Raw genomic sequence first — 60,948 nt, forward strand, 5'->3', positions numbered from 1 at the left:
ACGTTAAATGTCTCTCCCCTCTCTTTCTCTCTTTCTCTCTTTCTGTCTCTCTCTCTTTCTCTCGTTCTCTCTTGTCAGGTTTTGCTGTGTTCTTGTATCACGAGTTATCTATCGCGCGATTGCGAATGCGTCCCATGTCGTATTTACCGCAGCATATGATTCCTTCAATTAATTCGTAACCAGGAAACCGTTTAATTGTATTCATTTTCGTCGATCGGCTTCTTCGACGGACTATCTTTAATGTTTTCTACCACGGGAACAGTCCACTATGGGAACAGAAACAAGCACCCGTTTCAATTAGCTGCTTGTCGTTGGCGCATCGACGCGTTCCGCTTCGTAAGAAGCTAGGAAATCTTTCGTTCTCGTTAAGAGTAACGCCCGAACCCTCGTCTCCGTTAATCGCATTAGCGACTTCGAGAAGGGGTTAAACCCCTTTTAAAGGGATCGAATAATCTAAAACGACGATACCCGCGAAGCGTGACCTGTCCACTTCGGGTTTCCGTTTAATCCGCGCAGCGCGAGCCTCGCTTTCATACTACAATGTTTTTTAAAATTTTAACGAATCGTTCTCTCACTTTACTCGATGCTGAATGATCTCGAAAAGTAGAGACTATCTTCAATTTAACTTCTGCGCCTTAAAACGGATACAAAACAGTTCTATTTTGCGAGATCTGTAGTATTATTATGTTTCTTATTGGAACACGTAAATCTGAAGGCATAGACAAGATTATTCTTTCGCAGTTCCAATCAAAAAACATTATTGCAAGAATTGTCTAAGCATTTCTGAAAAGCTGTAGTATTATTATATTTCTTATTGGAACACGTAAATCTAAAGTCATAGACAAGATTATTCTTTTGCAGTTCCAATCAAAAAACATTATTGCAAGAATTGTCTAAGCATTTCTGAAAAGCTGTAGTATTATTATATTTCTTATTAGAGTACGTAAATCTGAAGGCATACACAAGATTATTCTTTCGCAATTCCAGTCAAAAAACACTATTGCAAGAATTGCCTAAGCATTTCTGAAAAGCAGAAACTTTTATATTATTTAATTCTAAGAAATTATGCACAGTAGATTCATAATTCTGTCTAGACCGTCCAACTGCAAATTATACAGATTTCCGCAACGATTCCACGTAAAATGACTGCAAGCAATTTTTATTTCCTCCCGATTCCAGTCACAGAACACTGTTCCAAGAATCGTCTAAATACTAAGCAGTTCTCAAACATAGAAACCTCCAACTTACACTATTTAATCCCAAGAAATTATGCGGTCTGGAAGCAGAATTCCGGCTGGACCGTTTCAATTACTAATTACACCGATTCTTCGCAAGATGGCGGACAAAGAGTCCGTGTGTACGGCCCCGAAATCCAATTTTCCGCGCGGTCGCAGTTTGAAAATTCGTCGGTGCCTGCGCCAATGTTGCGGATGACATCATTGCGAAATGGCAGGCCGGGCGGCGGGGCGCAGGGGGCATCCGTAAAGATCGTGGATCATCGCGAGGGTGGGGAACAGGAGGGCAGAATGACGCCGTGCCGAGGGGGAAGGGGAAACCCAGCTAGCGATGGGTTCAACGTGTTTCGAGGCGCTACAGAACATGCGACGGACACGACCGGCCATCATTGCTTGTGTATTAACAAATCAATGGAATCATCGGGGAGAATCAAACCTCGAAACTTCGATAATTCTTCGCTTCCTGTTTTCCGGTCGAATCCGCGACTTTAAATACATTCTCGCGTGCAAGAGATTGTCGGCGAATGTGTGCTAAGACTTATTATTAGGTGACTCATGCTTAATGATTCCATGCGACTGCCGAGGAAAATGTTCATTCCGATGGCATCTTTTTCGCGTGCTGCGTTTCCCTTCGCCGTGCTGGAGAAAATCATTTTCATATAATACATACTCCTCGCGGCTCGATTACTTATTTTGCAAGAACATAAGGTATATGATAGAAAGTGTACAATTATTTTCATAAATGCCATTGTATAATGTATTCAATGAAGTTTAAGATTTACTAGTTATATATCATTAGAGATTGTAGAGTTATTATCAAGATTCCTTAATATTTGACGTGTTATTGTTTCTATATGTTCTTATTATGATGTCAAACGAAAAAGGACAATTCCCAAAAAAAACACTGAAAGAAAACGTATAGAAAGTGATAGTTCAACAGATAATGAAGAAAAAATTATTCTAAATAATGAAAGCGACTATGAAGAACATTATGAAGCAGAATGTTTGTTTTAGTATAAAGTATAAATAAAAGTAAATAAATTTAGTATAATGTATAAAGTGTTACAAATGGGTCCTCGAAGACTGTGGTGTTGAAGAAGCAAATTTGATATGCCCAATGTATGAAAACAGGCAAAAAAATAAATTTCTTGGAAAAGCCAAATTGGATCTCATATTAGGAACTCTTCTTTTCAAATCTGCGAATTTGCATGCTTTCAATTTTTCCCTTATTCCGAAGACGTGGAGTTGTGAAAAATGCATATATTAGTTTTTAAACGTGTATCTACTTTTAATAAAAGTATATTCGATCGAAAATTATGATTTCAAAAGAAACGGTTCTCATCTCAGGCACCTTTATCCTACAAGGTGTAGGAATCTTGGGCAATGTTTGATGCTGCACCACCATTCGTCAAGAAATTGCTGAGAAAAGATGACGAATGGTTTACCAATATCCTGGGGCCAGTAGCAGCGCGATCTTTGATCCGATCGAGAGATTGCCGCTTTTTCGCAAGACATTCGCCGGCGATGATTTAGCGGTCCGATGACGAGATCACTGGCAGAAGTCTCGGCGTTCGAATGAAATGACAGTATAACTAGATACAGGTCGGGAGAGCCGAAAACGCGCGCGGCGGAGAGACGGAGAACGGAAGAAAGGCGAGGAGAGAAGAGAACGGCCGCGAGGTCTAGGCGCAGAAAAATCGCTAAGCTGTCTTGGGGTGGGGTAGAGAATAGAGGGGGAGCGGAGGAATGGAACCATGATGCGATAGAAGCAGGAGAATCGAGCGGTGGGGCGGACCGGGTGGCAAGGCCTTGAGGAAGCAAAAGAGAAGAAAAGACGGCGGAGTTTCGACTATGCTGTTTCTACTGCCACTTCATAATGTTTCGCTAAAATCGGCCGGAATTCCTCCGACCAGAAATTCTCGGCCCTCTGTCCCCCCCTGTCTCCCCCTTCCGCCGTCGTTTAACACTTTGACTGCCATGTCAGTCACGTGAAGACATCATGCTCCTTGCGAGATCTAGAACTCGATTTTTGTGCCAGCAGAAATTTTTTTGCGTTCTGGGATTCGTACTCGATTAAATTTAGGCGGTTCTTCCGTTAGTAATGCGACATCTGCATTTAAGTGGCAAACTGGTAGAATTGCGAACGATCCGTATCAGTTCGTAAATGTACAAATGTATGTGTATATATAATGTGTATGTGATATCGTACATTAGATCGATGGTATTGTATCCGCAATGTGGAAATTTGTTCTTTCGTATGCGTGATTTTTGCCGAGAAGGCCGTTTTCAGTTTGCCGAGTGACCGCGTCATTTTTCCCGGAAACGCGTCAGACGAGTCCGCGAATGGAGTCTAGCAAACTACAAAGGAAAAGCAGCAAGACAAAGGAATGACTACCGTCAAATGGGCAACGCAACTATCATTATCGAGCGTGTTACCACATCTTGCTGGAAATATTTCCGTCGAAGACGATGCATCACGTTATATTCAATAGCCCCCTAACTGGTTTCACACGATTTAAGAAACGAACGTGTTGGAAAATCCAGCAACGTAATCGCTAATTACCGTCGACTGCAGAAGTTTCCGCGGCTGCATCGAATAAAATACGAGAGGCTAAAATTCAATCGAGCAACCCTTTCTTCGATTCGAATGACGAACTCGAAGAACAATATTTTGTTCCGCGTTATGCATACATAGAAAAAGATGCTAATCCCAAATAGCGAAGTAACGCGAGATTCGTGCACGTGGCCGCGTATCGATCGGCAGTTCGCGCCAGTTCGCGCTGGACCGCGGAATGAAATTTAAATTTCAAATGTCCCCGATATTTTCGCGATCGTATGCGTGTCCATTGCCCGTTTCTCGAACTCGGAAGAAATAAAGCCGGTCGCCTAACGTCCTCCGGGGAGAGCCCGGTCCCGGGTTTTATCGCCGGCCCACAGAGGCCCGAGCCGAGCTACGCCCACATGAAACGACAGTTTTACGCTCGCGAATCAATTATTTCTTCCCTCCCGAGCAAATATGTTAAACGGACAACTTTTTCAGGCCCGTCGTTCTGCAAACGAATTAAAACGACGACACGGTGCATACGTGACTCATGCATAGGAAAGTGAAAACCCGTCGGTAAATATAGCGACGCCGCACGCGAGACGAGCTAACTCGTCTTCGATGGCTAACAGATTAAAACGAAGGACACGGAGAGCGATCCGATCGGAATGTTGCGTAACGAAACTACATTGTCATCTTCCTCGTTGACGGAGGCCATTCTACATTGACAGAGCTCTCGTGGCAACTGCTGCTCTCCAGCGTGTTCGCAGCGTTTGTTAATACAAAGTCACGTAGGACAGTGGGGACTAAAGAGTCTCGTCAAGGTTACTTTCGAACTTTTGCCACCGATCGCCACTAAAATAACGATAAACGTTTACAAATGGTCTTGTTAACCACTCGATTCTGATTAATCGGTTCACGTGAGTATTGCACTCGATGCTGACGAAGGACCACGATACTGTAATGGGACTACATCGACGAAATTAGGGGTGATTAGATCTGTTGTTCAACTATATATCTACCCACATTAGTGGGACAGGACTAACTGCGAACGATCTGAAATGTAACGAATTCTATGATGTATGAACTAACTGCACCCACTATGAATGTAACTAAATGACTCTCTGCATCTCAGCTAACTGTACGACTAGTGTGCGATCTACGGTTCTAACTAACAACACCCATTGTTGTGGTACCGACAGACTCCGAGACGTAGAACTGATTCTCTGTAAACCGACTAACTGTTTCTGCGATTGCTAATTTGACTGTAATCTCTGCTGATTTCCCAATAAATCTAGTACACTGCATAGAATAATCGCATTAGCAGGATTCGTGATATTTTTAGAAGTTCAAGGATCTAACAAGTTTCGCGTACGGATTCGAGATAAATAAGATTCCCTGAAAATTGTCCGAGAAGGAACGTATCGGAGGTAAAAGCTACGGCAGGGAAAAGTGGGGAATGGTAGGAAAACGAAAGTGAAGAGATCCGAAACGAAAACGGTTCGGAAAGATACCGCGAGGAGTGGGCGTCTCCTCTCGCCAGCAGAGTCGAAGGATTCGTGGTTCGTACCTCGCCGAAAATCCACCCCAACTTTCACCCTCGCAGCCCGGACAATCGGACTCGCTCAAAGATGGCCGCCTTGCCGGCTAGGAGGTCACCGGGAGACCACGCCCAACCCTCGGCAAAACCCGAGCTTCCCAACGAGAACCGATCCTGCTCGCGCAGCCAAGGGCGCTTCAAGGACGGCCACCGATACCTACTCCTTCAGGAAGAATGAGAGCCGGCGAGCAGGCGATCGCTTCTTCCCGGAAATTGCGTAACGCCGGCCGTCAGGGTCGCGTTAATTCGTTCGCCGACCGTGTTCGTCTTCCTGAACGGACAAAAGGGCCACGGATCCGGGCCACGAATGCGTGGGCGTTTCATGGATCTTTTTATGGTAACGTAGATCCGATACTGCCGGCTCCTTTGTAGCTGATGATAATGGACGTTATTGTCGTTCTACGTGCTCTTTTCTTTTTACCGTCCTCCGTTTTTTTTTGCCATTTTATTGTTAACGCGATTTTGTTAACGATCGATGTCTTCCGCCTTTGATCCTGATCGTTTGGACGCTATTCTTTTCACCTTCCTCCGTTCTCTAGTTATCTTCTTGAACTATGTTTTCGTTCGCAGTTGCGTTATTTAACACATTTTTGTCGTTAATAGATTCCTACGCGAGAAAGAATATGTATATTTATTGCATCGACGATAGAAACGAGTAACATACGTATTTAATACATTCTGTCTACAATTCTTATATCGTGCGATATTATAACGAAAGCGGCTAATTGTTAATGCAATCTTTTTAAACAATTACCGGCTCCTGCATTTGTTCCTCGAGAAGAAGTCGCCCGTACCTATTCAATATCACATTCTGGCACAAAATCAGATTATTAGACTCCTTCAAAAATTCCTCATTAAAAATCCCAATGCTTCGAATTCTGTGCAGATTTTCCGATTTTCCTCTCTTAAGCGTCGTAGAGTCAACGATGACAAAGAGCCGTCCGATGCTAATATTTTCAGATACAGGAGACACAAGAAAACGAAAATAGAAAATTGAATGGAAATAGAAAAGTAGAAGAGCTATGTATCTGCATTGCATAGACGATAGAAACGAGTAACATACGTATTTAATACATCTTGTCTACAATTCTTATATCGTGCGATATTATAACGAAAGCGGCTAATCGTTAACGCAATCTTTTTAAACAATTATCGGCTCCTGCATTTGTTCCTCGAGAAGAAGTCGCCCGTACCTATTCAATATCACGTTCTGGCACAAAATCAGATTATTAGACTCCTTCAAGAATTCCTCATTAAAAAACCCAATGCTTCGAATTCTGTGCAGATTTTCCGATTTTCCTCTCTTAAGCGTCGTAGAGTCAACGATGACAAAGAGCCGTCCGATGCTAATATTTTCAGATACAGGAGACACAAGAGAACGAAAATAGAAAATTGAATGGAAATAGATATGCATCTGCATTGCAGCAGACGCGAAGTTCGAGGATTTGTTTTCCTATTTAGCCGATTTTCGCGAGACCATTCAGGATCGTATTTACCCCGAACATTCTCGAGGAGAGAATTCCCGTTTGTTCGGGCTCGTTGATGCGCGGCCGCATTAGGGAACAGTCATTGGCGGAAGTGCAACGACCAAGGGCCGAGCAAGTTGCACACAGGAGGAAACGAACCTGCAGCGAAACGGCGTGCGCGAGAAAGAGTACAAAGAGGAGAGGAGAGACGGCGTCCGTAGCGCCGCCTTTGTGCCGGGACTCTCTGAAATGGGTTTTCGGAGCAGGGAGAAGCTTTTTCGGGGTGGAATCGATCGACCCGTTTCACTGGCCTAATTACTCCTCGACCTCCCGGCTCTTCGCGGCGCTCGTCCCAGTAAACACGAACGCTGGCCTGGCCTGGCCTGGCTGACTAACTCTCGCGTATTCCGATGTATGCGGAATATATTATAACCGGCGGTTGTGTAACATCCTGCGCTCCGCTGTCACAGACAGGAACACCGTTTTCGATAACACGGCCGCTGCAACGGCGTTGTTCGAAGCCGCGTGCAGTCGGAACGACGAGCCGCCAATTTATTAGCTTGTCCACGCCGTGTAATTATCGCCGCGCAAGAAAATCGAATCTCGTCGCCCGTCGTTTAATCTTCGCCGTCGATCTTGAATTATTCGCGGGGAATTCGAAGGCACCGAGGCAAATGTGAAATGCGCTTCGCGTAGAGAAATGTTACGTTGAAATTTCGCCCCGAAAAATCGCGCGCCCGGAACTAGCGCGGAACGATGGTTTTCGGAACAGAGAGGGACTCGTTCGCGAACGGCGCCGACGAGCGCGGTTTCGACGTACGTAATTGCGTCGGTAGCATCGCCTGCGAATGAAAGGGGATTGGTAGCTGAATGGAAACTGCAATCGTTCGAAAACTACAAAGTCAACTGCGATTCGCGATACCGTTAGTTCGTCGCGGAAAAATCCTGGGGGTTCTGGAACCTGGCGAATGAGCGCACGATTAAAAGCTGCTTCGAGCGAAAGCGGGCGATTCGTTCGGAGCGCATCCAACACGAGCAACAGAATCGCCGGGATCGTTAAGACATCGGTTTTTACGAGTCTGGGTCAATAGATGCCGGGAAACTGGATTTTGTGGAGCAGTGGGGTAATTCAGACGTTATCGCCGCTAAAAAGTTTCCCATCGCGTGACAAACAACCCCCCCGGCCGCCATTACGTTCCATTATGTCCCTGCCTATGTCGTAAAATCGTCCAACCTCCGTTCCTCCGATAATAAAATAAACGACACGGTCTGTAGGCTGCTCGAAACGATCTATACCCCATGGGCGGGCCGTATATCATCTTTATCTCCCGTATTTCGCGCGTAATGCCCTGTCAGGAGCTCGTCACCGCGATTCAAAGTGTAAATAATCCGTTAGGACAAACATAATTCGCGAGAGAGAAATCTGAGACGCGAAGAAGCCAAAGCGGCGTCAATTAAATGCTCGAAGAGCCGTTTTCGCGTCCTAAATGCGGAAACGGCTGTAAAAAGTGCTATGAAAAGTAAGCTACAGCCTGCACCATGTTGTACTAGACTCGGCAACCCTAAACAAGTTAAGCGAAATACGAATTTAATGCTCGAAGTGGCCGGGAACGTATCCCGGACAGAGGGAATGGGATCGCAGGTAATATCAGGATGCAAAGGAGGATGCAAAGGAGGACGCAACGCATTCGCGATGCAGCTAAATCGCAACGATAACGAGCGAGGTGGAGCTTTTCCAGAGTGCAGCGAAAGATTACCACGAACCCGGGGATGATCGGCTCATAGTCGCGATGCAGAAACGAAAGGATCCTCTCCTCCCCCGAGGAATAAAATCGAAGTCCGCGACTCTGCCTCTGTAAGAAACGGGAACGCTGCTTTTGAATATGATTTACAAGGACCGCGGATTTACCGTCGGTCGCTGCATTAATCTTCAATTTTCAAGCTTGGAACGCCGCGCGATTCTATTTTCCATCGTGATTTTTCTCGGTTTTCCATCCTCGAGACATCCTCATTAACGCCTCCGCTTCACCTGTGTACAGCTAACCCCCCCCCACCCTCCCCGTCCTGTGCGGGCCTCGTTATCCTCGAAACCTAGTCCGGGGTTGCGTAACGCAACGCGTGCCGTAATGCCGCGATTATAGCGCGCGCAGGATAGTCTTCGCGAACGTGAGAGAGGGATAAGGAAGAGGAGAACCGCGCCGGACTAACGAGCGGTATGTACAGGTGGTTGCAGCCTGCGGTTTTCTGCAACTATTTAGACCGGGCTGCTCGGGGAAATTTACTTCCCGCGAGTCTCGGCCGCCCCCCTCCCTTTCAAACGGTTTTGTTGAATTAGTGAGGCGACTGAAAGTAATGACGATGGTCCACTTCGAGCCGGGAGAAACTGTGACACGGCGAATGTTTCATGACTGTATGACTTCTTCTGTTCCGACGCGGCTGCTCGGAATTAGACCGTGAATTTGATGCAGTTGTGAGAAAGATCAGAACAACGGAAATCTATCGAATTCCTACTTCTTGAACCCTTTTACTGCTAGCTGAAAATGTTGTGTCTGAGCAGGAGAGGCCTGTATCAAGCTGACGATGTAATCTGGTAAAGTTTGAAGGGAACTGATATAAAGTTTGCGAAAAATAATGGTTATAAAATTCATGAAGAAGCACCGCCAAGATGTTCAAGACTCATTTATTGAAAATAATAAGTGAATCAATTTTTCCCAATAGTAACCAGCAACGATAGATCGTTGTTTAGCACTGTTTGGTTTAAGCTAGTGTTCATTTAAGGGTTCACGTTGAGCTAAGCGTTCATCGTTTATACCTACAGTTCTTTTGCACTGTCGCGTATGTCTGCGATAAAACTGCGATTTGCAGTTACAAAACGTACGAATGGCACCGAAACAAGCTTCCATCCAATTTCCGTTTCTTCGAACAGCTTCGAGTATCGAGTCTGCTCCATAATAAGCGAGATTACAGTGTCATGTCGAAGATCAATGGAAATCTTTTTACACGCGTTCTACAATCCTCCGTGGTTCGTGGCGATTTTGGCGAGCGTACAGATGACGAAGCTGACTCATCCCGGGTTAGCAGGTTAAGCGAACGGTCAGGTGTAATCTGTAGGTAGGAGGTGGAGCAGGAAAAGGTGAAGACGGCGAGGGAAGGGCAGAAGAACGCTCGGCGGAGGTGGAGCTGAGGTATTTCCGTTGTTGCACGGTCTTCTATCCGTTTGGCAGGTTTATCGGAGGGCATGCGCGGTGGTTCGCGCGACATGTGCCCACCTACCCACTCACCTACACCTATACCTATGCCTGTACCTATACCTGCATCCTAGAGTGGCTGGTCTCTGGTTGCCAGCTTCGCCTGGCTGGCTGCCTGCTTGCCTGCCAGCTTCGCCTGCCTGCCTGCCTGCCTGCCTGCCTACCGGTTTGCCTTGATCCCTTGAATAGCCAGGAGGTGGGTTGGTAGGTAGGTAGGTAGGTAGGTAGATAGGTAGGTAGGTAGGTAGGTAGGTAGGTAGGCAGGATAGGTAGGTATACGTCTTTCTTACGTAAGCGCTCCACTAGAGAGCGAGTTATCGCGGCAGGGTCGAGCAGACGAGCCGGATCAGAGGGAGACGATGGGATTTCGAGGGATCCAAGAGTCTGCGGACAGAAATGCCGACGAGTAGGAACTGGGAGAAACGCCATTGCGGAGACCCATGGTCCCCCATCTTTTTCTTACGAAATATTCCTCGCCTCCAAACAGATTTTCGAAACTGCGGACCTAGAACTTTGGTTCGGCCCCTGCTTCGCCCTTTTGTCCGTTTGACACAGTTCCTCCAGTGAGCTCTCGATTCTCTGCGGTTGACCTCTGTTAGAAGAATTTTTTTTTTATCGAAGCTGTGTTCATCTATAGCGGAATAATCGCTGGATATAATTGTACGATAATTTAAGAACGCTACAATTATCGTAGTAGTATCAATGTATTTCATCCGATTTTTGTGATGTAACAATGTGTTTCACGTCTATTTTTTGTTATTAGTAGGAGATTCGTTACAATGCATTTAGTGAAACACGTAATTATTTAAATAATATAATTTTTATTAATATGGTTATTATATCAAGATTAGAAAGCTTTGGACATTTTGTGCGAAATAAATATAGGTTCACTTAATATTTTTCTGTTTGTATTTAAAAGATTGCCATAGTTTAATATTTAGTTGGTTCTCTATTGTTTTTTAGGACCTGAAACGAGGTTGTATTTCAAATTCGGTCGCGTAAATTTTATCTACCACTTCAGGATATTGAAAAAAGATCGCGCGATTTAAGCAAAGAAATTAATAAAATTGAGATTTTTTCGAACTGTTATGTAAAACGCGTTGTAATATCACAAAAATGAGATAAACCTATCTTTATTTTGGGCACTGTACACGCTTTTATAGTACAACACGAAGAAACCTAATAGTATAAAATTCACATTACATTACAAAAATGTATGTGCAGTATAGAGTATAGAGAAACGAATATTCAAGGTGATTAAATATAATGGTGGTAGTATACGTTATTAATATCATTTTGTTTATCTTTTTCGTACTAATTTATGCATTGTTCTTATATAAATTTAATTTCTTTTCTGGACATTAAAATGTTACGTATATTTTTACGTACATTTTTCTTCTTTTTTAACGTTCTTCTATCATTCCAAAGTCATCTATTACTTGTATTAATGTATTATGTACAGTTTTTTAAAAGAACGCCAGCGTTCTTATAGAAACGTGAACTGTATGTACTCGTGGCAAAGAAATCCCTGAAAACAGTAATTGGCAAAGTCAGTTCTTCTTCCGAGTTCGAGAAAACCCGTCGACAGCTAATGATTTCCGTTCGAATCCTGCAAAATTCGAATACAAAAGCTTCATCTGCATCGTCGACCAAGTCCAGAACCACGATTTCAAGCTAACAGGAATTTCGGTAGCTATCAAGGAGGATCTTAGAGCGTTCTGGCTCGGAGCTAAAATAGAGATCGCAGGTCAGTTTGTTTATTGATCAGTGTCGAGCCGGAAAGGATGATTCGCGGGATTTATCGCGTGGTTGCCAAGGCTGTGTGTTTCCTCGAGTGATCTTCCGGCGGTGGTGCGGAGGTGGTCGAAGAGGGACTGGAGTCGCAGACGACCGGCAGGCTTTCGATATTGATGGATGGTATTTCGGTGGTCTGCGGATCGCCGCGGGTTCGCAAGCGGGCCAAGAACACCGCTGCGAATCAAGCTCGGTCGAGCCGGGAGCACTCCGCGCTTGTGCAGTGACACAGATATTAAGCCCTCTCCCCCAACCCCCTTTCGTCGCAGCCCCCATTTTGCTCTCGTATCTGCCGCTGCTGTTCTGCTCCGCTCCGTTGCTGCACCGTAGCCAGCTCGCTGCAAACTGGGCCAGCGCATCTACCAAACGGACGCGCAAATTTACTGGATCAACTTTAGCGTTCAGCTCCGCGGGGTTGAATATTAGGGTCGCGTTTCTCGAGTGCTCGCTCGTAAATTGCTCTTTTCCCTTTCCTTTTTTTCGCGGCCCCGTCCATTTTTCCTTTTCCAGCCAGTCGGGCCTCGGTATTTTCCCGGTGTTTTCTGATAAATCCCACCCTCGCAGTTTACCGAACACATAACCGGAGACCTCCGAGACAAATATGTACCGGTCTCAGGTCGGGGAATTATTCCCAGAATTATTCCCAGAATTCTTCGTAATCTTTTCCCGTTCCTCGCACCTTCGTTTCTAATAAATCCTAGGTATTTACGTTGTAATTGTTGTCAGCTTGGTGATGTAATACGAAATTCATTCACAGAAGTAGAGCTCCGTTCACAAATTATGCTTCAGCGAGGATTACAAATTTCCTTTGTTCGATAGAAATAACAAAGGCCTCCGCACCCCCCTTTCGATTTTTCTTCCGCGCACGAATCGACTCGCTAGGGAAATCCGCGAGGGAGAGACCGAGCACGAAACAAAAGACAATACTATTATTTGCGCGGAAAGTATTCATATTGGTTCCCGTGTTCATTATACATTCCCCGAGAGGAGGTTGACTCGGCCGAGCCTCCCCGAGCCGGGGAATTCTTTGAGAAATTAGCATGGCGTTCCCTCCGGGAGCCATGGCTGCCACTCCAGGTTCCCGACCCGCCGACAATTTTCCAAGTACACCTTACAGAAGAACGTAATTGCTTCCCGTGCGTTCGTTACCTTCCAAAGGACTCGCGTAATCACCGCTCTCGAATCGGTTCGCCTGAATACCTTACCCCGTAAACTGTTACTACGAACCCTGTTGTCCTGTTGGAAGCTATCTTTCGGATCGCTGTTTGTCTCTCGTTAGCCATCGGTCACCCGGATAGTTCCGGGACCTCGTCGACCCTCGAGCGTTTTCGTCCGAGATTTCGAAGGGTACAAGAGAGAGAACGGAGCAACGACGGCGAACAAACGGAGCCCGTGGTTTTCAAGGTTCCCCGCGCCAGAGTTTGGAAGCACATTATTCGCGATTGCAAGTATCGAATGGAACGCTCGTCGCTTTGACCGAAGCAATTAGAGCAGAAAAACTGAATTTAAACTGAAATCATCTAATTTGCTGCGCTTCGAATTATCCCAAGGGGAGGCAGGCGCAACGCGAACGACGGAGGATGAACTGATACGGGATCAATCGGATGCGAGCAACAAAAACTGCCCCCTTTCAGAGGCCACAGAGGCCCGCCGGTTTCGAAATAGTTTACAGGTCGGTTATTCCGTAGGGTCTCGATTAAACGGCTTAATCGGAAGATGGGCAACTCGGATAAATCGAGATCGGGGAGTAAAAAAAGCACCGTTCTTCATATGTACATACGCGATGGCCGTTTTATTTAGAGCGCGAAGCTGACCTTTCAGCCTTTTCTTGAAACAATTATGAAACTCCGAGGTTCTAACAATAAAACTACCGGCGCACGATGTGTCCGAGAGGGAGACGAGAATTTTAGACGAAACTTTTTTTATAGAGAATCCACGCCGAGGCGAGCTAACATTAGACTATGTTCTTTTAGACAATTGAACATTTTTCTTTTTTTTTGGAAAGTAATGCAGAGGACTTCTGTCAGAGGTGCATTCCGAACGCTGCATTCCGTAGCCTTACTGCGCCGGATAACCGCGTCACCCGCATAGCAAACGCCACGGACGGTCGAGAGGTTAATCGAGGAGGTTCTACCGCGTATGCGGCATTTATAATGCTCAACTATGATACGCATAATTGAACTTAGGAACCTTAACCCTTCTAGAACGTCGTAGGAAATTTTTCTTCGCGGAATGACCACATTGTTTTCAACGATTCTACGTCCTTTCGCAGACGAACGATTTTGATACGCCGTAACCGCACAAGGATCTGCAATCTAGTCCGCGATCGGCACACGGATCACGGTGGTCGCGTTAAAGTGTATTTGCAGTCTCGTAAAGATACGGTAAATAAAAGTTCGCGGAACCGTTTGCATAGGTGCGTCCTGTCTGGCTCGCCGAGATCGGCAATCCTGTTCACGATCGCCGTCGCGATGTAGGCACGGCGCAATGGTGGCACGCGTTTCCTCGCCATCAGGCGATAAGGGAAAAAGCGGCCCGATAAAATTCTGCGGTCGATCGACGAAAAGGCGGAGGAGAGGCTGAGACGCGCCGCGATTAGGCTTGCGCGGAACGACGACCAAGCAGAGCCGAGCCGAGCGGAGCCGAGCCGAGCCGTTCGACCCAGTTCGTAAAATAACGCGAGCCGGTAGGCGTACTTACCGAAATGTGGGACAGACGTATTCATGCGCAGGAAACGACATAAACAATTATGGATACGCGAGGCCTGGCGACCGACGCAGGCGCGAGCCCGATTTCGATTTGAATCGGCGCGCAACGTTTCCTCCGATCTACAAAAATCGAAGATTCGAAACGTGAAATTTAAACTAATATTATATATTATATCGTTCCCCCAGTTTTAAAAATTGTAGATAATATTGCGAATTACATTTCGCTGCTAACATTTCCCGATTATATATATATATATATATATATATATATATATATATATATATATATATATATCGCGAATTATATATAATCGGGAAATGTTAGCAGCGAAATGTAATTCGCAATATTATCTACAATTTTTAAAACTGGGGGAACGATCTGCTTGATAAGATTTGGATAGGTACCGTGTTGAAATTGTGGGGCTTGCGAAAATATTGTGATGGTCTCAACAAAATTGGCGGATCTAGAAGCTGTTAATCGTAAAGTACAGAAATTTCATTCTTTCTTTGAAAATTTCAATAAATTGTAACTAACACATTGATATTCTTACATTCGTTTAATGTGTCCAGTGCTTTAAATCGTACTTACTCATTTTTGTTATAAATGCATAATAATCCGCAGTCCAGTGATGAGACCTACAGAAAAAAGTGTAGGTTCTATGAAAAAATTGTGAGATCTTCTAAAGAAGTTCTGGACGTCATAACAAAATTGTAGGGCCTATGGAAATGTTCTGGTGCTCACGAAATAAATTTACGGAACTGGAGAAAAGACGTAGGACCTCAGAAAATAATTTTGGAGCGTACGAATAAATTGTAAGGCCTTCGAAATTTAAATCGTACTTACTCATTTTTGTTATAAATGCACCAAATCCGCAGTCCAGTGATGAGACCTACAGAAAAAAGTGTAGGTTCTATGAAAAAATTGTAAGGTCTTCTAAAGAAGTTCTGGACGCCATAACAAAATGTTCTGGTGCTCACGAAATAAATTTACGGAACTGGAGAAAAGACGTAGGACCTCAGAAAATAATTTTGGAGCGTACGAACAAATTGTAAGACCTTCGAAATTGCGATTGCTACAACAAAATCGTAGGAAATCTAAGAAAAATATCGTATCACTCGTGAAAAAATCGTAAGGAATAGGAAGAAATTGTGGTACTTAGGAGAAATTATGGATATTAAGACTGGCGTTGCGTTAAGGAAGGACAGTCTAACAGCAATTTTGAGCTGGGAAGAATTAGAAAGGAAGAAGGGAGGAGGGAGACTGAAGTTGAATACACAAAAGTGTTTAGGGTTCTTAATGTGGCCGCTATACTGTAGACGAAAAGGGAGGGAACAGCTGGGACGATTCTTCTTTCATAAAACGAGCTGTAGAGCGTAGTTGATGTTCTGGTGCGAGTCTTGCAAGTTGTTAGACCTGAATTTCGACTTGAACCCGGAAGCACGAGTAGATACGCATCGTGGACCATTGCGGAGGAAGCGGACTTTCGGGCTGGCTGGTTCGGATCGTGGCGGATCGTCGTTAATTTTCGAGGGCAGGGGCGGCCTTCGAACCAACGACGCCTATCTCTCTGCCTCTCTCTCTCTCTCTGCCTCACTCTGTCCCTCCCTCTCTCGCGGTCTCTTTTAACGAGCGTCGATGAGAACGAATTACTCTCGCTGCCTACTCCCCGTAATTATTCCACTTTTCGGTTTTCCGTTCCCCAGCGCGAGCTTGCGCGAATTCGCGATCCTCCTGAACGACATTAAATGCTCGCGGCTTCGTTACCTCCCCATTAACGCGGCAATTCCCCGCTAAAAATGCTTATTCCTTCGAAAATGAACCTTCCCTTAAATGTCGTCCTCGTTTTACTCTGCTAAATGCCGATCGGCAGAGCTGCCGGAATTCTGTTTCGATCTGCCGAACAGTAAATTAAACTTATATCGATAAAGATCTCCTCGCCTCATATTAGGCGATTTCTGGTACCTCGGTGAGGATAACATCGATATTGTATTGTCTTGTCTCGAAAAACCAAGATAATATCAGGACAAGAAATTAAAAGTATTTTCAATACGTGATCGAGACTTTTTAAAGCAAGATAATATACTCGATATATTGTAAGACGTGGTCATCTTGTTTTCATTAGAACTTTCAATATAATTAAAATATTGTTAAATAAGATACTGCACATATCCCGATGAATTTAAGTAATTGGAATTGTTCAAAAATTATTACTTTACTTTAGGAACATGATCTCATTTGATTGATATATACATTTATTATTTATTTAATTATTTATTTATTTAATTATTATTTATTTATTATATATACATTTCATTATCGATATTTGTTCAAAACCATATTTTAGCAAACATCGTATTGTCTTGATTTTACATAATATAAGATTTTCCATAATACAAGACAATATTCTAGCAAATATCGTATTGTCTTGTATTATGGAAACCATAGTGGAAAGCTTCTGATCAATCCAGGTAATTTTTCTTCTGTAACAATTACTACTATAAACAATGGCTTATCATCCGACTTCTTCATTGTCACCTCTACTGTTTGCCCGGTACTTCCCAAAGGAGATAATTACCGACTTACTGGCGCTAAGTGAAGCATACTTCAATCCCTTATCATCTGTTAGCGTTCACAACAGATATACCAACACTATTATTGTCAGAACGCTACCATCGTTGAACGTTGGTAACAAGGGTATTGAAACGGCCCAAGATGGAGGTTCAATTACTCTTTCCGAGCCCCGGTCGACAGAAAAGATTCTTTCCCCGAAAAGACCGAAGTCCACGTAGTGTCGAAGCATCGGCCTCGCGACTTTGTTAGTCAGATTCTGAAAAAGTTTCAGTTGCTGCTCGTCGAACAGGTTCCCCGATAACCAATTATTCATGGCAATCTAGCCGGCCCGAGACATTTTCAGTTTCTCGAGTGGCCGACGACCGTTGTCCAGCAAAAAAACAAAAGAACGGACAAGATAATTGTAGGGCGAGGTAAACAGGACGGAGAAGACGCTCCCTGTAAGTAAACCCTTTGCTCCGCATCGGCGAACAATATCTCTCGCGGCTAGTTTCGTCGTCAGCGATTGCTACAGTCGCCGGGACAATTACCGACGCTTTTCACGTAGCCAGCAACAACCTGGCAGCGACACGAATCGTTCCGACGTTGTACAGGGCTCGTCCGCGGCTGTAAGTTCCACGTGTGTCCGACGACTAGCCACGTGGGAACGCGGCGTAACGGTATGCGAGCCGACAAAGGAACTGCCGGGACCACGATTTCCACCCAAGAAAAAAAAAGCTCCGGCGATTTAGAGGAGTTGCGCGGGGAGCGAAATTTCGTACGTGTTTACACCGTACTAGGCCTCCGAGAGCAATTTTTCGCGCGGACGTGACCGTACACGTGTACATGTACGGTCCGGCTCGCCGGCCGATCCTTACGTAAGATAGATCGACTTAATGAGATTTCGCGTCTTTCGTTTCTATTTATTTTTCTCTTTTTTTTTTTACTACCCCGACTTACCACAGCGGTCGCAGCCGCAGGTGAATAATCGGTACGCAACATAGGACGCGTCTGCCGTGGATCAGAGACCCAGACGCGCCGGATCATCGTTCCCCGATGTCGTCAAATTGAAAGTAATGACCGGCGCGCGTGCTAAACGAAGCCAGACCGAGTCGTACAATCGCTTAAGCTCGCAATTTTTCTCTTGGGATATCTATTCTTGGCCGACGGGAGCACCGAATTCGACGGTGCAGAACTTCTGCTGAATTCCTAAGCAACTTCGCGATCGTTAGTATATCTCGAACGACGGTATCTTGTCCGATTAACTGGCCGTCGATAATCGCGGCAAAAATTGGCTACCTCGAGTGTCCGATAGCGTATCCAAGTTTGCAAAATACTCCGGAATTTTCTACTCGATATTACGGCCCGTTATCGGCAAGTCGATCGGTAGCCGTACTCGAACTCTTCGGTCGATGAAAAAAGCAACGGTGTCCGAATCAATTCTTTAAGTGCCAGGATAAAGTAGAAAGACGGTCCTTCCCGCGACGACCACCTTTGATCAAAATCCGGCACCGCAATCAGGGAAATACTGGAAAATCAGGGGGAGCCTCGATCTCGAGCGAGGATCCGCAACCGATCTCGCAAAGTAACGTGCGGCCATTTGGCAGCGGAGGAAGCCGAAACCGCAGAGCGATCGACGGACACGCGATAGGAAAAACTGCCTGACCACGGAAATTCCGATGCTCGTTAAGCACCGTTTTCAGGAAGGCATACACACTCCGCGCGGCCGCGCCGCGCTTGCGTAGCGGTAAGTGTACCTGTAACGCAGCTGTTGCGAGTACGCGAGAGCACACGCGGATTACATTTGCCGATCTCCGCTCATAAATTAATACCACGATTCCAAGTAGGCGCAACACAACCACGTGTATCGCGGCTACGCACGCACGCACGCATGCAAGCACGCACGCACGCACGCTCGCGCGTGCACGGAGCCACAAGCGAGCGTGGAACAGAGGTGCTCAACTTATACCAACAGTTACCTGTTACTCCACACTGGGATATTCGGGGCGCAGAGCTTCTTTCGCAGAACATTGCTGCGTTGAATCTGTTCAGACGGGTCTTGAGTAGTGATTTCTTCACCCTGGGCGCGAGCAAAATTGCTCCTACGAGCAACTAATACTGGAGAAATGAGAAAACTTTTCATATCTTGAAAGACTGTCTAACGTATTCTCTATGAAAACTTTTGTCGAAGTCGTATCAAAATTCTAGCAGCACACTGTCTATCTCGTCATCTTCCTGTACAAAGCGCCCCAAGAGGGCGTGGCTTAGTGGCCCTCGGGCCCCGCAGTCCGATCAAGACGACGCTAAACCACTCGGTCCAACGGTGGAAAGCAAAGTTGACTCCCATTGTTTCGATGCGAAAGAACGAGCACGAAAATGTCAACAACTCGTTTCGCTCGCCGATCTTGAAGCTGGAACAGCTCGGCTGGTTTGAAGTCCACTTAGAGAGTCCGCTCGGAGGTCAAAGATAACGACCACGGAGGAGTTAGATCGGCGGATCTACGTGTCGGGGCTCGATTGAGCGTCACTGTTATAGAGTGATCATGCGCGCTCTTCCAGCTCTTCCCTGTCCCCGCGACTTGCGTCGCCCACGTATCCTTCTGCTGGTTGCGTAACGCTGCAGAGTCATGCGATAGGATAGCTCTGCCGTGGCGCGGACCGAGCAACGAACACGGACGAACGGGAACGGGAACGAGAAGGAACGGGCGTGGAGAGGAAACGAGACGCGTGTGCGCGGAGCGAGAAAGAGGGGAAACGCGAACGATCGAGGAGATCGAACGAGGATAGCGAAGGACAAGGCAGAAGAAGAAGGAGGAGAAGATGGCTCGAACGGTCAGAGCAGGGCCGAAGAGGTCGGGAAAGACGAAGAGAGTGTAGAGAAGAGGCGGTGTTCAGCCTTGAAACACGCCGCACCGCCGGCTTTGTCACGAGTTCCGCGCACGAACGCGGTACGTACGGCGTACGGCTCCGCGGATTACATTGAATCGGTTTTCCCGATCTTTTTCCCACGTCGACGGCACGCCCCGGCTATCTCTCCTCAAGGATCCCCGATACCGTTACCGTTGTCCGCCCCTATCGAGATTCTTCCGTTCCGCCGAGATCGACACGAAGTTCGCTTCTCGCTTACGCGAGTCCGTTCGCGTTCCGCCTCCGGCTCCGTCGTTCGAACGATCATCGATTTTTCAGGTTTCGTGCAACGCGCGAATACTCCGCGGAGTATTCGAGTCGGCGTAGCCAGGCAACAACGTGGCCCTTGTTTTGCTCCAATTCCATCAATTCCGGTGAAAAAGCAACGAAACTGTTCCACAAGCTGGTAGAACCCTTTTGAGAACCATCCGGGGCCACTAAGCCACGCCTACTCAGGCTGCTCTACGTGCTAGTAGTCTACAGTCTACGATAAAATATAAAGATATTCCGTTTCTTCTAGATTGTTCTGGAGCAGCAATAACACCACAGAGCTTGGCTTGCCGTAGATTTGGGATAGGAGCAATGCTTGTGCTATGGGGCCATTAAGCCCCGCCTACTCGAATCTCTCCGCTTGCCAGTAGTTTATAATAGCAGACAAAGACCTTCAGCTTCTTCTGGATCTAGATTATTCTAAATTTGCAGAGGCACTGACTTGGGCACCACAAAAATCAAGAGCCACGAAGTCACGCCTACTCAGATCACTCTAGACCCGGTGTTCCTTATTTTGTACAGCAATTATTGTTCACTTAGTCCTCAAAGCAGCGACCTCTGAATATTAAAAAAATTTTGTTACGTGGCCAGGTAGCTTGCCGCGACAAATCTCGCAGTAACAAACTATTACATCGTTTCGTAACGATGTAATAGTAGTATCCAAGCGCATTCTTTTTTCCATAACATTGTTGTATAACAACGTTACTTCGATGTGAATCGACAAAAAAGTCGACATCCGATAGAACGCGTTGACGTACGCGACACCGTTGCAAACAGCGCTGCTCCACAGCACAAGCCAATTACTTTGCAATATCGTGTTTACATCGACATTGAATTCGCGTCCGGAACGAACGCAATTTTTCGAAATTAAACTTATGCGCTTTATATCACCGCGGCGAAAAAAGAAACGAGCGTTCTCACAGTGTACGTACTCGGAAGCCAAAAGGCTCTCGGATCGGATGCGCCGCCGGTATCGCGGTTCCGATTCGCCCTGATTCAGCTCCCGATGGCAACGCGAAGAGTTTCCTGGCAGCGATAAACGAAGGGAATCAACGTGCCCGAAATAATGTTAATTTATTGTTCCGGGCAATTTTATCTGGCCGGCGATATCGGCGATTAATAGCCGAGCCGGTTAATTTATCGAGGATGCCTTCATATCGGACGGGCATGTGTGCACCATGTTGCTTCGCGTCGATGCGAACGCGTTGAGCTCAGGATTTCGCCGGAGTATAGAGCCGTGTTTAGTCACGAGCCATTCCAGCCACACTTAGCAGAAAAGATACAGGCGGTTGCAGCAACGTTCCTCGTACAGCATATCGGATACGGTCTTCCGAGAAGCGTAGCGATAGATAAAAATAGATAAAAGCGATGGCATCGGCGTGGCCTGTGCTAGCTTTCTGGGAACGCTTTCCTCGATCAGGGTCGTCAGCGTAACCGGTGCGTTCTGTCTAATTGTAAAAGCAGTTTTGCGTATCTCTTGAAATTAGCACGACGGCTCTCGTTGTCCACGTTCGAAATTGCCGAGTGCCGATTCGAATTCTCCTAATACGTAATCACAGAAGCCACAGACGCCTATTTATCAGAGATCTGAAATCTGTGTCTGGAGCTGACTAGCTGGGTCCGCTCTAGCTCTCGGGCCTCGGCAAATGAATAGAGTCAATGCTGACTGTAATTGCGGCGGCAATTAGACGCCAAAGTGCCGGAACAGCTCCGTGGGAAAACGTCCGGAAACAATGGAAAGTGATTGGATCTTCGGACGCGATGGTGTTCGAGAGGGGCGGGAGGGTGAAACGTTTCTTGTCCGCGAAGAGAAAAACTTTGTCGAATAACGGAGAATGCTTGTCTAAGTGCTAAGGTGAGCCAGAACGTAAAGGGGGTTAGATGGGAGAAGCTCCGGGAAAGTGGAGCACAAGGAAATTGAAGGGAATGCATCCAACTGCGAGGAAACGCAACAAATGGAGAAAAAGAAGCAGAAAGAATCGCAGTGTAAGCGGAAGGAACGACAAAGCGAGGGTGGAGGTGAGAAAACCGAGGGTAAAGGAGTCGAAAGAAACGCGAGCGAAAGAGAGCAGAGCAGCGAGAGGGTGAGAGAGAGAGAGAGGGTGTAAGAGAGAGAGAGAGAGAGAGAGAGAGAAGGGAGAGAAGGGAGAGAAGGATGGGGGATGAGAAAGAAGTGTGTGGCGCGAGGAGGGTAGCTAGTTTCGACTTCGTAGTAGGCCTCGATCGATGGTGTTACCATGACTACGGGGGCAGTACCGCGGTGCTCCACTGCTGATTATTTATGTCAAGGATCCCCTCCTGCCTCGAAGCTCGAAACGCGAACTCAAACGCGAACCACCCGAACGAGCCAGCAGCAATGAGCATTCGGATTTTCATGTCGCAGTTTTCAACGCAGCGAGCTTCCCGTCCGAACCTTCCGATTCTTTGTACGGCACGGCAGAGCTGAACTCTAGAAACCCAGAGACTTCCATATACATAATGCACTAGACTACGAACGTGCTATATTGCGTTGCGCACCAAGGTGAGGCACGATAGCTATTTCAGCTATTTGTCAATAACTATTTACCACACGGATACAGCGGGTAGTATTTGTATCGAACCGTAGCATCGGATAGCAAAAAAAAACACACGTAAAAACTTTGCAAAAATTTTGTAATGTAATCGTTGTTGACGAAAATGGGTGTAATGTAAATTATCGTTACGAAGGATTTTAAGAAGGAGATAAAAAATGCTTAGAAAATGTGGATTTGTAAATTGCCAGCGATATCGAAAAGTTGGTAGTGGCAACTATTTTGTACCTATTGACAAATGGCCGCCATCCCTACCACAGTGCTAATTTGCTTCACTCGGTTCGGCCAAGTTCGCAGTCTAGTGTATTATATACATAGAAGTCTGTGTAGAAACCCAATTTAACTAGAACCTAACCTGGTTTCTGCTCATCCGTTTATTGACACCTTCTACACCGTCGTTAGACTCTAACTTCGCTTTCTTGCCCGACGAAAGGGTTGGTTGGCTGCGGATCTTTCAGCATTTTTGCATAGAAAAATGTCTAGGGTGCAAGAAAGCCTTGAATAAACGTTTCTACCCAATTTACTCATTTCAGTGTTCAAAAAATTAATGAAAATAGGGACTTAGGAGTTCGGAGTCCGATGTTTGAAATTATACCAATTAATCTTGGTTCCAAAGAGTAATGGGGATAATTCGAAAATTATTTTTACCTAATTTCCTTGATACTGAAAAGTAATGCAATTTTTGTCTAAATAAATTTTCCATTATCCTTCACCTTTCTAGAGATATTTCACGAGAAAAAGGAAATTCTGCAAGGGGTGACTTCATCCCCTAACCCGTACAGGATGCTAGTCCCTCGAACGTTTTAGAATCTTCTAACTTTTCTGAAGATCTAAGATAAATAAATACTCTTAGACATGTTAATAATCCAAATAACTAATTTATCGTAAATAAATAATGAAACGTTAGAAACAATTTACGTTGTTTCACATATTAATGCCTACAATCAATCTTTAAGATCTTGTTCTTAGCGTACAAGTAATTGCTTGCAGAAACATCTTTACAATCTTAATAATTCTAAAATAAAGAATCTGGGGTCCATCCTTTTGCCGGCTTTGGTAGTTCTAGAATTAAGGCCTTTTTCTTTGTGAATCGGATCGATGTTAAAATAAAAAGTAGTATACTATTAAAAAATATAATTTTTTGTAAACGTTTGGTAAAATGTAAGATCGGTCATTGTTGCGGCTGGATAATTGTTTTCCCTTATTTTGCGGCGTACTACGTTATTTCTTCTTTAACCATAGGCGATAGATCGTCCATGCATATTTATGCGAATCAACGCAACGAGTCTAGAATTTTTGTAAGGATAACGTATTTCGAAAGGAAATGCCAGCTCGAGCCGGCAAGTTATGATCGAGAAACGGCTCTTGGATTACGAGCTGGCATTTAAATAATGGGCACCGCTAGTGACAAGCGGCGACTGAAGATGGAGCCCCGGTACTCTTTCGCAGAGCAAGCAGGATGGAAAGAGGGAACCCGTGGAGGATGCTTTCGACCCAGTTTCACCCTCGCATGGTGGTGGCACAAGCAATCGATACTGCGGCTAAGGGCCACGATGCCATGTCGTGCTCTATCGCCGCGAAACCCATCGCTCTAGCCTTGCGCAGAACCTCCAATTAGAGCCCCAAAGGAATGGCATCACTTTCTTTCTCCTGCGACAACACTCCGAAGCATTCGCCTTTTTTCGTCCTTTTTCCTAGTCCGCATTGCTTTCATGGATGACCTAGTTCCCATTATAATCTCCGTACACAAAAACGATCCAATCTTCGTGGAGTATCGCTCAGCCTGGCCAATTCGAGCCATTGAGGTCTCAACAGTGACTCTGCAAAACTTCGCACCGGAAGAGTTTCAATATGCTCATGATAAATCCGGAGTCAAAGAAATATATCCGCATTTAGGCCGTAAAAGAATTGTAGTCAGAGATTTTCAACCTGAGTTCGCAAGGGTTGACTTATCTAGAGGGTAATTAATTACTAGGGTCGTTTGAAGCAATAGACAGGAATAATATAATAATAATATAAAAGAATTGTAGTCAGAGATTTTCAACCTGAGTTTGCAAGGGTTGACTTATCTAGAGGGTAATTAATTACTAGGGTTGTTTGAAGCAATAAACAGGAATATTATAGCAGTATATGTACATAAATTCTCCTAATATTTTTACAGTTTTGCCTTTTATGAATGCATAAAATCTGAAGTCTATTCAGGAGGTATCAGAATATTGTAAAATAAATTGATATGCGAAATTGTCAACGGATTGAATAGCGAAAAGGTATCGGGATATTGCTCGCGAAAATGTCAACGATAAATAACGGAACAAATTGGGTTTACAGGCGGTACACTTTTAACGGAAGAACGTGGTGTTAATGGAGATGGACAGAGTAAGGTACAAACTGTTTATTCTCGACCACGATAGAACTGAAGATAACAATCTCTTTTCGAAACGATGCAATTCATAGATTCCTTTTTCTCGTTACCAAAAATATTCTCGTCGTTCGAATCTTCGTCGTCTATATATGTTTATAAAGTATCATTGAGCATAAATTGCAAAGAATTTCACCACGGCGTCCGGTTAAAATTCGTTCAACCAATTCGGAATCGTTAAAATTATCTTCCACGTTGTTAATGTAGGTTTAGAATATCGACTTTAAAAGTCAGCATCTAGTGTTCGAAAAATTGTTACGTTTGGTTTGAACGTTATCCTACCGGCAAAATTTGCAGAACGGGGATTTTGTTTAAAGCTACTCTTAAATCTGTATCTGCGACGCAAATTGTGCGTAATGGGACAGTTACTCGTTATCGAGAACGTGCAATGCTGATAATACACAGTGGGCGGATGAGGTCACACATACAGAAAAATTTAATAGGATATCACGCAGTCTTCCTACTCGTCTAAAATGCGGTTCTAGACTATGAAATGGACCTTGCAAATAAAAAGAAAAAAAAAGAAGACTCCATTCTATATTCTTCAGTTGTCGCGCGGAGAATAAAAGTCGGTCGCAAGAACGGTTAATTAAATTCAAGGAATACTTTTCTATCTAACGTCGACTTCGCACTGTGATAATTAATATCAAAAGGCCGAATGTTGTCTTACGGACCGATCGAATCGAAAGAAATAAAGGAACTTTACGTACCTATTCACCGAAGTATCCTTCTCAACACAATATTTTGTTCATATTCTTTCCAATTAGATTCTTAACTGTTTGTTTTTATTCTATAGACGTACATCAGAAGTTTTTTCGCTACAGTCAACACCTCGCTATCTCACGCAACTTTTTTTTTTATTTCGCTCTTAACTTACGCAGTTTCACTATCGAACTAAAGTATTAACTAACGGTTACCTTTCTTTAATATTTACACGTGTATCATTACTTGATCGTATATAATACAACTTGCGTTCTTTGCTGTCAGAGCAGTTGCTAATTAATTAACATCTTGACGTGTAGAACCTATATACTTCGCTCTAACATATCTCTCCCCCCTCCCACCCCCCTCCCATCGTTCTCGACGCACATCTTTCTTTACGAGCTAAATCGTATTCGCATCGAACGACGAATAACAACCAGAAAAAAATCACCCTCATAGTTCCCCAAGGTCACCTACAAGACGCGTCAAGAGTCATCGAAATCCGCACAGCATTACGAATCGTAAGCCGCGGTATCGGCAACGTGTTATAAAATTAGTGATACGAATCTCGTCACTATACTCGTATGCTTGTGCACCGTTTTGCGTAATATAATTATTCAATAGTCTCTTCTATTATACTCGCTCTCACCAAGCTAATCGTCGAAAGTTAAGAAACCACGAGAGATTATGATTCTTTGCAAGTCGAGACATTATACGAAAAATTGTTAATATATAAATAACAGGGTGAAAATGATACACAACGTAGGAAGCAAGCGTAATTGTTTTCTCGTGACTCATACGGCATCAAGAATCCATCACATATGTTCAGGTGCCGAATCGAAGTATCGCGCACCGACGTATTTGTATTTTTCTACGTGTAATAAATTCTAAGCTCGATGATTTTATCGTACAAAACAGTAATTGCCAGCGCGGTTGGGAATTTCTTATAAGAACCGTATCTTGGGTCAAATAGGATGTCGATAACCATCTGTCTTTAAATGCTAAGTCCCCAGAAAACAGATGTTCACGGAATTAAAGCTATGTGTAGTATGTGTGTTTGTGTGTGTGTGTGGTGTGTATATAAATTAAAACGTAATGTGTCGCCTTAAGACGAGTTCGTAAGCTTCTCTCTTTCATTCTTATCTACAGCGGCCACGTGGTCAGGCTTTTCACCTCGTGCGTAACGCTCCCACATCTTCCTGTATAACATCTCCATGCCAGACGCATACAGTTTACAGCTGAATAGAGGACTCTCTGACCTGGCCTTCCATACCTTTGCCCTTATCGCTTTCAAGCTGAAAAATTGTTATGGATTAAAATCTTCAAGTTATAAAGAACCAATTTAACTGCAGATAGAACACAGTTATAAAAAGCTAGACGACCAAAATGATTATCATTCACTTACTATTCCCTGTCTGTGCCCAAACGAACCGCGATATCTTGGTACTCTTGTCTCGTTCGTGCTACTAATTCGGGACATCCTAAGGTATTCAATTGACTTGCAGCGACGCGTGACGCTAATGTCTCTCCTGGCAGTGTAACCACCGGCGTTCCGGTCCACAAGACGTCCATACTAGTAGTGTGACCGTTGCAGAGTGGCGTATCTAAGCAGACATCGGCTAATTGTCCTCGCCTGACGTGCTCTTCCTTCGCCGCGACGTTGCTGAACAGAATCCTGCCCGGTGATAAGCCTAATTGTTGAGCTGTGGCCTGCAAGTTTGGCTCGCCGACCGCTGGGAAACGAAGTAGCCATAGCACCGAATTGGGCACGTGTTTCAGAATCTGCAAGTCAATATTAGAATTAGCGTATAGAATTCGCTTCTACGTGGAAGCTAAAAATGATGAGACACTCACATGTGCCCACATGTGAAGTGTGAGAGGGTCAATTTTATACAGCTGATTGAAGTTGCAGTAGACAACCGCGTCCTCCGGAAGACCGTACTGTTGTCTCGTTGTGATTACAATGTTCTGAGGCACTTCTTCTCCCGTTGCCGTTTTATTGTTCACCTGCGTCGTGGTCATGCCATTTTGGACTACAACGCCGTTGACGGACATCTGGCACTGACCAGAGGCGATCATCGTCTCAATGGGTGTGGTGGTTGGTAACTCCGCGACTTTCAACGAGATTTCAACGGGTTTGTTTTTGGCATCAGGTACAATTACTTCACGGATCTCCTTTACCAACGTATTCTCGATCATTGGAGACAGGTCGGTGGCATTTATGACCGCTACATTGTCTGCTACTTTTCCTTTCATGTTCAATTTATCTGTCAAGATTAGCCGTTCCTTGAGATGTGGGAACATTTGCCTGATAAAGAATTCCAACAATTAATAAAGTATTCCACTAATCTGTATAATTACCCGTAATTACTAAAAACCTACTTATGATCTCCGATGAAGTACGTGTGTGGCATGTAAGCAAGTTTCTCGCTGTATTGTGTGGCGAGTTCTAACGGCGATGTGACTTCATCTGTGATTAAATAATCCATGAAACTAGCGCCAGACGTTCCCGGGTATCCCAGCCACATCACCTGAATCGGTGCCGGTCGAAGAGCAAATATTTCGTTCCTAGCACCTTTCGTATAACCATTCATGTTTACTAGAATATGTATTCCATCGGCGTTGATGCGATCAGCCGCCTTTCCGTTGCATGGAATCTGCGAGAGATCGATAAAGTGTTCAGCTTCCCTTGCAATCTTTGCTCTGAAAGTTGTCCCATCATCGGAACTCAGCGCATAACAGAATATTTCAACGCTCTGTCGATCGTGAAGTCCCGGAATCGATTGCATTAAGTGACTGGTAGGATGGTTTCCGAAGTCTGAAGACACGTAGCCGATCCTCAGGCGGGTTCCAACTTCGCGAGGATACTTGTACGGTTGTTTATGCAAAACGTGGATCTGAAATAGTCGTAAGAAATATTTTAGATTCTTTCTGCAGGAAACATTTCACAGGCGTTGCTATTTAGATGAATAGAAACCTTTTCGATGCAAAGATTGGCATGCCTAGCTGCGATGGCTTTCCTAAAGTCATGAGAAAGAGGATAGAGCATGGAATGATGCGGGTGTACGCTAGGCAGCCTGTTTTTGTCCAATTGTTCCGCCACTATGGAGACCAGTTTCTTCATTCTAGCCTCGTAATCGGTCCAGTCGCAAACTATCTGCAGACAATGCGCCAGATTGCAGTACGCGTCCGGAAAATCAGGCTTCAACTTCAGCGCGGTCCTGTAGGATTGGATCGCCTCAGGAATGTTCCCGGAGTCTTTGTGAATCGAGGCTAAATTGGAATGAGCATCGGCGAAAGCGGGATTGATTTGAATAGCCCTCGTGTAACATTGAAGAGCCCCCTGTATATCTTGCATCTCCTTCAGGGTATTGCCCATATTCGAGTAAGCGTCTGCGAAAGTCGGCTGAATACGAATAGCCTCCTTGTAATGCATCAGCGCTTCGTTTAACTTTCCTTGCTGTTGCAACACGGAAGCAAGGTTGCTGTGAGCTGCCGCGAACTCGGGGAACACTTCGAGCGCCTTCAGATACAGTCGAGTCGCTTCTTCGATGTATCCTTGTTCCCTTTTTATGTTGGCCTGCGTCGAGAACGACAATTGCATAAGAGTACTTTCGCAGTGACAAAGTATGTCTTCTGACAAGCTTTCGGAATCACAAATTGTGTAAGTACCAGATTATTAAGGGAATCGGCGTGCGACGGGCACAAGCGAAGGGCGGTGTTGTAGCAATCCTCCGCCTCCACCACTTGGCCCTTCTCTTTGAGCGCGTTCGCCAGGTTGCAATACGCATCTGGAAAATTGGGTTGCAATTCGATGGCACGACGGTACGTGTCGATCGCCAAGTCAATAAGCCTGTTAAGCGGAAAGTATTGATTAGCGCCGGTATAAAAGATTAATAAAAAGAAAAGTGGAAGAAAGCCTTACCCCTGCTCATAATAAACGCAGGCCAAGTTTCCGTGCACGACCGCATTATTAGGGCTAAGATTCAATGCACGCAAGTAGGCAGCTACGGCTCTGTTGACAAATGCAAAAAAATACGTCGTTTAATGATGTTATTACGTCCCAATAAGACACGAACAGCGTCTACACGATTCTGTATTATTTCTTCCTCGTTTAAACACCATTAATTCTTTTATCATAACAATATAGTAATGCAATTTTTCGGAAACCGGCTGACCAGGAACGAAAAATCATTCTCAATTAGTTATTATTTCACTGCGATGTAAAAAATTAGTCATCGCGTTACGATAGAGAAAATCAATGTTCCGGGATCACCTGGTAAGCAGGTCCAACTATTCGAAATACGAGTGTGTTCAATTCGAGAAAATATTTAGCTACTTCGCTAGTTGAGGTGTCCGCCGCGAGCACCACACCCGTCACGAATGGAGCACGTGCTAAGGTGTGTAACTATAGAGACTGACACCTGCACACCGGCCGGCGAGAGTAACGAGACAACAAGCCAGTATATCGGAATTAACCTTTTCACGGTGTATCTAAGCCAAGAGATGCATCCGGGGGTTGAGGATCGCGAGAGGGCTCGCTCTAATCGCGCGCGTAAAGGGGGTGCGATCGTGGCCGAGGGCGAGATCACCGTGTACACGACAACGCACTGGCAGTCCATTCCTTCCCCATTTCGATGCTTTTCGATCCCGATGAAGTGGACGGTTTTATCACGAAAAAAAAAGAAAACGGGAACGAACAGAAGAGGAGGAGCCGAGAGATGGACCCCCCCGTTCGGTCCGGCTCGGACGCAATCGTCGCCTCGAGAAAACTCGAAGCCAGGAGAGACTACGTTTTTGGTAACATCCACCACCCCCGCTAAGGACCGTACACCCTCTCCTCCCACGAGTAGTAAAGGGTTCTTCTCCCTCGTGGGGGCGGAGCGAGTGTTGGAATCGATAGCACGCCGAGTTTCTCCCGCTGTGTTGTGCGTAACGACTGAGAAACAACTTCGGATCCGTGACTACGCGCGAACAAGGAATCTAGATTGTAGGCGAGCAATTTTCGCCGTTGCCAAGACGTAGATACAGCAAACGCGTGGTCTCGAAGACGGCCATTATAGGGGTGGGATCGTTCTTCTTTCAACGTAGAACATTGAGAATATTCGAGAAGGCGGAGATTTTTCCAATAACACATAAACTCTGTAATGTCTTGGCTACGTCAGGCAGAAGCTAATCCATAATTATAAAAGAAGCTAGTAACTTTTCAAGATAATTTGCACATTTTTTAACGACAGATTACCAGCGAAAAACAATTCATATTATCGAGAAAACCTCACCTTTGCCCTGTCTCCCTGTCTGCCGCCTATCATCCCCCTATCCGTTTCGAGGCTAATTGATTAAGCATGTTTTACGCAGCGATTTCAGCGAGTCATCCTGACATACCCTAATTAAACACTTCCGTTGATCGGACAATCACATTAGCGAATACGTGCCGTGCAAAAGAAGGTTCTTCGCGGGCATCGCTCTGGAGAGAGACAAGGGACGATGAACTTGAAAGGACGTTGCATGAATATCGATTCCCTGTTTACATGCTGGCTCATGCGCACCAAATCGCGATTCTTTAGCATACGCATTCAGGGATGCAACCTCTCGCAACTCCTCTCTACCAGAAATGAAACACTTTCAAAGAAATGCACCGAAGCTACTCGTTAAAATCCGCCTGTTAAGTTTTTTACACTTTTCTTTGTCTTTATACACTTGTAGCATTAAAAGAATTTTAGAAGCAAATAACCTGCATAATAGAATTTATGTATAATAGAATTTTATTCTCACTCTAGGGGATTAGTTGGAAAAAAATATTTATCTCACGGGGGAAGTAGTACTTTTTTTGTACGGCTCTTTTCTACCATCAGGGCCTGAACGAGACCACTAAAGGAATAACTAATAAAAGCCTAGTGTTTCTCTAGCACAGACTTTAAAACCGACGTCTACATTGATCAGAGACGACGATCGATCAAACTGTGCATCTAGATCAGAATTTAGTAAGAAAAAGATAACTAATTAAAGTATGGTGGGACCGAGAATCGAACCAGGGTCCACCGCTTGATAGGCTCACGCCTCTCCCATCGAGCTAACCATTTCATCTGCTGCATATCAATTGAACGATCTACTTTATAACATAGCTTCAAAACTATTTTACTCTACAATTTGCAAAAGCATCGAATGCTCATCTCGGTCGTTCGTCAATGTTCAAACATTAGGCATCTTCTTTCCAAGTCTACCTGTAGTTTAAGCAGAATAGAGCAAATAGTGGCTCGATAATTGCCACATGAACGTTCAGATAACACCGGGAACAAAGCCAAACGACAGATCCGAGCATCGGTCTTGAACAGGTTTCGTCGGGAAAAGGCCGCCCCTCTTACCTGTCAAAGATCCTGGCCTCTTTCAGTACGTTGCCAAGGTTGATGTACGCGTCCAAGAAGTTCGGATCGAGCGCGACTGCCTTCTCGAAGTGGTGAATCGCCAGCCAGATCTCTCCCTGAGCGTTGAACACGCAGCCAAGGTTGCTCCAAGCGACCGCGAAGTCCGGGCGCGTTTCGATCGCCTTTAGATAGCATGCCTACAGACAAAGATCGTATTAGAGAATTCCGACTCGCGTACTGTCAGGGACGCGCCGCGCGTATTGCCCGACCTCTCCTCGCCGCGCCGCAGCTTTCACACACTTCACCATCCTCGAAAACCTCAGAGAACAAAACACATCTATTCTCACCTTCGCCCTGTCTGTCTCCGTTCTTTGCTCTACCTCTATCATCCCCCGTCGCCCCTGCTTCTCGCAAACAGGTGCACAAAGTAAGCATGTTTTTTTTACGCAGCGATTTCGGCGAGTCATCCTGACATACTCTAATCGAATACCTTCGTTGATCGGACAATTTTAAGTGTGACACGCGATTTCTATGAAATTTGCACTGCAGATAGTTCTTTGAGACGCGCGGAAATTGGTACTTCGAACGGTTAATAAATTCTGTTTGCGTGAGATTCTCGTCGCCACATGCTTGCCGTTCCTCAAAGAATTATCAACTGTGAAGATTGTATAAAAACCAACTTGTTACACTTAGCTAGGGTAAAAAGCTTGCGAATATGTCGTTCCAACGAAGGAGGATAATTAGAGTAGACTCGAAACGAAGCCCACTGCGTTGTACAGTTTTCAAGGAGTCATTCGTAGATATTTAAGATGGGCGAAGAGGGAGGCTGGACCAGAACGAAGACAGAGAAAACGAAGCCCATTCTGCGAGTCGTGTAAATGGGGGATAGGATCTGATGCGAGATCGGGATAGAAGGGTAACAAGGTGCGCGCTAGAAACGTCATCGTGGAAACTTGAGCGATTCGAGCGTCTTGTCCCGTGTCCATCGACTCTCCGGAATGCGTCCGGTGGATTCGACGGCACGTGACACGTCGTTCGCCACATCGTCATTCTTATCATCGTCATCACTGTCACTCGGCCAATTCATCCCCGTCGAGGATTCTCCGTTCTTGCCGATGAGAGCTTGAACAAACATGCGTGCGTGAATGTACGTGTACATCATATCATTATCACATTGTCATCACCCGTGCTCCCGTTAGCTAACACAAATATACACATACATGTGCAGAGAAAAAATACAGATCGTCGAGATGTTCTCATTTCTAGTACAATTGGAAAGAATGATAAAATACGTTTTTCGAATTTCCATTTTACGTGACGACGCTCCTAAGGGGTCAAGCAGGGATGTGCATCGCGCGTGCCGAGAGGCGGGCTGCATCATGTAAAACAGAGTAATCCGTACCTAAACAATAAGTAAAAGGGCATTTACAGTCGGCCGATCTCTTAAGGAACATGGTAGGAGGGTTCGGTTGATTTGTGGCATGGAACAACCAGGAGAAACTGGACGGAAACAAAGTTGGATGAGCTTTAGACACCGTTTCAGAGTTCCAAGCCGAGATTACTTCTGGATCCTCCCCATTGATTCCACGTTATAGGGGTGACGAGCCAGTGGCGACATTTCTACTAAACCCTATAAATCAAACTATCATCCTGTATATCTCATTTATCGCAAATAGTGGGTAGGTCATTCTGTATTAATTTTTGTTATTTTGATCTGTTACGATGAAGCTCACTTTGAATTTTGAAGATTATAGCGTGTAAGATTTGACTCTGTATTTCTACAGACTGTCATTACCTTATGATTTACTTCACAGCAACGCTGATTGGAACTTCTTTATTTTACCGTACACCTACATCTAATCTAATTAACGAATAACTACCATTAGCAAACTAATAGGAATTCATTCTGATCTCAATGAAACGAATAACATTTTTACTTATCAGACTCAACTTTTTCAGACAAGCCTGACTGGATATTACAAGGCGAGGAGTTCAACGCGAAGCAACGAGTTATTTAACATGTGATGTTGCATGTTGCTATCGAAGAACCAAAAAGGAAGAAGTTCGTCACCCCTATCGAACTCGTCAGTGGAGCCACAGAGACTGGAAAAGCAAAGAAAAAAGTCTGAAACCTCGGTGGATCAAAGGGAGATCCAACTTTGAAGTTTCTTTCACGGAAACATCGGAACAACATCAATGTGTCTGACGGAATAGTTCAGAGACCGGCCTACGGGAATTACTTTACCTGCAGAGTACCCTTCGGTAGGTTGACGGTAGGTACGGCTCGCAAGCTCTCATAATAAACTTAGACCGAGAGACAGTGTGTTACTGAATAACCACATTCAGATTCACCGTTTGACGAAGGAACCCATGGTAACCGAGACCAATCACATTGCTCCGACTTCCCCTCCTAGAGTTGATCATCCCATCCACAACAATAAGACAGCTGCGTTAATGTCTCTTCACTGATACTCTTCGCCTCAACTTTGTCTTTTTTTTTCTTGTTTATATTTTTTGACTTTCACAGAGGTACCTAAGTCGTGCGTGCCCGAGTTATGTGGGGCACGCTTCGCTGAGATCGTCAGCCACCATGTATCGGATCATAATAGTATAAAACATCATTGAGACTTTCTAAACCGGTGAAGCGAATTTTCTTTTTGCCCCCGTTGGATCAATACTGTCAGCCAATTAGTTTTCAAGACCGTGTTTTCCCTTTCTCGATTCGACATTTCAAAACTCTAGATCTCTCTTTACACGGAGATGGGCACTGATTTTATTTAAATAACACGCACTGAAAAGCTTTATCTTTAAACAAGCTACTACATTATAGTTCGGGACAAAAATATAGGATAAATCACTGTCAATGTGATTTCCGTGATCAAATATAAACGCTCTAATTTCTCCATTGGGAATGCATGAATGTGGCTATTTCAAAATTTATATAACTTGCTATCTTTTTGTCCCCGACTGTAGCTGTATCTCAATTCTTTGTTTAGAAACAAATTGCTTGGCTAACACAAGCTCGAAGAACCACGTTTTATTTAAATGATAGATCTGCCCATTTCCGGATTTTGTTTGTGCTTGTTTGGTGGCGGAACGTGCAGAGCGAACAAACGAACGAGCGGACTAGACAGCGCTCAAGACTGGCAGGAAATTCAGCGGAAGGCCTTTCTCGTCGCATTGCGTTTCGTATTCGCCGACGAGTTTCCCTGTGGACAGCACTTATGATCAAACGAGCGAAACAGAAGATTCAAGGAATAATTACGAAGCGTACGAGTTGATATTGCGAATGTCAAAGCGCGCTGTCCTCAGACAAGAAGCTCGTAGGCAGTCGCCGCGCCGCGCTGCACTGTGAGAAGCAGACCACTTGACGCTTATTGATCTACCACCGATAGATCTTTTCATCCAGATCCTTTCAATCAAACAATGTCAGGGAAACTCTTGGGACACAAGAGTGTATCCCGTGAGTTTCAATCCCAGACAGGCAAAATGATTATCAGTTTCTTTTCGTTAATATATTATCTGACGATAAGCGAAGAACGTATAATTCGTCAAGTGATCTCGCGCAATTTATCATATATATATATATATATATATACATATATATATATATATATATAGATCACCGTACATACAAAGACTCGGTATACTCTCAAAAGTTGGAAAGAGTTGTTGGAAAGAAAAGGTCGCATTTGTGTCCACGTATATGTTACGGAACGGTATACCTAGAGAGGCAGAACACATTCAGAATGAGCTGAATCAAATGAGAGATGAGCTTAACAGTTACGGTCGCGCGCCTGCGGGCCCTATTCTAGCTTGCCTCGTTGTTTTCAACAAAAATGCGAACGAAAAAAAAGCATTATGCATCTAGAATCTGATTCGGGGCAGAGAGAAAGAGAGAAAAAAAAAGATACCGACACACGCATCATGCTGTAATAGGACCGGCAGTTTTGTAGACAGGATTTGCAATAACACCGTCGGGACGTTGAGTCCATTTCCATTGGGGTGTTATTGCAAGACGCTTTGCGCAGTGCCAAGTAAGGGTTTCGAACTGTTTCCAGCCCCGATTCTCAATCAGGACCCTCATTGCGCCGCGTTCGATACCGTCTCATCTCGCTGATCCACGATCGAGAGAACAGATCAGGCGGTCTCAAACGCGGCATTGTTGATCAGTAAAGTGGGAAGACCGCGCGCGATGCACAGTGCGCTATCGAAGCTCTCCAAGGTAGATTATGATTCGATAACGCAGCATCGCGCGCCGCGCGCTGATTTTAGCCGCGACGAGAAAGACACTCCGCAAGAATGATGCGGATTTAATCTGATCGATTCCTGGCCATTCCGCGGAGCTGCATACTAGCGCTCGTGCACATAATACGGAAATGCATCGGTGCCTGGTGTTGTAGAAGCGGAGGTTGACCCGTCGGCGAGCATCCCGAGTATTCAACTGCGCCGGCACCGATGCATCCGAGTATGCGCATCACACGTCAAATTAATGTATATCTATTGCCAATCGAGAAACAAACCTACCTTCGCTTCGTCAAGTCTTGCTAATGCTTTCAAAAGATTACCAAGATCGCTCCTCACGCAGTAGAGATCCTGGAACACAGGTAGATACGTTATACAATCTCATAAGAATTATAATAAAAAGAATCGCTCAAGAAACATTGAAAATTCCAGACAAAACTTAACAATTTTCTTCTAAATGATAATAAGTATGTTTGATTATCTAGTAACGATTATTAAGCTACACTCTCTTGGTCGATCACTGTGAAAATTCTACGCTAGCGATATTATGAGTCACTCACGGGATTGTATTGTAGAGCAGTCACATAAGCTTGAACAGCTTGTTCCATGTCTCCCGCAGCCACCAATGCAGCTGCCAAGTTAATGTAACCATCGATAAAGTCCGGTTTCAATCGTACCGCATGTCGATAGTTTTCCAATGCCTCCTGCAGTTGACCACGTTCCTTAAAAACGTTTCCGAGATTGCTGTATGCCTCCGCCAGTAAGGGATTTTGCTTTATCGCCAAGCTACTGTAGTGAGCTGACCTGAAAAATTCCAAGGAAATTCATCGTAAAAAAGACAAAACGAAAAAAAAAATAATAATTTTTCGAGTAAAAAAAATATTTACTTTTCCAGCCTCCTACACTGGAAATGAATCGATGACAGCAACAAAAGAACTCCTGTGTTGTTTGTTTCCTGCCGCCAAAGCTGCATACAGTGTCTTTCAGCGTTTTCATAGTCGCCTGCTTGATATTCCCTATGAGCGAGCTCCAACAGCCCTGGAAACAGAGTTTGAACCATTTTTACATCATGGAAATCCTTAAAACATTCGACATAACATATATAAAGGGAAGAAAAAGTATTCATACACCGGTGTATTTCATATTACACTCAGCTTCAGTGTTCCCAATTAACGAAATCTCGGCTAAAAAATCCCTAGAAAAATCATGTAAGCGCGTCTCTGACAATCGATTTCCATTTAACTCTCTCCGTCGACCGACACTGGGCCGCCTTTTTGACCCATCCGCATGTTTGACAAGCTTTGTTTTTCTACTTCTCTCGTCCTAAGATTCTTTATCTACTTTTTCCTACTCTAAATTCTACGCAATTTCAGCGATAATAACAGTATACACGTTACGAAAACGTTTGGGGGCCGCAACACGCATGTCCGAGGATTAAGTTTACCGGCGATGGAAAACGCGGAACGGGACGGGGAAAGTACAATAGAAGGAAAAAGTATTCATACATCGTTTCTTTTTTTGTCTCGAATTTTTAGCACGTAAAGTACGTGGATAGTACGAAAATGGTGGTCGGCAGGTAAATTAACCGGTGTATGAATACTTTATTTTCTTAGTATACGAAGCCATATGCTTGAATGAATACGAACAGTAGGAATCAACGGCGACGTTTATGGTCTGATTGTCGGCGATCGCGATCAGCTCCTTGCCCTGAGTGTCCTGCGTAACGACCAGAAGATTTTGTCCGTTTTGCCACTCGCCGGCCCCACTCGAAATATCTTCAGAATTGTTCACAACGTTGGCGATGATCCCGTTCGTGTTCCTCAGAACGGTCTCCTTCTTCTCCGACAGTCTGAGACTCATTTTACTCGCGTGTTCCTCTCTCGGTTCGTTGCTCTGGCCTTCTCGGTAGCTTTGGCATGCGTGCACACAACCGCACGCAATCCCAACGCAGTTGCAACCAGGTTCGACCGATTTCAAGAAACTCCGAAACGACACACTGAATTTTCCAGTGGATTCTTCGGTGCAGCAGTTGCCCAGCACCGAGATTTTAGAAAGTTGTTGGCTTTAACACCACTTTTCCAACATGAGCAGTATACTTGTCTTCACTGTCACGCTTCTTTCAACATTATACTTATGTACTCCTAGCTTCTGTATACACTGCCGAGCTTCTGTACAAGTTACGCTACGACCAGGTTATCCCTGCCAGAGCCAGCGGCTCGCTGATTCGTCCGTTTCGCTACTATGGCGGACTCCTGCGTCGTTGCGGTGAAGACGGAAGAGGGAACAGAAGAAGACACCCGGCTCAGGAGCGTAGACACCGGATCTGGCGCCCCTAACATTTGGCGGGCACTAATGCAAACCGTTTATATATAAACTTCTCGAAGGAAATATATGTATCCTAAAATGATGCATATTCATTTTGGAATTTTCGAAGGACACAATCAATATTATGTAATTAAATATATATTTTGTATATATATATATATTTATTAATTTTTTTTATTAATTTTGTATATATTTGTATATATTGTATGTATATATATATATATATATATATATATATATATATATATATTTATTAATATATTTATTAATGTAAATGGGGTGTCTCGCCGTCGGTATGGTGTCCATAGCAAAAGATGTTACGGATGAACGATTCTGACGCGGTCAGGTAAGAATGTTTTTAAATTCTCTTAGAAGTTATACAATTCGTGTCTCCGACACTTTCTGGTATAGATTATTATGAAATAATAATGCCAAGCATAATGTAAAATCGCCTTGCATAAAATCAAAGAACAAATGCGAGAAAATTCAGCGTAACCCGGGGTACACGTAATTCATTGCACGGAACTGGGAACGCAGCGGAGAAACCAAATTAGTGATTCTCAAACAATTTTAAAATGTACTCAAATATCGAGATAGTGTTATCGTGTAATATACTACCATTGACTAAAAAAATAACCTTGGATTTGTTTTTATTGTGCCTACCATAGATGACAATTGCTCTTTCAATGATTCAATGACACATAATGTTCTCAATGCGTGTATTTTACGAAAAAGCAGCTTAATATATATATATAATTTTTCTTGGAATAATAATTTCAAAAGAAAAAATCAAACCATGTTATTGCAAATGAATTGACATGTTACTATTGTAACTTAAATCATTGACTCCTAATTAGAGATTGTTTTCAAGATATCATAAAGTAACCATTAGGAGGAAAAGTATATGGTAGTATGGTATGTAAATAACCAAATGTTTTGATTCGTGAAATTGAAAAAGAAATATGTAAATTGGGAACCACTGAGGTTTACGAAGGGACGACTGTTCCCCACTCTGGCGCGGAAAGCAGATGGAATAGGTATACGGAGTGGAATATTCCACCGTCACTTCGACGGAGAGGGGGACGGCGAATTGGGGAGCGACGGTCAAAAGAAGGTAGCTTAACCCTCGCCTATCAATGCGTGGGTCTATCCAGGCCCTATTGTTAACTGCTACCTTTCAAATGTAGTTGTTCCAATAGTAGAAATTCCGCTTCGGATGCACGAATCAAAGACGTTGACCGTCAAACAGTACTTGAGGGAAAACAGGTACGAAAAGTACCAGTACATTTACGGTACGACACGGTACAGGTATGGAAGAAAATTATACCCTACAATAAATCAAGAACTTTCTATTTACGAAAATAAAATTTACGATGAATATATATATATATATGTAAATGTATGCACAAAACACGATACTATGCCACAACAATTTTAGCGATGAAATTCGAATATGCCATTTTGCTCCAAAAATTTAATCATTTCCTGACTTTGAATTTCGTTAGATCGCCAATAAGTGCTATGATTTTAGAACTACAGCAACAATTTCAGTTACGTAATAAATAATAGAGTACAGCAAATGACGAGACAATTTTCATGCTTGAAATATGTAGAATTCTATTGCATTACTACTGTTCTGTGCCCTGATTTTTATTTATAAATTCGCGACACATCTGTCTCGAATTTCATGTTCAGTTTCTTCCGAAGGTTTCGTAAAAACTAAACAATACAGTTCAATGTTAAACATGACCAAAGTTCTATGAATTTGATGGACTGCGTACGTACATAAACTACAAAAGCTATAGAAATACCATACCGATATTTAATTGTATGCTTATCAATCATGCGTGCAGAAAGTAAAAGAAATTCCCATAGGCCTGTAACCGTCAACTTGAACTTCATCAACGAAATATCGAAAGTTCCATTGTCGCGGTAATTCGTCAAGATCATCGAGATGGACTACGTACCAACTGTCGAGAGCTGTTGTATCTCGTTCATTTTAAGAATGACGCTGGTGCCAGCAATCTGTTGATGGTTTTGCTGCTGTTGTTGCTGCGGCTGCTGCTGTGCTTGCATGATCACGGCCACCATAAAAAATGCTCAAACGAGAATGCCGCGCGAGAAAAATCTACCGATAATTAAGATTACGGTTACGAGGCGCACGGATGCCTCGACGTGTGTTCAGACGGAAATCTGAACGTGAAACTCGCAAAATTTCGCGGCATGCACTAGCGCGATCTTTCAACGTCCGCCATCATGGATTTTCAAGGCACTATACATCGAACACTGGCCCGGACCGATTCGTGGTATGCAAATTACGTGTATCAATAATTGCACGACCGTCAAGCTTCTTGCTGTCCGAGATATCCCGATAAAGAAACCTCAGGGGTCACGGTCCGATCGACCTCCCGCGAATGACAGCCGTCAACGAGCCGAAAACTCGAGCATAACGTGAGCTGCGGGGATACGTAACACGGTCTGACGTCCGACGCAAAAAACCAATCGATGAACGGATTCCGGGTAGGAGAATCGTGCGGCCTCATGCGCGGGAGATACGTAACGAATTCAAAGGGTTCCCGGGATAATGCAAATAAAATCGTGATTCGTGTCTGGACCTCGGATCTGGAGGTACTCTGTCCACTTCTTTGAAAAGACGATGTTCTACAAATTTTTACATTATTAATATTATTATTTGTTATACCGATACAGATAATTCTTGCCACTTCTGTCATAAGACATAATGCAGATTTCGGCAAGAATTATATGCTCCGTAACGTGTCCGGACAGCGGCAATCCACGTATGTAGATGTAGAATGCTCAGAGTTCTAGTCAAATGATACTGACTGTGTAAATGACTGGTGATGGTAGGCTCCTCTTGTGGCGAAATCCCGAATCTCCGTTCGAAAGTACGTACAGCGCCAAATAGTCCAATGGTGAAACACTGAAACTGTTAGCCGATATCTGTTCTTGGTAATTTGGCTATTAGCTTCAGTGTTTTGCCACTACGTGTAATAGCGCTGTCTTTATATTCTAAGGAACAGATGATTCGTGCCGTGTTTTACATTGTATCTTATGGCGGAGATTACAAGAATCAGTTGTTTTTTTGTTTGTAATAATAAATAAACGTTTTCTATAATATAATATATATTATTATTATTATTATTATTATTATTATTATTATTATTATTATTATTATTATTATTATTATTATATAATTATTTATAATAATATTTATAATATAATATTATTATTATATAATATCTCTTATTAATCTCTTTTATCAGGAAAATTCATCGGCTAAAGAATATTCTGGTAGAAGATTTGTTTAATATTATATTATATTATATAATAATATTTTTCCTGATAAAAGAGATTAATAAGAGATATAATATAATAATAATATTATATTATAAATAATTATATAATAATATAATAATAATAATATATTATATTATATTATAGAAAACGTTTATTTATTATATATTATATTATTATTTAATATAATATAATATTAAACAAATCTTCTATCAGAATATTCTTTAGCCGATGAATTTCCCTGACAAAAGAGATTCAAATGTGTAACGGCTAGGACTTTTTTAAAAATCGCGCGCAGTTCAGTTCGTACCGATAGTCGCGGACAGAGCTTCCACGGTCACAAAATATTCTGGATGCCACAGTTCTGTTGGAACCTTCAATATTCATGTTCCCAAATTGGATTACTTTGAAATCCTGTAACGTACTACATATGTCGCCTGTTCCCTATCTATTTCGTTGGGCTATTCGATGAGAAAAGAAAAAATGCGCGGTAATGTTTGAAATGTTATACGATAGAAAATTATTTATTATACGAGCCGTTTATTTTTTTTGAAAATGGCATAAGTCACTTTGTTTCCAAATCGATATATTGCGTTTTAACACGTTTAAAAATATGGATGCTAACTTTCGAGAAGATTTACTTGTATTTGTTATCTCAGGATACTATTTTTCTCAGTATAAATAATTTTAAAAAATATATATAATATAATAATAATATAATAATAATATAATATAATAATATAATATAATATAATAATAATAATAATATAATAATATATATATAATTAATTTTAAAAAATCACCACTTTTTCATTACGGTAAAGTGACGTATGCCACTTATTTCAAAATAAACGGCTCGTATCACAGGAGTACCGAATGCGCGCGCAGAATTCAAAGGTGTTTCGCAATTACTCTTTGATGTTCTAAAATGTTCTCGAAGAATTTGAAACCCGGTTTTTTTTTTTTCAAATAAATTCACCGTACACAACTTGTGCGCGCATGCGCAACGTACGTGCAGAGTTCGAAGGCCACGATCACGATGAAAATCATTGAAGTTTCGGTTCTGGTGTTCCCCGCGCCGTGGTCGAAGCTCAGTTTCTGCTCGTGTATCGACGAGTGAACATTGAACGTTTTCGATGTGTGGTTATTTTGTGTTTTCGTGATGTGACATTTCTCCAATAAAAAATTTATCAAAAATGCAATCGAAACAACTACCGATACGATGCTTTTGGATCATGTTGATGCTCGTACTGGCTGCCGCTAGGATACACAAACTCGAGATACGGGTTAGTTGAGTAATCTGAGGAAACAACGCTCTCCTATATTTATTAGTTATTTCGCTGTGATTCCTGTCGTCGCATCGGTCACCTTTTACCGGCTGGTCGAGAACCGATACGAACAATAGCATCGATCGGACCGTCTGAACCGTTCGCGTTGCTCTCCGTACGGTTCTGGTCTTTAAAAATGTTGCAAATTAATATTCCGAAAGTGTGCGTTAACGTAACACCGTATTGATGTTCGGTATGCGTCAACCACGTTTCCCGAAACGATATTAGAAGCATTGTGAATCACGAAAGAAGCTTCCGCCGAGGAGTTCGATAGGCGGACGAACAAGTGACGTATAGGTTATAGTTAATCCGTGCCTCGAGTTTTCTTTCCTGGTCGCTCAGACGTAGGACACGGGTATCTCGACGTTCTCGTTCTCACGACTGCCATGCCTTTTTCATGTTCCAGAAAGATACAAGACGTTACATAGCCCTTAGCACCTTCGGCTTTTACAAGAGCGGCATTCTCGATGTGAATCTGACGAATTTCAAGGCTCAGCCCCTCGACGAGAATGCCGTGGTGAGTTTACCGTAGCGTGGACGATCGCGCAATACTACGCGTCGCCCCGTCCATTCACGGACACCTGTTTCCATTTTCTCTCATTCACGCCGCTAAATCGCCGCTGGGAAGCAACTCGAAAACACCGTTGAAAGATATAACCCCTCTTCATACTTTCTAATAACAACATTTAAACATCGTTTCGTTTTCGTTCGTTTATCAAACAACGAAACGAAAAGCAAAGCGCAATAGACAGAAATCGAACCAGGTAAAGTATAGACTTGCGCAACTTCCTGCAAAATTCGATTCGATTGATTATTTTGTTATTTTTCTGCGCAAACGTTTCTTGTTCGCAAATTTTGCGATTGCGACAAATCTATGGAGGATCGCAGTCGAGAATCGCGCAAATCGTTTGCTTCCTTTTATTTCCAAACGATTTTTAGCTATTGAAATATATCAATCGATCACCCTTTAAATTGAACGAAATTTGAATGAAATTTATTTGAGAAATGGAAGCGATTCGAACGGCGTTTTAGCGGCGATGATCCCAATACAATTCTTGTACTGCGTTCGGGTCGGAAATGACCCGTTAAAGTATAATCAAACTTTTGTCCGTACGATGTCAATTTCTAAACATATGGTACGTTGTTCAACAATTTGTAACTTGTTCCTGTTCCCTTTAAATATTGTTCGAGCATGTTTTAACGTTACCGAAAACATGCCGGTGCATAGTTTCTACTTTTCCTCAGAATTGAGCAATTTTGTACAAGTTAACGTTTTGAAAAAATTTCACAAATGTTGGACATTATGATTTGTTTAGAATAGAATCGACTAACACGTTCCGTTCCGCACGGGTCACGGGTGACCCGTGGGTTCTAGAAGGTCTCGAATCGCCCGGAATTGGCGCGGCGCGGGACGTGTTAGGAATCGCCGAAAAAGATCTGTCTCTCCTTGTGTAACGTGTGTGCTATGTATGTTTTTTTTTTCGACGGTGCAGTTTGGGTTCAGTTTGGATCGTACGCTAAGCGACGCGATGAATCCGTATTTAGATAGCCATCAAGAGAGATGCGTGCTACAGGACGCCGCAAACGCGAAGACCGATCTCGAGCAGAGGGACGACAGCAGCGCTGTCATATATTTCACGATGGACTTGAAAACACCTCTGTAAGCGTTCACGCAAGTCACGATTATAGAATCTCCTAGGCCGGGATTCCACCGCTTTTTTTCTGTATCCGTCAAGGTGGAGAGAAACCGATTGTACGATGCGAACCCGTTTTCAGGTTGATAGTCAACTGTAACCAGAACATCCACACCGTGGAGATTCATCAGGATCGCAACATGGTGGTAGCGCTGCGGAAAAAGCGAGATTCTCTGTCGACCGGGTTCAGCGATACCGTTCTCTTCGCGCGGAGGAAACGGTATAGCTCGCACGGTGAGTCAGTATCGTCTGAATCGCCTCCATCTGTTCCCTCGCGACAACAAACATCCGCGTAGAATCAATAGTCGAGCGAGGCCTTTTCGTGAAATTGCACCTGGCCGCGACCTCGAGGTCAAAGGACACTCGCGTTCCGATCATCAACGCGTTAACCTTTTAGGAACGACGCGCCGCTATAGTGGCTTCCGCGGATGTCATCTCTCTGAACGACGCGCCACTATAGTGGCTTTCGCGGATGTCATCTCTCTGAACGACGCGCCACTATAGTAGCTACTACTATACTATACACTATACTATACTATATACTATACACTATGTACTACTATACTATAGTAGTATATACTACTATACTATAATAGCCACTATAGTAACTCTAGTAGCTCACTCGGTCATCGTTTGAATCAAATAATCGTCTTCATATGCATTGTTTCACACTTCTTTTGTCTTCACATCGATTTACAATATACAGACTTATCTTAACAATATAACTGTTAACAATATAACTGTTAACAATATAGCTGTTAACAATATAGCTGTTAAATATATAGCTGTTAACAATATAGCTGTTAACAATATAGCTGTTAACAATATAGCTGTTAACAATATAACTGTTAACGATATAACTGTTAACAATATAGCTGTTAACAATATAACTGTTAACAATATAACTGTATCTGAACAATATACAGACAGAGAATACACAGACACTCTGTACAGTACATATCAGAGTCTGCCGTCCAGAGAAATAGCCTCGCGCAGTATTCAGCCGTACCTAAAAGGTTAACCAGCGCTCACGCCGATAGTCCTCCAAAAACCAAAGATAAATGATCGCTTCTTAACAACCACTCCGATAATAGTAGCTGTTTTCTTTATAAACCGGCAAGTCATCTAGGATAATCTAATCTAATTAATTCTACTAAAAACGTATGAATGACGCCCGTTGTGCAAAGCGTTATTGCTGACAGGCCGGTTCTATCGTAACGTCGATACCGGTTCTTCATTTAAACGTTCGAGGCTCTCGCGATCCGGTATTCATATTTATTTCTTCCCAAGGTTTCCCGTTTCCGAAGGAAATTGTTTCTAAGTTTGTCAGAGAGGTCTCTCGGCACTCGAGAATAAACTCGGGGAGATTCCCCCGAGATTCGTACTTGCTTAATCGCAGAAACCGCGTCATCCCGAAAGATGAACGATACCGGCCGACGGGGCGAGGGTTTACGAGGCGCGGGCGTAGCGCGCTTTTCAATTTGGCAGCCGTCCAAAGACAGGAAGCTAACGGTAGACCGCGTGGAATGGGCGAAGCATTTCTTCGCAGCGCGTTCCAACTTCCGCAATTTCGACCATCGATTATTTATTAATTGCGAGTCGCGCCGGCGGGTCCCGCCGGTTTATCGGCGCGATTAAACATTCGTTCGAATCGTTCCGTCCCTGGTATCGGACCGCTCGATTCCGGTCAACTCCGGATTAAAGTCCGCACGCGTTTCTTAATCACCGAGTTTCGATCGCTTCCCGAACTTCTCTCGCAATTCCGCGGATCGGAACCGTCGGAATTCGAGAAATGTGGCGTGCGGCGTCACGGATTATTCGGACACGGCATATTAAATATAAATGTCGCTACATCCGCGAGTTATTTTAATCGTAGCGGGATGCTAATATTAGTCGACTCGGTCGTGACATAGGCTAACAGGTGGACAATGAAATCTTGGCACGAGTTGCATCGATCACGACCTTAGGGTGTACCTGTGCAATGCCTCATCCTCGGTGAAAATTCGCCGCGTCGCGATCGCGAAGAGAACCGTCGGCCGTTCGGCAACGCACAGTGTTTTATCGTTCTCGATTGATTCGAGCGCAGGCACGCTTAATCGGGCAACCTTGATACGCTCGTCGTTCGGGATTAAATTGATATTGCGATCGGCGAGTCGTTTTCGTTTCGGTGCGGCGGCGGCGGCGGCTCGCTTCTTGCGTCGATCGTGCAACGCTTAATGCGCGTAATTGATCGATCAGCGTCGATACAGGAAGAGGCGTCGCGCCAGCTCGTTGCGCCGCAGATTTCATTGGAATTTACCTTCGGAGAACTATCTCCAGAAGTGCGATATATGTATTTTCATAGTTTCTGATAAGATATACTTTTCTGCCCGCGGCGAGTATCGCGGAATAAACGGCGTGTATCTTCGATCGCCGTTAGAGCCTTTCGATGTCCAAAATTAAATGCATGTTTATCGGAACGTCGAGAGAGAGAGAGAGAGAGAGAGAGAGAGAGAGAGAGAGAGAGAGAGGGAGAGAGAGAGAGAGAGAGAGAGAGAGAGAGAGAGAGAGAGAGAGAGAGAGAGAGAGAGAGAGAGAGAGACCGTTCACCGAGTGCCGCCATCGCCCGGCTCGACCAACTAAATGCGAATGTGGTCGATATCTCACGGAATGTTGGGTCTCGAAGCGACATCGGTGATCGAACACCGCTGAGATGAGAGACGCTATAATTAACGTAACTCGTCCTCAATCTTATAAATAACTCGAAACTCAAGTATTTTTGAGGGTCCGGTTAGGTAACTGTCTTCTACAGTACTGTATTTTATGTTAACGATCGTTCCTCTCGTCGGAATCTGATCGATTGTATCCGAGATTCGCACGGTAGACCTTGACGGTCTACCGTATCAACGAGATAAATCCCTCACCTTCGTGAAGTACAGTAGTACCGTCTCTAATTAACGCTCAGATTGTCTACAATAATAGACAATTTAGGTAGAGAAGATACGATTATTCGATCATTGCGGTTCATTTTCATAGTTACGAATTGTCAACGACTATCAGGTTGGGGAATAAGTTCGTAGCGTTTTCATATTCTCTTTTATTTTACAACGATTTTTTGCCGTTTGACAAAGTGTATAATATTCGTTCGATAGAGCTCATTCTGCTCTACAAAACTGTGCTAATCGTCTTTTTGAGTAATTTAATTTTTTATTACTTTTGAGGCTTAGAAATGGAATATCCAGGAGGTGAAAAGCAACATTTTCGACCAAGTGTATAATATTCATTCGATAGAGCCCTTTCTGCTCTACAAAACTGTGTTAATCGTCTTTTTGGGTAATTTAATTTTGTTTTACTTTTGTGGCTTAGAAATGGAATATCCAGGAGGTGAAAAGCAACATTTTCGACAGCTTCTCTTCTTCGCTTTTCATCGAGGCCAAAAAGCTGCTGAAGCAATCCGGGACATTTGCAACGTATACGGAGAAGGTGTCATAGGCGAGTCTACAGCACGTCTATAGGCACCATTTCTCATCTTCCGTGACGATTCGGTACAAAAAGCGCTGTTTATGACCGCATGTTGCTCGGTGGCGGGCGAGATGTTGAGAAGCAATTTGAAGGCGATTTTCTTTGTTGTTTTCGTTAAGCTCGTGAGGCACCCAGGCTCCCAATTTTTCGTCAAATCCCATTGAATGAAGATGATTGAGAATCGTTTTATGATCGCAGTTCATTTTTTCGGCCAATTCACGACTTGTTTGGTGACCGTCCTCTTTCAAAAGTGCTTTGAGACGCTCTTCGTCGAATTCAGAAGGTCTTCCGCTGCGGGGCGTGTCGTCGACGTCAAAATCACCATTTTTGAACTCCGCGAACCATTTCCGTGCTGTAGACTCACTTATGACACCTTCTCCGTATACGTTGCAAATGTCCCGGGTTGCTTCGGCAGCTTTTTGGCCTCGATGAAAAGCGAAGAAGAGAGGAATTGTCGAAAATGTTGCTTGTTACCTCCTGGATATTCCATTTCTAAGCCTCAACAGTAATAAAAAATTAAATTACTCAAAAAGACGATTAGCGAAGAAAAGAAGAAAAGCGAAGAAGAGAAGAATTGTCGAAAATGTTGCATTTTACCTCCTGGATATTCCATTTCTAAGCCTCAAAAGTAATCAAAAATTAAATTACTCAAAAAGACGATTAGCGAAGAAAAGAAGAAAAGCGAAGAAGAGAAGAATTGTCGAAAATGTTGCTTGTTACCTCCTAGATATTCCATTTCTAAGCCTCAACAGTAATAAAAAATTAAATTACTCAAAAAGACGATTAGCGAAGAAAAGAAGAAAAGCGAAGAAGAGAAGAATTGTCGAAAATGTTGCTTGTTACCTCCTAGATATTCCATTTCTAAGCCTCAACAGAAATAAAAAATTAAATTGCTCAAAAAGACGATTAGCGAAGAAAAGCGAAGAAGAGAAGAATTGTCGAAAATGTTGCTTTTTACCTCCTGGATATTGCATTTCTAAGCCTCAAAAGTAATAAAAAATTAAATTACTCGAAAAGACTATTACCACAGTTTAGTAGAGCAGAAAGAGCTCTATCGAATGAATATTATACACTTTGTCAAACAGCAAAAAGTCGTTGTAAAATAAAAGAGAATATAAAAACGCTACGAACTTATTCCCCAACCCAATATAAGAACGAGCTGCAGGGCTCGAATAATCGTATCTCCTCCTCCCAAATTGTTCATTTTTGTGGACAATCTGAGCGTCAGTTAGAGTATTGCTAATCCTGTTCGCGGCAACGAGAACACTGATAAAACGAGATTGTTTTCGCAGGTGTCGAGAGATCCGTAAACCAGGATCAGTTCCAGTCGCGGCCGGAAACCAGCGGATGCACGGGCATTACACTTCCGATCACCGTGCAGAATGTCAAGGGGGAGAAGTATTACAATACCAGTTTCAGCGTGTACGTCGGGGACGAGGAAGAGGAGGGCCTCTATAATTTGTATTTTCACAATTGCCCGAATTACAAATACGAGATGCAGGTCGCGCTGGATTTCACGGTAAGATCGATGCTCGCGACCGCGTCGTAAGACAGCCGGGATCTACGGATGCAATTTACAGGTACAAATATCGGAGATGAACGAGGATAATTATCTTAGCGCCGGCGAGATGCCGTTGCCGGGGCTCTATTTCATGATGGCGAACATATTCTTCTGGTCTGGTTGCGCCTGGGCGATCATACTTAGACGGAGCAAGTAAGAGACTCGTTTCGGTCCGTGTCCCCTGGCCGAAAATATCTTCGGTTACGATGTTTAAGAGTTCGTTTTCATCCAGGCATCCCGTATTCAAGATACACTACTTGATGACAGTGCTGGTGTACTTAAAATCTCTGTCGTTGCTCTTCCACGGGATCAATTATCACTTCATCAAGACTAAAGGAGAACACGTGGCTGCGTGGGCGATTCTCTATTATATCACGCATTTACTGAAGGGTGCCGTACTTTTCATTACTATTGTCCTCGTCGGCACCGGCTGGACGTTCATCAAACACATTCTAGCGGACAAGGATAAGAAACTTTTCATGATCGTGATACCGTTACAAGTCAGCATCGCAATGTTCACGGTCGACGCACGGTCCTGTCGTTCGCGTTTCAAGCAGAAAGCTATTCGCCTAGAAAGCGACGGATTTCCATACGCGTCGAGAACAGAATTTTAAAAACAAGCGACAGGACTCGCGCGTCGACCCGATCCTTTTCGACGTGAAAAGACAAAGTGGAAGCCTCTGCAACGAATTCCTCCGATCCGACAGGTATTAGCGAACGTAGTAGAAATAATAATCGAGGAGAGCGAGGAGGGAGACATCGAGCACAAGACATGGCGGGACGTTTTTATCCTTGTGGATCTGCTGTGCTGCGGTGCTATCCTATTTCCAGTGGTCTGGAGCATCAGGCACTTGCAGGAGGCCGCGCACACGGACGGCAAGGCAGCAGTAAACTTACGCAAGCTCAAGCTTTTTAGGCATTTTTATATCATGATAGTTTGTTACATATACTTCACACGAATCATAGTGTACTTACTGAAGGTACGATCCTCCTTCTTTCTGTCGCGTTCTTACTTCTTGTTTCTGTCTTTGAGACTGGCTTTTCAGCGCAGCACGTGTTTCGTTTACGCAGATCACGGTACCTTTCCAATACGAGTGGCTCGACGAGATGTTCCGAGAAATGGCCACGTATGTCTTCTTTGTCCTTACCGGATACAAGTTCCGACCAGCTTCCGCGAATCCATATTTTACTTTAACGACCGACGACACGACCCAAGCTGACGAAGATGACGAGATGGACGTCGTGTGAGTATTCCTCTTGCAATTCTGTTCTTTCTTCTCACTTTCATCGTGATTCTGCATTTTTTGTGAGATACTATATTTATATTATATATATTTATTATATTACTTATAGAAAGAAACTTCCCGGGTATCGAAAATAATTTTCGTATTTTTTAGAAACGAGGATTTATATAAAGATCCGCAATTTAGTTATTGTTATTATTTGACTTCAGATGATTTCGTCGATTATTATATAGATCCCTCTCTCTCTTTCGTTGATTATTATATAGATCAGAACGAGGTAAAGCCTTCTTTTGTTAGAAAAGAGTCTCTCTCTTTTTTTTTGTAAAAGTGAAAACAATTTCGCAATATTCTAAAAATAATTCTTTCATTCATTTCCAAGTCAATTAAAGTTTACCGCCACTGATGATATTGTGGCGTCTCTTGTGGCAACATCAAGAAGCTGCGCCACCTGCAAATGGCACGTCGGTAAAGGTGTTCGCCAAATTTATCTGCAGATAATAATCCTGCGAGTTTGATACCCTTTGCCACAGATGGCGCCACTCTGATAAACCATGAAATCTATCTGCAGTAATGATACACGTAGCAGCAGAACGCTGAAACTAGTCGACAAATTACCGACAGTCGAGTTTGGCTAGCAGTTCGAGCGTTTTACCACTGCATGGATCGGTACTGTAGGGATCTCTGAACGGAGCTTCGAAATTTCGCCGCAAGAGGCGACATGAGTTCGTTAGCGGTGGTAAATTTGAATCGTTTCTAACGCTTATTGAGCTTATATCATTAATTAGATTCTCTCTCTCAAAAAAAAAAAAAAACAAATACCATCAATTGTCACGGGCGAATATGTCTTCTTCCGCCATAGACACACACAATGATTCGTAGCCTAATCATGAATTTGGTCGCGACTTTCCATTATCCGCCGTAATGATTATTTCAGTGGATGTTAGGGTCTCTTATCAAGTTCTAACGTGACGATCTCAGTCTCTTTTCCAGTGTGTCCGGGGGTAGCGGTATCACCGAGGGTCTCAGCAAGGTTAGCAAAGTTCCGAAAGTTCTGAGGCCTACGACCTCGGATGTTCCTTCCACCCAAGAGGAGAGGGACAGCCTGTTCAACAAAACGGAGCCGTCCCACGAGTACGACTGAGTCGGGAACCCGAAGCCCCTCGAATTGCAGTATATCAATTTCAGCATGGACGAGAGGAAGCGTAGAATTCGTTCTTTCGTCTCGAGATATACGGGAACAGTGCTGGGCGACCGAAACATCAAACCGGAAGAGCGTCTGGAAACGATCGAACGAGGATTGTCTCTCGAAGAAGCAGAATAGCCGACATATTTCGCATCGAATCGACCGCCTTTCTTTCCGTTCGTTCTCTCGGTCGGTACGAAGAATTCACGTGCAAATATTTTTGCGATACCGGTGAACACAAACTTTTCCACGCCTCCGTTTCGAACGAAGACGGTTTCGTTCGTCGTTGTACAACTCTTAATTTCTCTCGGCTGCTTCGTCCTCTGTTACGATGCACCACGTTTTATCTTGCAGCGCACCACGTTAACGATACGTCGCTCTCGTCTTAAAAGCGTAATTAATCATGGACTTTAAAAATTGAGTGTAATCTGTATTTATTGGTAGAGAATGTACTAGATGTCGGAGAAACGTTAATCTAGGGGGAAACAGGTTCGACGGTTCTCGCGTTCCGCAACCGGGCGTCGACGCGGCTCCGACGTGAGGGAAAGTTCCAGGTTTTTGATACGCGCCTCGATGTAGCTGATTTTTTGTCCTTAGGCATTTAGCGAAACGATCCGAACATTTCCATTTGTTCTCTTTTTTTCTTTTTTCTCTGCGTTCTCCCATGACACGGTCAGTTTCGTCGAACCGGAAAAAAAGCGGCCCCGCGTCGAACACGGCGCGCGGCGCTTTAAGAGATTTTGTGATAAGCGCGCAGCCCACCAAAAAAAAAAATCGGCGTGCCGCGAGAATCCACTTTTGTAAAGCACTCGATAATCTTTTATGTAGATGTAATTCTGGTGTCGAGGCAGAGACAGGTAAGGAAGATAGCTAATAAGTTTCTAACCATTCAACGTGTCCCCAATTACGTAACAATACAAATCTCTGGTTACAACCATTATTATTAGTATTGTACACGCGTTGTCATGATTATTGTTACGTCTGTTACTATTCATATTTTATTGTATGGAATAAAAGGGACACCCTACAAAATCAAGTTGAAACAATAAAGCAGATATTTTTATGAACGCCGCCTCGTCTCATTCTCTCGCTTTATCGTTATCGTTCGAGACTCGATTTGTTATATATATGCTTGTGAGTCACTCGGATCGAACGATCAAGCACGTATGCCAGACAAAATGGAGAAAAGAGCTTGAACGAGCACGAATATAAATCTACTAATCAGGCTTCTAAATAAATATATATATCAAGATTTCTCATTATTAATAGATTTATATATTATTATTTATTAATATTATTAGATTTATATATATATATATATATATATATATATATATATATATATATATATATATATATATATATATATAATATATACGGGGTATCCTAAAAATGTCTCGCAATCCGGAAATGGCGGGTTCCTCAGATCATTTGAAACAACTTCTTTCCTTACAAAAATTTTCTCCGAGGCACCGTTAACGAGTTATTAACGATATAATATATATATATATATATATATATATATATATATATATATATATATATATATATAACCCAATAATATATAATATATAATAATAATAATATAATATATTATATATATTATATTATATTATTATATTATATAATATATAATAATAATAATAATATATAATATAACCCAATGAGAGGCGAGCTCAGCTGACGCGAGGCGACCGAGCTAATCAGCGGAACTGGGACTCGACCGCTCGACCGCTGGCGCCGTTAGCTCGGCCGCCTCGCGCCAGCTGAGCTGAGATGCGACCGCTCGACCGCTGGCGCCGTTGGCTCGGCCGCCTCGCGGCAGCTGAGCTCGCCTCTCATTGGTCACTGTTTTTCGTTAATGGTGCCTCGGAGAAAATTTTTGTGAAGGAAAAAGTTGCTTCAAATGACCCAAGGAACCCGCCACTTTCGGATTGCGAGACATTTTTGAGACACCCTGTATATATATTATATATAAATCTAGTAATAATGAGAAATCTTGGGAAAGTGGGGTCGATCGGAGTGGCTCATATATCGTCGATCGTTCAGTTTCTCGATCAACGGGAAACCTGTAACGAGCTAAACGTTTCCAACGATACTCTGCACGGGCTCGGGACATTTCATGGAACTTATCGAATGCTCGAAGGAGCTCTCTTCTTTTTGGAAAGCAGCATCCATCCGCGGACCAGTCACGTGAGCAACGTTTCAAGGGTCCTTGGACCGTGATTTCCGATGAAACGTGGAAATTCGTCCGCGTTTTCTCTCTCCCCGGAGAAGAATCTACGGGAACCGAGGCTCGTCAGGCTGTCTTCCCGTCGTTTATTGTTTCCGAACGACCGGATAATATTCGCAGTTTCGTTTTATACGTTCGTCATTGGCTGTTCGAGCAATTACCGAAGCGATTTACTTCGGCGTTCTTACGATTCGTTTAGCCTGACATGTTCGGGTTGCAACTTCGACCGCACCCTGTAGCGGAGTAAATGCATCCCTCATGGAAATTAACGGGTAACCGTCAACTGCAGTCTCGCATGCTGCCTACTCGCAAAGATCTACGTCCGCGCGTGATCGATACGGCGTAATGCTTTAACGTCCATGTATCTGTTCTCCGCAGCTTAACACACGCGGGACAACAATGCTGCTACCTTCGTCATCGCATACGCGCATTGTTCCAGGCTTTCGGCCAGCGCTACTTCTCGCATACGATTGTTAAAAGCAAGGTTATGTGAAGGTTATGTCGCCCCGAATTCGATAAACTGTCGAATTATTTTATAGCGAACGGAATGACGAGGTTTCTTGCAGTCGAAACGAATCAAAAGTATATATATTATAGTAAATCAAAAGAGAAGGAAAGTATTAAAAGTATATATATTATAACATTGTAAAATTAATCACAATAATTAAATATAGGTTATGAAAATTCGCAGTCCACTTACTAATTTGACATCTCTGTGAACGTCGCCTTCGATATTTTGTCTATGGAATCAAAAGTATACGTAATCTTAGATTATAACATTGTAAAATTAATGACAATAATTAAATATAGGTTATAAAAATTCGCAGTTCATTTACTAATTTGACATCTCTTTGAACATCGGCTTCGATATTTTGTCTATGGAATCAAAAGTATACGTAATCTTAGATTATAACATTGTAAAATTAATCACAATAATTAAATATAGGTTATAAAAATACGCAGTCCATTTTCTAATTTGACATGTCTTTGAACATCGGCTTCGATATTTTGTCTATGGAATCAAAAGTATACGTAATCTTAGATTATAACAATGTAAAATTAATTACAATAATTAAATACAGGTTATAAAAATTCGCAGTCCACTTACTAATTTGACGTCTCTTTGAACATCGGCTTCGATATTTTGTCTATGGAATCAAAAGTATAGGTAATCTTAGATTATAACATTGTAAAATTAATGACAATAATTAAATACAGGTTATAAAAATTCGCAGTCCACTTACTAAATTGACATCTCTTTGAACATCGGCTTCGATATTTTGTCTATGGAATCAAAAGTATACGTAATCTTAGATTATAACATTGTAAAATTAATTACAATAATTAAATACAGGTTATAAAAATTCGCAGTCCACTTACTAATTTGACGTCTCTTTGAACATCGGCTTCGATATTTTGTCTATGGTATAATTGTAAGCTTCGGAATGACGATGAAACGTACGGATTATCCGAGCAAGTAAAAAGGATCTCGACACTCGACCTGTTGCTTTCGGTTTGCGCGACGATAAAAACAAGCTCCGGCGTTGTTTCGTTACATTCGGGAGCGTGCCTTCGCGAGGGAAGAAACTTCGAACAGGATTTTCGAATTAAGGGCGTAACTTCGGTCGTGCCTCGATTTCGGTCAGCCTGCGCGCAAACCGTTCCACAATGAGATTGTGTAAACGTGTTTTTCCGCCGGTCTGTTTGCCGTCCCGGCTCCGCCGAGAGCAACAACCGACTTTTCGACTCCTCGATCGAGAAAAGGAGTGGGAAAGTCGTCGCTGGAATTTCGTTCGAATCGAACGGAGAAAACAATGTTCGCGCGGAGTGAATCGTCCCGAAGGGTTTCGAAGTACAGTAATGTCTCCCTTATTGACGCTTAGATTGCGCACTAAAATGGACAATTTGGGAACAGGAGATACGATTGTTCGAGCCGTGCGGCTCGTTTTTATAATTATAATATTATAATATATAACTATTATTATTATATATAATAATTAATATATATTAATATATATATATATATATATATATATATATATATATATATATATATATATATATATATATATATATATATAATAATTACTATTATTATATATAATTATTATTAATACAATATATAATTTATAACTATAAAAATAAACCACAAGGCTCGAATAATCGTATCCCCTCTTTCCAAATTGTTGATTCTTGTGGTCAATCTGGGCGTCAATTAGAGAGACATTACTGTACTGTAATGTCTCCCTAACTGACGCTCAAATCGTGCAGAAGAATGGACAATTTGGGAAGAGGAGATACGATTGTTCGAGCCGTGTGGCTCGTTTTTTATAATTATGGACAATTTGTAACTGTAAAAATAAACCGCGAGGTTCGAATAATCGTATCTCCTCTTCCCAAATTGTCCATTCTTCTGCACGATTTGAGCGTCAGTTAGGGAGACATTACTGTATAAACACTATTCTTCGTCGAACAAATCATTACCAACCACTATAGTTGACAATCGGCAACTATAAAAATGAGCCGCGAGGCTCGAATAATCGTATTTCCTGTTCCCCAAATTGTCTATTCTTGTTTAAAAGCTGAAGGAAAATTAGAGAGAATTTATTGCAGTTCCCATAAAATCAGGACAACACTTTTTCTCCGAGGAATCTCTTTTTTTGCTGAAACGAGTACAATAAAGCTTTAGCTTATAAATAAAAATAGACTATTTGGGGGAAGAGGAGATATTATTATCCTAGCCTCGCGGCTCGTTTTTATAATTGTGGACAATTTATAACTATAAAAATGAACCGCAAGGCACGAATAATCGTATCTCCTCTTCCTAAATTGTCCATTTTTGTGGACAATTAAAGCGTCAATTAGAGAGACATTACTGTACTGTAATGTCTCCCTTATTGACGTTTAGATTGTGCCCAAAAATGGACAATTTAGGAAGAGGAGATACGATTATTCGAGCAGTGCGGCTCGTTTTTATAATTGTGGACAATTTATAATTATAAAATAAACCGCAAGGCACGAATAATCGTATCTCTTCTTCCCTCTTAAAGAGACACTATTGTACAGTAATGTCTCCCTCATTGACGCTTAGATTGCGCCCAAAAATGGACAATTTGGGAAGAGGAGATGCGATTAATTTGAGTCTTCTGCCTCGTCTTATAGTTACGAATCATCAACAACTATAAAAACGAGCTGCAAGGCTCGAATAATCGTATCCCCTCTTCCCACATTGTTCATTTTCGTGCACAATCTGAGCGTCAACTAGAGAGACATTACTGTAACGTGATCGGTTGCAAGCAAAATAGGATATTCGGTGTGGCCGGGGGAAACGTTGCGACCCGACGCGTCGGTCAACTTCTTCTTTATGGTTTACGCGTTTATGAAGACGCCGATAAATCTCGATCGTTCATTGGCCAGGCAACGTCTAGCCTGGCTCGTAACGGACGGCGTAAAAAGTGATGTTACCGTCGTCGTGAAAGCTGTTCCCACTGGCCGTAGCAGCAGAAAATTCCTCGCGCAAAATCAGTTTCTCGTCCTGAACGCCTACTTTTCGAACGCCGAGTGTTGCTTTCGAACGCTCGTTGCTTCTTGAAAGATCAAACATCGTTTACGCGTCATTAATTAGATCACGCCCGCAAACAGAACGGAAAAGAACAGAAGGACGAAGAAAGAGAGAGGCGGATAGAAAACCAATTAATTTCGTCAACCTTCCCCGGTAAGCAAAGAGTTCGTCGACTTTCGAAGTCGCCGGGGAAGCGTTCTCTGAATGTAGAACATTTGTCCCTTGAAAATTGAAGAATTACAGTGAAGAAAAAAATATAGATACCATTATTCGAGCCTTGCGGCCCGTTTTTACAGTTATTGACGATCGGTGACTATTGAATTATATTTAGTTATGCAAATAACTTTAACTAAATTAGAAAATACTTTAGAAATTAGAAATAATAATTAATAAAATATTAATAAATAATAATATAAATAATAAAATTAGAAATAACTTTAACTTCAATTAGAACTTTTATTTAATTGAAGAAGATATAAAAATATTGTTTTCTCTTTACGAGATGTCTGCGTTAACTGGCACGATTCAATTCGGTAAAAACAATAACGATTAGAAAAGACATAATACATTATCACAAGCCTTCACGATTTAATTTTTGTATTTAACCTATTTGTTGAAATTCAACGCTGACTATAAAAACGAGACGCAGATTATCTATTTTCGTGCACAATCAGAGCATCAACTAGGAAGAATTTACTATAGTTCGCGGGACAAATTGAACCTCCGTTTCATCGACTAATCGGCCGCAAGTTGCTTCGATTTCTTTAGATTTCGATCAGCGTGTTAACTCGTTTGGATGGGGTGGGATTAAAAATGTCTCATCTTTTTGATGCACGGTAATGCATGATGGGACATTTTTCGACCCGTCTCGAAATATCGCAATAGCTTCATGCGCATTCGTGAACCCATTTGGCACATTTGAGTCCCACCCTGTAACAACAAATTCAATTGAATTATTATTATTTCTTTATATTATTTATTATATATTATTATATTATTCTGTATTATTATTATATATATATACATATATATATTATATTAATTATTATAATTATATATTATATTGTATTATTATAATATTTATATATTATTATATATATATTATTCTTTATATTTATTTATATTATGTAATATTTATTAATAAAAATATACCAATTTTGTTTAACTTAAAACGCGATAAAATTTCTGCGCATTTCCACTTTATTTTCTGAAATCCTGTGCCCCAAAGAGTTAACAGGCCTATCTCGCGGAGGCGAGGGGGTTGGTAAATTGCTCGGCGCGGAACGTCTCGTGGGTGGGAATCGAGAGGATGCAGCGGCGCTTGAATGATCTATACTTTCTAGGCACCGCAAAGCGCATTTAAACGAAGACGTTCGCATTCCTCGGCGTCGTTAACGGCTCTTCGAACGTTCGTGCGGCTATTTCATTCCGATTATTATTACTTCTCCGTCCTTCCCAGAAACATCTTCGACTACGATCGATTCTACATATATCGGACACGCTCGACACTTTGCTCATCGAGAATTTATCCGCCCTCACGAAATGAACGTTCGTCGACGGTGCTTCGTCTAGATAGCATCGATTACTCGATTCAACGATCGGCAGTTCGACATCGAACTTACCGAGTTCTAAAAGCGACTGACAGCGTGTTATTCTATTGGTTTGGCAACTAAGTAATTGCCGATTTCAGTTATAGATGTCTTTCACTCCCATTTTTATGATATCCGTAAATGTTACATTATAAAATTATTATTGCTATTATTATTATGTTATTTTTTATTATCCGTGAATGTTAGCAACTGGACAAATTGAATGCAGCGGTCAAGGAAAACCGACCAGAATTGGTCAATCGTAAAGGTGTCATTTTCCAGCAGGACAATGCTAGGCCGCACACGTCTTTGTCCACTCGGCAAAAATTCATGGATATTGTTTGGGAATTGATGTTACACCCACCATATAGCCCTGATCTCGCGCCATCGGATTACCACTTATTTCGATCCCTGGACAACTCCCTTCGTGGTAAAACTTTGAACGATGATGACGCTGTAAAATCTCACTTAACTCAGTTTTTGGCCGAAAAGGATCAGACTTTCTACGAGCGTGGAATTTTCAAGTTGTCGGAGAGATGGCAAAAGGTCATCGAACAAAATGGAAAATACATTACAGATTAAACTTCGTTCCAAGTAAAAAAAAATTTTGTATTTCATTGAACAAATTGGCAATTACTTAGTTGCCAACCCAATATAAGAATAACAAGATCGAAATTAACGATACCTTTCGTCATTTTTATTACGGTACGGTAAACGTACCTATTATGAAACGCTTTTCAAAGGATACAAGATTATCACGGATTTCTCGCGTCGCGACATTTTATTTACAA

At 43.0% G+C, this 60,948-nt stretch overlaps 2 protein-coding genes and 1 long non-coding RNA gene across 6 annotated transcripts; 2 read left to right on the forward strand and 1 right to left on the reverse strand.

The window, feature by feature from the left end:
- Positions 1–25,268: 25,268 nt before the first annotated feature.
- On the reverse strand, positions 25,269–41,430 carry sxc (O-linked N-acetylglucosamine (GlcNAc) transferase sxc). Of its 2 annotated transcripts, XM_033473417.2 has the most exons (13): positions 40,915–41,430; positions 38,269–38,971; positions 37,510–37,660; positions 37,183–37,426; positions 36,905–36,973; positions 32,378–32,574; positions 29,938–30,027; positions 29,685–29,865; positions 28,990–29,592; positions 28,395–28,909; positions 27,867–28,320; positions 27,418–27,794; positions 25,269–27,307 (listed from the first exon to the last, which is right to left on the reverse strand). In XM_033473417.2, exons 2-13 carry the CDS (start codon positions 38,480–38,482, stop codon positions 27,118–27,120), a joined length of 3,285 nt encoding a protein of 1,094 aa, XP_033329308.1. In that variant the 5' UTR covers positions 38,483–38,971; positions 40,915–41,430; the 3' UTR covers positions 25,269–27,117. The 2 variants fall into 2 exon arrangements, with proteins under 2 accessions (XP_033329308.1, XP_033329317.1); XM_033473426.2 differs by lacking the exon at positions 38,269–38,971 and having other exon boundaries at positions 40,915–41,429.
- A 1,916-nt stretch (positions 41,431–43,346) lies between these two features.
- On the forward strand, positions 43,347–53,840 carry LOC117222609 (protein GPR107). 3 transcript variants are annotated; one of them, XM_033474392.2, is made up of 10 exons: positions 43,347–43,548; positions 43,997–44,107; positions 45,084–45,250; positions 45,367–45,518; positions 50,078–50,304; positions 50,366–50,499; positions 50,579–50,846; positions 51,054–51,326; positions 51,418–51,590; positions 52,569–53,840. In XM_033474392.2, exons 1-10 carry the CDS (start codon positions 43,459–43,461, stop codon positions 52,729–52,731), a joined length of 1,758 nt encoding a protein of 585 aa, XP_033330283.1. In that variant the 5' UTR covers positions 43,347–43,458; the 3' UTR covers positions 52,732–53,840. The 3 variants fall into 3 exon arrangements, with proteins under 3 accessions (XP_033330283.1, XP_033330292.1, XP_033330300.1); XM_033474401.2 differs by having other exon boundaries at positions 52,581–53,840; XM_033474409.2 differs by lacking the exon at positions 43,347–43,548 and adding an exon at positions 43,721–43,876.
- A 509-nt stretch (positions 53,841–54,349) lies between these two features.
- Positions 54,350–56,109, forward strand: LOC143260997 (uncharacterized). Its single transcript, XR_013035257.1, has 2 exons — positions 54,350–55,278; positions 55,385–56,109. It is a non-coding gene; the product is annotated as an uncharacterized LOC143260997 (long non-coding RNA).
- Positions 56,110–60,948: the final 4,839 nt, after the last annotated feature.

This window comes from Megalopta genalis, chromosome 1 (genome assembly GCF_051020955.1).
Source record: "Megalopta genalis isolate 19385.01 chromosome 1, iyMegGena1_principal, whole genome shotgun sequence".
Lineage (NCBI taxonomy): Eukaryota > Metazoa > Arthropoda > Insecta > Hymenoptera > Halictidae > Megalopta > Megalopta genalis.

Bases quoted from the DNA above. Each gene is read 5' to 3' on its own strand.
- sxc (XM_033473417.2), bottom strand. From the start codon at position 38,482: ATGAGTCTCAGACTGTCGGAGAAGAAGGAGACCGTTCTGAGGAACACG. The intron at 30,028-32,377 runs GTAAGAGGGGCG...ATTTGTCAACAG, and splicing joins GAGGCCAGGATCTTTGACAG to AGCCGTAGCTGCCTACTTGC. The intron at 29,593-29,684 runs GTACTTACACAA...TTCTCGACGCAG, and splicing joins CCGATTCCCTTAATAATCTG to GCCAACATAAAAAGGGAACA.
- LOC117222609 (XM_033474392.2), top strand. From the start codon at position 43,459: ATGCAATCGAAACAACTACCGATACGATGCTTTTGGATCATGTTGATG. The intron at 44,108-45,083 runs GTGAGTTTACCG...TCGACGGTGCAG, and splicing joins CCCTCGACGAGAATGCCGTG to TTTGGGTTCAGTTTGGATCG. The intron at 51,591-52,568 runs GTGAGTATTCCT...TGACGATCTCAG, and splicing joins GATGACGAGATGGACGTCGT to TCTCTTTTCCAGTGTGTCCG.